This window comes from Lepidochelys kempii, chromosome 5, assembly GCF_965140285.1.
Source record: "Lepidochelys kempii isolate rLepKem1 chromosome 5, rLepKem1.hap1, whole genome shotgun sequence".
NCBI lineage: Eukaryota > Metazoa > Chordata > Testudines > Cheloniidae > Lepidochelys > Lepidochelys kempii.
This window is the reverse complement of record NC_136384.1, coordinates 96,284,768-96,346,391: the sequence shown is the minus strand read 5'-3', so window position 1 is coordinate 96,346,391 and position 61,624 is coordinate 96,284,768. Positions and strand designations below refer to the sequence as shown.

The following is a 61,624-nucleotide window of genomic DNA, read 5'->3' as shown; positions in this document are numbered from 1 at the left end:
GTAAAGCTCCGCCGATAAACTTTCGAACTCTGGGGCTGCCCTGACCAGGGACAGAGACTTTTGGGGCATTGGACTTTTGGGGTTGCTGGACTCAAGAACCAAAGGGAAAAGGGCATGCCCCAATTTGCCTGGGGTGGGGTTGCTTTTGCTCATGGGTTGTGTTATGAATCCTGTTGGTGGTGTTTCCCCAACATAATGCCACATTGTTTCTCTCTGTTATTAAAAGACTTTTGCTACACTCAGACTATGTGCTTGCGAGAGGGGAAGTATTGCCTCTTGGAGGCGCCCAGCGGGGGTGGTATATATTTGTCCCAGGTCACTGGGTGGGGGCTCGAGCCGGTTTGCATTGTGTTATTGGAATGGAACCCCTAGATATTGAACCCGGCCCTTGTTGCTGCCAACTCTGACGGGCAGAAGGGTTACACAAAAATTGGTGAAAATCATGATTTTAAAGGAGTGGTTCTCAAACTTTTGTACTGGTGACTCTTTTACACAGCACACCTCTGAGTGCGACCCCCCCCTTATAAATTAAGAAGGCTTTTTTATGTTTAACACCATTATAAACACTGGAGATGAAGCAGGATTTGGGATGGATGCCGAAAGTTCACGAGCCGCCCCTCCCCCACCATAAAAACCTCACAACTCCCTGTTTGAGAACCCCTTGTTTTAAAGGCTAAGCAGAAAGGCTATTATCATTATGTTAAAGGGAAGATTATTGATCTGGCTACTTCTCTCTTTGTTTACTCTTGGCTAAAGAGAGATCAGTTCACCACCTCCAGGAGGCCTGGGTACTCCGTGTGCCCCAACTCTACTACCGGTCTTGGAGCTAGAGCACGAAGCATTTTAGCAGCTTTGCACAGAGGCCTCCCATGTTTCACTGTACACTGAAGGATCAGTTTACCAAAACAGGTAAAAGAAAAATACTTAACACGTTCATTGAACTTGCACAACAGTAATAAATAAACTATTAGCATGTGTCAGCATTGCCATTCAGGTGTCATGTCACACATTGTAACTGCGGAGCTCTGTTCTCAGCTCCCTTCAGCATTGCACCGGCAAGAATAAGGTGGTGCGGGGTCTCTGGACTTAAGCTGAAACAATTATTGGAATAAACCATCAGCTTTCAATAGTGATAGGTTGTTAGTGGAACTTTGACCCTGGAAACTCTCAGAATACCATTACAGTGCTGTGACTGAATCCATCCCTGTATTCACACCCTACACATTGTAATAATCTTTGTGCCTTTGAGGTATCATTTGAAAACTAATAACTCACTGGTCAATAATATCATGGTGAAATGTGTAGCAACATTATATGTAAAGTTATGAATTTCCCCCAAAGGATGTTGGTAGCCCATGTTCAAACCCACATAGTCCGGAGTAGGCAGGAACGGTTAAGTATGTCTATCTTAAACAAAGGAATATGTGTTTACTTCAATTTACATAAAATTAGTAAACAAAGTCCTTGAGATGGCAAGAGGGAGACAAGGCAAATCTGCATTTCAGCATACAGAAAAAGAGCATGGGGCTCAATGTACCCCCATCACTTTCTTTACTGTTTGAATAAACTTTGCTTTGAGGGATAATCCTTAGAAAGCCACTTCAAAGGGTAACTGGACTATAAAAATGGAGGGGCCAAAATATTATATATTATTATTATACATATATAAACCCCACCAAGGTCTCTCTCTCTCTCTCTCTCACTGTCACCTAAAAAGACAAAGGAACCAACCCTTTGATTTTGACTGGAGAGCCTGACCTGAGAATTTGGTCAGCCATGTTGCTGTGAACCTGTAGTTAATATTTTACTTTGAACCAAGTCCAATTTGTTACAGTTTAGTTACTAGATAGTGTTTTATCTTCATTTCTCTTGTAACCATTTCTGACTTTAATGCCTTATATGCGTATTCACTTATGATCTCTTTGTAGTTAAATAAAAAACTTGCTTTTTTAAAAATCTGACCCAGTCCAGTGCTGTGTTTAAACTCAACTGTTTAGTAACTCCAGTTAAAGTAGCTAACTGTTGAATATTGACCCTGTACAGGGGCAATGGACCTTTAATATCTAAATTTGTCCATAAGAGGGCTGGGCAGTGCAGAACACACTGACGCTCAGCGTGTGACCTGCCCATTGATAGGCTGTGAATAGCCCTTGTTGGGAGCAAACAGAAAAGCATGGTGAAGTACCCAAGGATGCGGGACAGGCGGTGACAACCCCTCACTGGTCTGGATTGCACCTGGAAAGTGACAGGCCGTTGACAAGTAAATTTCCTTAAGGTTACAATGTTAAGTTTTTTCAGCATGCTCCTTGTGTGTGTAGTCTATCAGATATCCACTCTGCATTCTTTTAGCTCTTTGTATGTCACCAACACTTTGCTTTATCCATTCTGCCATTTTCAAGGGGTTAACATCTCATATTTTCATATCTTCTGTTGCTGATTTGAGTTATAAAATGTTTACTTTTACCCAGTTCATTTTTCATGTCTATGCATGCCTTCTTCAGATCCTGATGTAGCTAGTCTTTTTTTCCCTCCCTGATCTGAGACCCTAAACCACTCCCTACCTATTGTCCTTCATAGTCCAAGGAGACTTTCTGCCCCCTCCCCCCCGACTGTCAGCGTCAATGTTTAGTCTCGTTTCAGCTGGGGTCATCCACAGTCCTCTACCTAGCCTGCTCCTACAGCACAACCTCACCACCTTCAGCCAGACACTAGCACTCAGCAGCCCCCAGCCTCACCTCCTTAGCTCAGCCCATCATACTCCAACCCAGACCAGCCACTAGTCCAAGCCCTCTTCTTTCTTTCCAGACATTTTATGGTGTAGCAGCTGCAGTATGAGAGTCTATAACTGCCCACCAACTACAGTTTTTGTCATAAGCAAAATCCTACATCCTCTTGCCCAGTCTTGTATCCTTAAAAAGCAGAGTAATGGTTTTGTTTTGTTTTTTTAATGCTACCCTACTCTCACCAATCCTTTCAGACTATTTTCTTTCACCTTGAGGAGTTTCCATTCTTACAAAGAATCTTTCTTTGTGTAATTCTCCTGGCATTGCCACAGCAGATCCTCAACTGTTTCTTGGACTTCGCAGGATTGCACAACCTCTCTTTGTGCTCATTTAGCAAATATAAATTACTTTTCTGGTCACACTGACCTGTTAAGCACTCTAAATATAGGTCACTTCACTTCTTCTATTATAGGGAGACTATACCTTTATCCTCAAGTTCGACATATTACATAGAACCTTCATTCTTTTTTCCTCTTTGATCCAAACCCCACTTTTGAAGTCCTGTTTACTCAGAGGTATCTCATTTTTTAAGGAATTTTTCACTGCTTTATCTGCCATTTCATTGTCTGGTATCCCAAGATGTTATACCAATAAAATAAAAACCAGCAGGATCTTATTAAAGGGAAAAAGGCAAAATACCACATTTATTGTGAATACAGAAAGAATCATAGTAAGCAGTTAGTTATAGCTAGAACATTCCATTCAATTTCATATTTATTCACACATTCATTCATTCATACAAACACACACACACACAGGTTCTGCAAGGTTGTTATCATAGTTACCAGCCTTAGAGTTGCTCATGCCAAGCAACTCGCCAGGTGGCCTGGACATGAGGAGGGAGCAGGGCCTTGTCTGATGCTCCTGGAAGTTGGTTTGCAGAATCAGACCCCAAAGTTCTCACTTTCTAGAGTCCATTTGTATAGGAATTTCTTCCTATGTCAGTCTATGGGAATTGCTTCATCATGCTGTTGCTGAATCAATCAGCAGATAGGACATTCCTGACGGCTCCGTGCTGCTAGATGTTATCTTGTTCTTTGGTTCTCCCATTCTTGAGGCTGGTGGGTGGATTCCAGTCTGCCCTCCAGGGGTCCTCTGGTTATTTCCACTTAATGCCTTCTTCAGCAGATGGACACTGGATTCTTAGGCTGGCACCTCCCTGATCATTCAGTTATTATCCACACCAAGCATCCATCCACATACATCCTCTATCTCTATTTTAATCACAATTGTTAACACAACAAAAGGGCGGGCAGTCTCTGGGTGCTGTTTCTGTTGTTACAGAGTATTGCTTTGAGTCTCTCTCTGTGTGAATTGCTTTGAGAACAGACTCTGTTTTAGAATGTACTAACGCAATTAGCAGTTTGCAAGTTTCACGCACAGAGGGAGAGAAACAGTACCAAAAACCAAGAGACCTCTTAATGAGTAATACCCTGGAATTTAAACTATGGGGAATCAAACTCATTTGTGATTTTAATACAGAACTTCTTTAATATGATCCAACATAATCCCCCTTTTGACACTAAGATTTATAATCGTCAGTGTCACTTTCTATGTAGCCTATTCAAAAGAAGGTACTGTGAGGCAATTTGAGATTGTGATTCCAATTCATCCCACATACATGATCCTAGTGATGTATCTTTACTACAAGGTTCTGGGGCAACAGGCAAGGTGAGGCACACCCATTTTTGAGGAGTCCATTCAGTACAACCTCTAGTGTCCAATAGCTTCCCTCCCTCTCCAGCCCACTGACTCGAGGTCCAGGGTAGCCAGAAGGATCCCATGTGTAATATGGGGAGTGGGCTAACCTTCAATACCTTTGCCTCCAGGGACTGTTAGTTTGCAATTTTGACAACAAAATCTCCCATTAAACAAGTCTGGTTTTACAGTACTGGGAATGTATTGCATTCATTCATTTTGATAAGTGTCAAACAAAATGATCTCTTTCTTTGCATCAAACCCTTAATATTTCCCAATATGACCCAGAACATTGTGTTCCAAAGTTGCTAGGGCAAGTATCTGCATTTCAGTGCATCCCATAGCTATGGCTGTGTAGTTTCCTATTTCTAATTTTTTTTTCTTATGCATAAGCCATGTGGTAGTATTAAGCCATTGCCAAAGATTCCATCGGGCTTTTAGGTTACCCAGACCAATTTGGACCAAGTCTACATTGGCATGTACTTGTTTTTGTATCAGTCTGTCCTGTAGCTGGGACAGAGAGCTTAATTTATTTTTCAGTACCTGCAGGTCTTTAGTATTTTTTCTTTTTTAAACACACAACAGTGCTAGCAACAAGACAAAACATAGAACACAAAACACAATTTCTATTGTGACAGTAGATTCATGGTATTGGGTTGCTTTTCAGCTGGCGTCAGCTTTTCCTGATTTTCTGAAAGACAAAAAGAACATGTTTCTACCCCTTTTGGGGTGGCAGATTATTGCTTAAAATATTTCTTTTACAAATACCCTTGCTGATTGCAAGCAAAACAGAGGACTTGCCCACACATTTTCCTGTTTTTGTTCTATAGACAGGCCAGGTTTCAATGGCTTTTATCTTTTAAGGGTTATGGGGAAATTATCCCACTGTTTAGTCATTAAATCCCTGAGTTTTCCTTCTTATACAGCAGACCAAGTTTATAATGTTTTTCCTGCTGTGTTAAGCTTTAAGTTTTATTTACAGGTAATAACTGAGAAGCATCATTACCATACGACCTTAAAGGGTTTTTCCAAAAATCATACTCACTATACGTTGTTACACGGGTACTTATTATCATTAAATTTATTAAAATTATCTTGTTATACTATACCTTTTATTTAGACAATTTGTTTGCTGACCAGGTGTGTCCTTTATCTGCAGCTCCTTTGTGCTGCTAGTTCTTTCCTTCTTTTATCATTTAGGTCATTTACATTTTCACAAACGCTTCCGGCTTTTGGATTTAAAGCCATCAGCAGCCCAGAGACTATCTTAAAAGGGACACAATCAACTTTCAGAGTTTTGATTACTTTTAACTTCTGCTTCCAAAACACACAGCAATCTGAAAAAGAAAACCCAACCTATTGTGGCTCCCTTTGGAGCCCTAATAGCATTTTAATTAAGTAACATGGTATGTTTGCATTTCTTTTGCCCCTTCTACAATATACCCTGCACATGTTCTGGGGCAAATGCACATTCCTTCCATAGTTTAACTTCTATAACATTATCCATATCAATTTCTTTTTTTCTTTTTTTCTTTTTTTTTTTTTTGCTTACGGAGTTTTCATGTACCTTTATCAAAGTGACAGTCTGATTACTCAGAGCCATTTTCAGACTCAGTATTTCTAACATTGAGTCTTTTTGTTTTGTGCACCTCACCCCTGCTGTTGCTTCAGAGGGGCACTGTCTTTTTTTTTAAATTTATTTATTTTTTTTACTACAGCTCCCATCTGCTATTTTGTTACAAAAAACAAAAAACAAACAAAAAGAATCCAGAATTTTTTTTTCTATTCTCCTGATTTTGACTGCCCTGCTGCAGCCACAACTTAAAAACATTTTAAATTTTGTAAAGCATTGAGTTACCTTTTAAGGGTTAAATGCCAAATCCCAAAGCCAAAGAACACTAATTACCTGTGTCTAGCAAAAAGGTCTGTCAGTTTTGCAACTTTGAATTAAAAAGTCAAATGAATTTTTAGTGGCATTATTTAAAACAAAAACAAAACCAATTGGTCCTTAGAACTTTACATATTTACACACACACAGAGATAGATACATACATATTTTCTTTTCCTTAACATCCCTTCCACAGTGCTCTGTTTTTTATGTCTTACATTCCCTTTATACATTTGAGGCAGTTAAGTTCCAATAGAACCCCCTTATGTTTTTTTAGCAAATTTGCCTAAATTGTCCAGTCAAATGATTTTAATCAGATAGTTTATTTTTGCCTGGCTAATTTACAGACATTCCTTTGGAAAAAGGGCCCATTTTTCCTTCAGAATGGTTGCAAAGAAACCAAGAATGCTCTATCACACTTTTCCTTTTTAACATTTTCACAAAGTTTAGCTGCTTAATTCCCTCCAGCCTCTGCAGAGTTAACTTTTTTTTACTCTCTTTTCTCTTTGTAATTATACCTGCAGGTGCCATACATAGGACCTTCTCCCCCTTTACCTGCGTCCCTTCAGCCTCTGCAGAGTTAACTTTTACACTCTTTGTATTTCTGGAGTGCCTCTTTCACTATTTTCAGCTGGCTTTGGGTATTTGCAGCCAGCACCTTCCAATTGTCTGCTCCCTTTTCCGTTTGTGCCTTTTCCTCCTTACATGAGGACACGCGGAGGTAAGAATCCTTACGTGCCTCCCACAACAACCAAATTGCTGCTGCATCTCTTTTGGCAGCACTAGAAGGTTTGCATATGAGGATATATGGAGCCAATCTATCCTCTAGGTCCGAAATAGTGCAGACATCAGCTAGGGCTTGTTTAGTCCAAGGACTGTGCCCAAATTTTTGAAGGATTTATTTAAAAGGTGTAATTTCTTTAACAAAAGGTGAGGTTGGAGTTCCTTCTGACTCCATTCCTCCCTCTGGTACTGGCTTACCCCGTTTTCTTTTAAAGATTTTAACATGGATATTTCAATCTCTTTGTCACTCCTGGCATTACTTAGTAAGTGATACAGCCTAGATTCTGAAATCATAGCTTAATCTATGAGTTTTTCCCCTGCTGCCTTCCCGGAGGCCAGCAGGTCCCCTGCTGCCTTCCCGGAGGCCAGCAGGTCTGGTTAACCTAGTAGAAATGCCTAGCTCACTAGAGCTGGCAGTGTGCACACCAATATTTACAATAACTGAGGTTTTTTACCAATATTCCCCTTTTGCAATTCTCCACCAAAATGTTATACCAATAAAATAAAAACCAGCAGGATCTTATTAAAGGGGAAAAGGCAAAATACCACATTTATTGTGAATACAGAAAGAATCCTAGTAAGCTGTTAGTTATAGCTATAACATTCCATTCAATTTCATATTTATTCACACATTCATTCATACACACACACACACACAGGTTCTGCAAGGTTGTTATCATAGTTACCAGCCTTAGAGTTGCTCATACCAAGCCACTGGCCAGGTGGCCTGGACATGAGGAGGGAGCAGGGCCTTGTCAGACGCTCATCTGATGCTCCTGGAAGTTGGTTTGCAGAATCAGACCCCAAAGTTCTCACTTTCTAGAGTCCATTTGTATAGGAATTTCTTCCTATGCCAGTCTCTGTGAACTGCTTTATCATGCTGTTGCTGAATCAATCAGCAGATGGCACATTCCTGACGGCTCCGTGCTGCTAGATGTTATCTTGTTCTTTGGTTCTCCCATCCTTGAGGATGTTGGGTGGATTTCAGTCTACCCTCCGGGGGTCCTCTGGTTATTTCCACTTGATGCCTTCTTCAGCAGATGGACACTGGATTCTTAGGCTGGCACCTCCCTGATCATTCAGTTATTATCCACACCAAGCATCCATCCACATACATCCTCTATCTCTATTTTAATCACAATTGTTAATACAACAAAAGGGTGGGGAATCTCTGGATGCTGTTTCTGTTCTTACAGAGTATTGCTTTGAGTCTCTCTCTGTGTGAATTGCTTTGAGAACAGACTCTGTCTTTGAATGTACTAACACAATTAGCAGCTTGCAAGTTTCACACATAGAGGGAGAGAAACAGTACCAAAAACCAAGAGACCTCTTAATTAGTAATACCCTGGAATTTACTATGGGGAATCAAACTCATTTGTGATTTTAATACAGAACTTCTTTAATATGATCCAACAAAGATGTGCTGGGATGCACACTATTACTGTATAATTAGGTATATAGTTAAGAACAATATTTCATTGATTAGGTCATTCATGCTTTCTGAGGCTCCTTTTGTAATCACCATTATACCCAACAGTCAGGTAAGATAACAGTCATAGTTTGGCATAGATCAGTATGCCCCTCAATTTATCTGTCAAAGGCCACAGACTTGGATAGTGTCACAAAGCTCTTATTTCCAGATTCAGGGATAGAAAGAAAAGGAGGACTTGTGGCACCTTAGAGACTAACCAATTTATTAGAGCATGAGCTTTCGTGAGCTACAGCTCACTTCCTCAGATGCATATCGTGGAAACTGCAGCAGGCTTTATATATACACAGAGAATATGAAACAATACCTATTCCCACCCCACTGTCCTGCTGGTAATAGCTTATCTAAAGCTATTATCTAAAGATAAGCTATTACCAGCAGGACAGTGGGGTGGGAATAGGTATTGTTTCATATTCTCTGTGTATATATAAAGCCTGCTGCAGTTTCCACGATATGTTTCTAGGAAGTGAGCTGTAGCTCACGAAAGCTCATGCTCTAATAAATTGGTTAGTCTCTAAGGTGCCACAAGTCCTCCTTTTCTTTTTGCGAATACAGACTAACACGGCTGTTACTCTGAAACCTGTCATTATGCAAGGGATAGAAAGGCCATTCCTACTCTACCTGTGTAATCCACTTTAGAGTAGTCAGTATAGATTTGGCTATTCTGATCCCATCTACCATGTATAAACTCAAACTCATGTATAAATTTAGTCATCATATTTTACAGTCTTGTTCCTCAGCTCTGCAGTTCTGGGCTCCTTCTCTCTGCTTCAAAAAAAAAAACAAAAAACAAAAAAACTCCTCCTCCCCTGGACTAGTGCCTACCACTCTGGTTTCCCTTCTATCTCTAGGTGTACTAGAGTCCAGAACCCTCCTCCCAGGGAATGATTAGTACCTTCCTACCATCTTTTCCAGCAGTTTCCTAACACTCCTCTCTCTTCTCAGGGAATAACTACTCTTTCTCAGCCACAAGTTCAGTCTGTAGCTAGCATCCTGGCTTTATAGACCCCCAAGTATTCCCACACAAGTAAGCCTCTCTCTAATTAGCTACCTTCAGTCAAAAGCTCCCCCGTTTGCAGCCTGATTAGCTGATAGGGGCCACTTAGCCCAATTCTGCTCTTGAACAACGAGTATGGGGATCTCACACCATCATACACTTCTCATATGAATGTTCTCCACATTTACCATACCTTGTTTTCCCCTTCCAGACAGCCACCATATGCCCATGCCATTGACCTTTATAACATCTCAAAGGGGATGGGATATATGGTTTAATTTATAAGGGCTGATATATTTAAAGATGCAGTCCTACCCAATAAGATAACTCAGACAGCTGTGTATGGTTTGTGTTCTCCCCTCTCCTGCTAATCAGCCACTTCTCAAACAGCACTTGGCCCTCACCTACACCCCATTTAATTTAATCCTCAGTCATGCCTGTTAGAACCTCATACATTAACCCTCTTGCTTCTGACATAAATTTAGGTAGCTAGCAAATTACTTTTATTTTCCCTAAAAATGTAGTTTTAAGAAGTTTCTTGCCCTGTCCCTTATAAATTTACTCATAAATCTCCATCCCGCATTCTTTTGGCTCTTAACATATCTCTGATACTTTGCTGTGACATTAAAAACAGCCCAAGGGCAGAGGGCAAGGGACACGCTGATATCTAGCTGTGAGTTTCAGTAGGCCTGACCAGCCCAGTATACCCCAAGTCATTATTGTTATTATCTGAATCTAAAAGGTGTCATGTAATGTGTTATTAGAAAGCTCATAACTCAGTAGTTAACATCATTGTGTAATGTAGGTGCAAGCAAAGTTATGGACCTAAAGTGAAATTATAATTTTTAAACTGTCTTTACCAGTCAAACAGAAGTTACCCCACCCTAAACAAAAGAATGTGATTTCTCCACCAGACAGTTACTTCCAAAGTTCTTTGAAAGACAATGAGAATGGATATACATATTAGATAAAGCTATTAAGCTAACAAGTGTGTGTGTGGGGAGAAGGGGGCAGGGAAATATACAGTGTGATTATACCCAAGCAGAGAAAAGACACTTTATCTGAGCTATAAAGAAAGGTGGGGGGAGGGTAGGTCTTAATAATAAGCAATTGAATCAACTGGTTGAATATGATATTAGTGTATCTTTTATAAGGTCTTTTATGAGTGCCTGTACCATGCTTGGGATTAATATTGTGAAATGTGTATGTTAACACTATATAGGAATTATGAATACTTATTGATATTATGTTTTCAAGTGTGAACAAAGGAATGAACAGCCCCACCCAGACAGTAAGTTGGGCAGCTATTTACCTGTCTCCTATGTAAATTAAGCATGATAGCATCAAAACAATGGAAGCCTTATTTACATTGAAATCATACAGGAGATGGGAAACACATATGAAGGGGAAAACAGCATGAGGTCATCCTGCCTCTTGAAACAGAGTAATTGAACTTTGTTTGATATAAACAAGTACAGAAGCCATCTTTAGCATGCAACACTGGACAGAAACAAGGGAACAGAACTCTAGCAAGCTGAGAAGGGGGGTAGGCATTGAAGTCTCTGGAACTGAGTATTGATGAGAAACCTTCTTAGGCAAAGACCTAAGGCAGCAGTTCTCAAACTTCATTGCACTGCGACCCCCTTCTGACAACAAAAATTACTACGAGACCCCAGGAACCCACCCAAGCAGGGGAGAGGGAGGAAAGAGAGGGCCCAAGCCCCACTGGGCTTCAGCTTTGGCCCTGGACCCCAGCAAATCTAATGCCAGCCCTAGTGATCCCATTAAAATGGGGTCATGACCCACTTTGGGGTCCCAACCCACAGTTTGAGAACTGACATCACTGACCTAAAGGAAAAAGGGTAGCACACAGCTGATACTTTTTGTGGAAGGCCCTGACTGAGGGAAAGTCATCCATGGCTGGGATAAAGAATGACTGGTGAGAGAAACCATCTTAAACAAAGCCTTGCTAGGTTAAGCTTTAGACCTTTAGAAGCATATTTTGTTTTGTTTTACTTATAACTCTGTCTTCATTCCTTATAGTTGAATTAACTTAATCCTATTCCTGTTTTGCCAATAAATTTATTTCATTTTTACCACAAACCATGAAAGTGCTGTGTTTAAAGAGTATATTTACCCCCTGTTAAGTTAATAAGGTCTGATGTGGTTTTGTCTCTTTACAGGAACAATGAACCTTGTTTCTCTGAGATGTCCAGCCCTCTCCTAGACACTTCAGGGAACATGAATCATAGAACTGGAAGGGACCTCGAGAGGTCATCTAGTCCAGTCCCCTGCACTCAAGGCAGGACTAAGTATCATCTGATGTAGGAGACCGGCAATTTCTTTTTCCATTGTGCGCGCAGACCAGGAGCCGATGGCTCGCGGACCAGCACCGGTCTGCGGACCACCACTTTAATCTAGACGATCCCTGACAGATTTTTGTCCAACCTGCTCTTAAAAATCCCCAATGATGGAGATTCCACCACCTCCCTAGGCAATTTATTCCAGTGATTAACCACTCTGACAGGAAGCTTTTCCTAATATCCAACCTAAACCACCATTGCTGCAATTTAAGCCCATTGCTTCTTGTCCTATCCTCAGAGGAAAAGAACAATTTTTCTCCCTCCTCCTTGTAACAACCTTTTATGTACTTGAAAACTGTTATGTTCCCTCTCAACCTTCTCCAGACTAAACACAACACAGCCCCCCCCATATCTTCCCACATCCATTTCTAGCTCTGAGCCTGCCTTCTTCTACTTTCAGCTTCTGGGCTTTTTAGTGGGATCTTAGCCCTTTCCCAGCTGGGCTGCATTCTCATTATCCCTGGCCCTTCTCTCACTCTCAGGTGACACCAGATAAACCTAACTGGCCTCTCAAGGCTCTCTTTAACCCTATCAGGGCTGATGTGGGGTGAACACCCCATCCCACTCCCCTTTTGGTAACTTGTTGGTATAACTTTTTCCTTTGCTGTTGTAGTAGGGTCACCAATAAAGGAAGAAAACTTTAAAACAAAATGCATATCTCTGAAACCTTTATAAGAATATTAAAGTATTCACCTGTAATGGTGTGCACTAGAGTTTACAACAGTCTTACTGAGATGTTTTGGGGACATTTGGCTAGAATACTGTAGTATTAAAAACAACAACAACCACAACAGGTACGTTAACATTTTTTCTAGTTCTGACTTCCACTTAAATTCTTAGATTATGAACACTCCCTACAGTATTCAAAGTTACTCATTGCAGTTGCAAACCATTGCCTCCACACAAAACAGAATGAAAAGCTTGCCAAAAAAAACACAAAAAACCGTAGTGCAATTTCTCACTCCCACTTGGCATAGTTGTTACCAGTCACTATCTGGCTATTGTGTACTTCAAATGTTGTGATTCACTGGAGCCCAGATGAGTACTTCAAATGTTGTGATTCACTGGAGCCCAGCATTATTAACCTTACAGGCAAACTGTAGAACCCACTTCTCTTCCTGTGTGTTTGGGAGAGAGTAGGTGGTCGATGAGCTGTAGAGTGTTGTATTAATTTCAGTGGAACATATGGGCCCAAAGAGTCAAGGTGTTAACATGATACTGTCACTGTCCAACATTAAACAGTTTTAAACAAAGTTCAGGGTTTGGTGTACAGAGTCCTCCCTACTTAGTACCATGGCAAACACACCACTAAAAAGAAAAGGAGTACTTGTGGCACCTTAGAGATTAACAAATTTATTTGAGCATAAAAACCACTAAAAATCTTTTAAATCTTTTATTAAAGATACAGAAAAAAAGAAAAACAGTTACAGCATTTGAAAAGTAAAGTATTAAACGTATTAATCATTTTAACGTTTCCCTTAGCTGGAGAAAGTTTTTAGAAGCAAACTTCCCCTTTTTGGCAGTCTTTTAGATGGTATTAACTGTTAGATGGTAACTGCTCTTTTGTGAAAAAGAGAAGAAGTTAGTTGAAATGGACTGGAGCTGTTGTTGTTGTTGTTGTTGTTTAAACTCTGATCCTGTTTCTTGAAAGACAAAACAGGAAAAGTACACACAAGAAGGGAGAGGAAATAACGGCAAAGGTAGACAATGCAGCTTCTGACTCTGGTGTTCACTCTCATTTGCAACCTCCCTGCTTAAAAAACCCACAAGTATGGCACTTGGCCTTACCTACCACTCCAAGACCTGGCAAACTTGTCCCAGCATCTGTCTATTTTGGGTATTGCTTTTAGCTTTCTCTTTGGTCACAGGCTTACAACAGTGTTGCAAAATATATAGTCTTGGCCACTAAAGCTAGATTCTTATTAAACAAGTACAAAAGGAGAGGGATAGTCAAAATTCCCCCAAGTCAATGATTCATCGGGCTGACATGATTAAGGCATGTCAGTTTCATAGACAAGGGTACACAAGGGAGTGATGTGATTTGCCCTAACCCAGTGGATCGGGTACCCATTTTGCGGGTAGGTGAACTAGAGGTAGCCTTTTAGTGTGCGATCAAGCAAGTCTCAAACCCACAACCTTGCAGTCCAGCATCTCAACCTCTCAGCCACTACAACTCTAGGAAAGAGAAGAAATAAGGTGGAGAAGGAAAATGACACACAGGGGTGGTGGTGGAGGGGTTGGCAACGTCTCACACCCCAGGTGATAGTTGAGATTTAGCTGAAGCCAGTGTGGAGGTGGTGATGGCATCTGGGTCCCACCTGCTCTCTGGCCTGAGTTGGTCAGGATATTTCTCAGCATCAGGATGACAAAAGGCCAACAACGTTACAGTAGATCGTAAGGTCCCAGGAAATGGTGTCAGTGGTAGCCCCATGATGGTAAAGCTCACTTCTTCCCATTCACCCATCTTCCAGCCTGTAGTTGTCAGACAGTTTTCACCCACAAAGTAATTTATTTTAAGGAGCCCTCCTCCTATTATTTTGTCCACCAACTAGGCCTGACTTTTGACATACCAATTTTGGTCCACTGATTTTTGGTCCCACACTTCTCTTGTTTACCAGGCATAATCTTAACACAGTCTTTGAGTTCTAGAAGTAGGCCATTTTAGTTGAATTAATTTAATCTTTTGTTTCCCCTTTGTACCTTTTCACATTAACATTTATTGTCATAAATTATTGTGATACTTTGTGAACTTTTACTTACTTTTTACAACCAAGCTCACAATTAGGGTAAATTTGTGGACCCAATTATTACAACACTAGAGTAGTTACACTATAAGGAATTATTACATGGGCCAAGATTCTGATGCCTTTATACACATTTAACACTAAGTTCTCGACAAATACTCTCCTTGAAGTTAATGGGACCATCTGTAATATGGTGCTGATCCATAATGACTACTTGGCAGGTAATATTGTAAAGGTAGTTCAATTGTTAAAAGAGCTTACCTGTATGTTTGGATGTTTTTTTATTGATATGGGTTGTGCTACATTGTCTTTGGAACTGAATTTAACAGTGTTTACTGATAGTTAATGAAGCTTTCTACTTGGTAATGATATAAACCCCTATCTTCAGAAGCTGTCTCTGATTTTGCACCCACAAGTAATTGTATTTACAAGTTGGAGGCATCCAGTAATAGTTGATGCGCTTCCTAGTTTTATATAAGTGCCTGACTGAACCTCCAAATCAGATGCATAAATGCTACAGAATACACCCACAACTATTTGCAGACACAGATTTGCTGGCACAAAGTTGGAGGTTGAGCTGAGGTCTTTTTAGAGAGACAAGGTGGGTGAGGTAATGTCTTTTATTGGACCAGCTTCTGTTGGTGAGAAAGATAAGCTTTCAAGATCTTCTCTGGGTTAGGTCTTTTTGAAAGTCAGTGCCATCATATGGATTGATAGGCTTTTCTTTTGTATTTCATAGACTATTTTTAAAAATAATAAAATATAAAAGTGTACCATTATGCATCATAATTTGTTTCTATTTTTGTCCCACTGTCAAAGATAACATAATAACATAGAATTTTGCACATCTTAACTACTCAGAACTGTGGGTGTTTGGTGTGACAGATTGGGGAATATATCTGTGTCAACCTCCAAATTCCATGTTGTTTGGTGAACTCCACTATGTTTCAGGGGTTCTACTCTGTACTGTAACCTTCATTTTGAAGTGTGACCTTCATGTTATATTGCAACCTTGTTTGTGGATTTGGAGGATTCCTTTAGTAGCAGGGGCTTAACACCTAGTGGAAAGACTATGGCTACACTAGAGAGCTTACAGCAGCTCCCATTGGTGTAATTACTCCAGCCCCTGCGAGCGGCGGTAGTTATGTCAGCAGGAGAAGCTCTCCCACCGACATAGCACTGTCCACACCAGCGCTTAAGTCATCATAAATTATGTCGCTCGGGAGGGGGTGTGGCTTATTCAGACCCCTGAGGACATAATTTATGTCTATTTAAGCTGTAGTGTAGCCATAGCCTTAGTCTGAGAAGCTCTGAGAGAGCCATCAAAAGCCATAAATGTTCAATGAGTCTCCCCTACCAGAATAATGGGTTTTCTACCAAAAGAGCTATTGACTTTGAATGACTCTCTACATAGAAGCTATGGGGAGGAGGGAAATTCTCCATCTGAAGCATATGGGGAAAAGGAGAACAGAGGCAGAGGCTGTTTTAAAAGGTGGCTGCATCTCTGACCAAGGCGGCAAACCAATGGTATATGCACAACCAGGCCAAAAAGGGCTTTGTAGCCTAAGAATACTGACCAAATTAAGGACTCACTGGAGCTGTGAGGTAAGACAAGGGGATTGTGTTATTTTTAATAAATCTATAACTCTCTAGTGTACTTTGTTAAGGGAGAAAGCGTCTACCATTAAAGACATTTCTTCAATAAGTCTGTGTTCTTTGTCTTCCAGCCACATTGTCCCTGAAGAATGTAACTAGGAACCAGAGATCTCACAATCAGGTACACTGGCGGAATATGTCTAAGCAATGGGGGGTTCTGGAGGGCTGTGACACTAGTTCCAGGGTCTAAGATAGCCAAACTGCAGGGTCCCATTGTCCAAGATGGGTGTCAGACACAAGGTCTGCCCCTGGGAGTGAGCCAGAGCTAAGAACAATGACCAATCACTTCCCAGACTCAAGGATGCTTCGAAGTACATGGACCCAAGAGTTGGGTCCCTTTACAACAGACTTAGGCTTGTCCAGAAGAGAGGACAGGGCAAGGTTGTAACAGTTGATTTGGGGCACTGGACGGGACAGAAGCAGTGCTCCTTCTAGGTTGTGTCCCACTGGTTCTAAAATTGATTCAGCTGAACATCCACAGAACCAAACCTGAAACGTGAGCATCTGCTGCTTCTCTCCCGCGGAGTTCATGAACTCTGTGGGAGAGGGCAGAGATCCCGCATCGTCACCTCTGGAATGTCTCAGCTCCACAGCAGGGAAGCCTGTGCTGCTTCTCTTCAAAGAACTGCAGGAGGCCTGCAGGAGAGAAGCTCCCCTCCTGAGAATCGGAGCCCTGTAGAAAACACACATATATAAATCCTTTACCATGTCAAGTGCGGAAATGGTGAGGCTGGGGAGAGGTGACTCTCTGGGGAGTGATGGATGGTGGAGTGAGGATTTTTCGGGACATGGATGAGTTTGGGGGTAGCAGGCTGTGAGGGGGTCTTTGGGGGGACATAGAGGACTGGGAAGAGGGGTAGCAGAGGCTGCAAGGGAGCCCTGGGGGGGGGACCACAGAGGACACTGACACCCTAGGTAGCAGTGGCTGTGAGGGGAGGAGGGTGTCGCTCTGGGGAGTGGAGGGAGCTCTTTCGGGGGCGGCGCTAGTGAAGGGGAACCTCGGAAGCGCCTCGCTCGGCTGGTTGCTTGTGCAAGGCCCTGCCCCATCCTCCCCGCTTCCGCGGGCGGTGTAAAGAGCAGGGGATATAAGGAGGCGGGGCGCTCAGCAGCGCCTCTCGGCCAGGCAGAGGAAGTGCTTCCAGCCGCCGGCGAGGGGCGGGCGCTCTCAGGAGGAGGAGGCTGGGGGAAATTTGTCTCCGCTGATGCTAGCCCGGCTCAGTTCGTAGCTGAGCAGCAGCTCGCGTCCCTCCTGAGCCACCGGCCGCTCGGTCCAGGTAACTGCTCGGCCCCCTTTCCTCCGGCTCCCCGCGGGCCGGGCCAGTCGTGTCCGACGGAGTCAGGCAGCCCGAGCTCTGGAGGGGGAGGGGGGACTGGTGCGCCCTCCTAAGGGAGGGGGTGTCGTTTGCTCCCTGCCCTGGCTTTACTCCAGCCAGCCCCTCTTCGTTCACTCCCCGCTCCCGTGACCCGGGCGCCCTGCTGGGTCCGGCAGGAGTTGATCCAGTTAAAAGCTCTTCCCTCGCCCACCTTGGCTCTCCACTGACTGGAACACAAAGGTGGTGGAGCCAGGGACCGAGCCCCATCCTAGGGAAAAGTGAAGTAATAGCTGGGTGGGTGAGCCTGTTTGGCCAGGGCAGGCAGTGTCTGTTTCTGTTTCTATACCTCCTTTGGGGGAACTCGCATGTTGCTGTAAAGCGCTGGCGGTTGCACGCTCGCTTCCTCTCCTGCTCGTTCGAGAACACGTTTTTGTTCTTCGCTTGTCCTGGTGGAAACAAGAGCCGTTCCAATGTGAAAAAATAGCAATAGGGAGCACTCTTTCTCTCCAGCGTTATGAAGTAGAAGCTATCTTAATGCAGTTGAAATTTACCAAGTTGTTATTGACTCCCCCCACCCCACCCCCACCCCCCCAAAAAAAGATTTCTGGAAACTTTGTTCTGTTTCAAATAGGAGTGCTTTTAGCCATTTAACTAATGGGGCTCCAGGTTTTTTGTTGTTGCTGCTGTTGCTAACGTTGTTGGCAACTTGAATGAATTAACTGACTGTGTTGTATGGTTCACCCTATATTCTCCACATATGAAACCTTGCAAAGGTATAACAGACTTTTTACCTGAACTTTTTTTGATCTAAGGTTAAACAATAACAACCCCTTTATTTCTGGGATTTCTGCAAACATTAGTCTCTACTTCGTGCCCTTTATTTGAGCCGCGTTTACATAATATTATTTAAGTGCTAAAACATCTTGACAATGGGCATGGGTTAGAAAAGATCAGACTTCTTTTATTTTTAAGGAATAGCATGCCTGTGTTCTGTCAAGGTTGGTAAAACAGAGCAGAGTCTGAAGAAACAGATTTGAGGACACCAACAGTTTAGAAGGCTGTAAGTGGCTTTCTGGAATCTAAGCCTGGTGAGTGGTTTCAAACCTTAACAGGCAGCTCAGTATACCACTGGCATTTTGCCCCCTTTTCAAAGCTGTTCTGAAAAGTAAATCTTTTTGCTGGAAGGAGGTGAGGTCAATTACGTTTAAAGAGCAGTATGAGTTACCTATTTGGAGTATTTGCAATTCCAAACAGGTTTCTTAAATAGGGGGTTTCAGGTAGCTGATTTCAAGTTTGGCAAGAAACACCCGGGCTCTGTGGAACCAGAAAAGGGTTGTTAGCCCTGTAGCTGTTGGCTATTTTGTCACTGAGCTGAAACCTCCCTTGTCTCTAAAAGAAGATAGACCCCTTCTGCCCCTGTGAAGTAGGGAAAAAAATACTAGTGATGGAAGTCTAGTTATGGTACAAACATTTTTGTCAGAAGGTAAATATTTTGGAAATATGTACATTACTACTAAACTTTCTATCCTCTTTGGGAGTCTCCAGTGCCCTGTAAGGTTCACAACGCTTTTCCCCACTCTAACCTCTCTAGTGTCCTCAGATGTCCGTCCTTAAGATAATTAGGTGGTCCCAGAAAGAATCTGTATCATCGGTGATGGGCTTTAGTTGCTTGGGGCACTTCTAGTTGAGTGATCTGTAACACTCCTTTCCCTGAGGCTAAGCACATCTCAGAGAAATTTTCTGTGCTCCATTAGCCTGGCTGAGGCTAAGACAAAGATCAGAGGCCAAAAATCTGCTGTTTTTTTACACCAACCACTAACTTCAGTGAAGTGGACTGCTCAGTTGGACTAACTGTGTGAATAAAAATGTTCACCAGTTTGAGCAAAAGGCTGAGAAGCTGCCCTGCTGAGTTTACATTGGTATGCTGGAGCAAAATTCAGTTTTTAAAATCTTTCATCGCAGTGGAGAATTTTGCTATCTGTCTTTTAGACAAAGCTTTTAAAAGCTTCCTCTTGCCACCTCCCCCTCTCAAAACGAAATCTAAAGGCTCTATTCCAATTGCAGCAATACTGAAATCTGACTTCCTAGAACTGCAGTTGCTACTGAGAGAAGCTATAGGAGAGGTAATTCCCCAGGAATTCAGCATGCCAATTAGTAGCATTGATGTAGTTTATCGGATACTAGTCAGCATTATTCAACTCCAGGAAAGCTTACTGTGATTTTTAACCTTGTCACTAAAAATAGCATGATAATGAAACTAATTGGGAACGTTAATTAAACAAACAAAAGTAAAAGTGAGGGAGAGGAAAATTGAAAGCAGAAAAATGTATCTCCATACTCTTCAACAGAATATAGAGCCTTTCAGAATGCCAATAGCATCCAGTGAGCCAGAGCTTTGCAAAAAATGTAAATGCTATCCTGCAAAAGTCTGGTTTGTTGACAATAAAATTTTCAAAAATTTCATTTAATTGTTCACGTCTTTCATAAAGTTGTAGGCATTCTTCACTTATGCATGTGCAAGTATGCTGCAAATGCCTGTTAGGAGGGCAATAGTAGTAAGGTAAGCACAGTTTTCCATACAGAGAAAACTGAAAGTTTTTAGATAACTTTGTTTTGTTTTAAGTATGGTTTGCCTGTGGATGCTAAGAATGGGTGAACACAGATTTGCATGACCACGTGCTTAAAGAAATAATTTGAGACAGATGGGCTACATAAAATATCTGTCTAATTTCAAAGCAGTATTTTCTTATTATGTTAATGAGACTTCTATTTCTTGCACTGTTTTTAACTATCTTCCACTAGTGCATAAGAGGATGATAGACCTGTGTGAATAACTGATTTCTTCAGTTTTCTGGCAGTCCAAAAAGAAAGAAAGAAAGGAAAGAAAAAGTGGTTTGGGTTGAACTGAAATGTTTGGGCATTTTCAATCATTAAAAAAATGTCCTTTCATTCAATCCAAAACAAAATGTTTAGGTTTGGAGAATTTTAGCCTTTTTAAAAATAAAAGCAAAAGAAACGAAGAGCTGGACAATGTGGTGGTGGTGCTGGTACCTTAAGTACCACACCTATCTCCTGTTTACCTAATAGCCTAGTGGTTAGGGCACTCTCCTGAGATATGGGATTCACTGGTTCAAATCCCTGCTCTGCAGTAGGCACTAGCCAATGGGTCCTAGAGAAAAAGGGTGAAATCCTGACTCCATTGAAGTCAATGGCAAAAAGTTCCATTCGTTTTAATGAAGCCAGGATTCCACCCCAGATATTTGGATAGGCACAGTATAAGAGTCCAGATTTTGGGAGTAGGGGGCAATGTTAATTTAAAGAAACTGTCATATATGCTGCTTACCTCCCAGATGCGAGAAGTTTGGATTTGCATATGACAGTTGTATCTTTTAGCATTGCTGTAATTAAAGATGGAGGTACCTACATTAGGAATTTTTTTGGAAGGAAAAAAATCCCCACTGTTTCTACTGTTGATGCAGCTCCACTGGTGGGAGCACTGGTGTAGAAAGGGGTCTTAAACACCATGTTAGTGTAGTCAGTGTTTTAAACAGTGTCCTCTAACTAGGCTTAAAAAAAATAAAAGGCCTATTCAGCATTGTTCTTAATATGTCAGTGGCCACTGGTGCCCTATCTAAACCAGCTCTCTCACTAGTGATATTTTAGCAGTAATTCCTTTTATATAGATAAGGACACCGTGTTGGTGTATATAATGGCCATTGCGTGACAGAAAGGGTCAATATTTATTTTTTAAAGCTTAAGGCCTTGTCTTTGTTGCTAAAAAATGCATATCTTTTACCTTGCAGTAACTATTGTGTGAGAGAGATCCTGGTGTGAAAACCACAGTGAAAATGAGCCCCTCTTCCTTATGATAAAACTGGGGTTGTCAAGCAATTAACAAGTTATAATAGAGTACTATTTATTTAAATATTTTGGATGTTTTCCACATTTCAAATATATTGATTTCAATTGCAACACAGAATAGAAAGTGTACAGAGCTCACTTTATATTTTTATTACAAATATTTGTGCTGTAAAAAAAAAGAAATGGTATTTTTCAATTGTTCTCATACAAGTACTGTAGTGCAGTCTCTTTATCATGAAAGTTGAACTTAAAAATGTAGAGTTACGTACAAAAAATATCTGTAGCTGGTGTTGCAAGATATTTACGTGCCAGATGTGCTAAAGATTCATATATCCCTTCATCTTCAACCACATTCCAGGGGACATGCTTCCATGCTGATGAGGGATTCTGCTTGATAATGATCCAAAGCAGAGCGGACCAACTCATGTTCATTTTCATCACCTGAGTCAGATGCCACCAGCAGAAAGTTGGTTTTCTTTTTTGGTAGTTCAGGTTCTGTAGTTTTCGCATCAGAGTGTTGCTCTTTTAAGACTTCTGGAAGAATGCTCCACACTTCATCCCTCTAAGATTTTGGAAGGCACTTCAGATTCTTAAACCTTGGGTTGAGTGCTGTAGCTATCTTTAGAAATCTTGCATTGGTGCCTTCTTTGCGTTTTGTCAAATCTGCAGTGAAAGTGTTCTTAAAATGAACATCTGCTGGGTCATCATCCAAGACTGCTATAATATGAAATACATGGCAACATGCAGGTAAAACAGAGCAGGAGATATACCCAAGGAGTTCAGTCAAAATTTAATTAATGAATTCTTTTTTTAACAAGCATCACCAACATGGAGGCATGTCTTCTGGAATGGTAGCCGAAGCATAAAGGGGCATACAAATGTTTAGCATATCTGGCATGTAAATACCTTGTAATGCCAGCTACAAAAGTGCCATGCAAATACCTGTTCTCACTTGCAGGTGACATTGTCAATACGAAGCAGGCAGCATTATCTCCTGTAAATATAAACAAATGTTTTTGTCTTAGCGATTGGCTGAATAAAAAGTAGGACTGAGTGGACTTGTAGGCTCAGAAGTTTTACTTTGTTTTGTTTGAGTGCAGTTATGTAACCAAAAAAATCTGTATTTGTAAGTTGCATTTTCACAATAAAGAAATTGTATTATGGTGATTGTATGAGGTAAATTGAAAAACAATATTTATCATTTTTACAGTGCAAATATTTGTAATAAAAATATAAAGTGAGCACTGTACACTATATTCTGTTGTAATTCAAATCAATATATTTGAAAATGTAGAAAAACATCAAAAAATAGTGTTAAATTTCAATTGATATCTATTGTTGAACAGTGTGATTAAAACTGATTAATTGCAATTAAGTTTTTTAATTGTGATTAATTTTTTTGAGTTAATCGCGTGAGTTAACTGTGATTAACCAGCAGCCCTATATAAAACGAAAGTATCTTATCTTCACTGTCGTTTTCACCTCAAAATAGCTCAGACACATTAGATATTGCAAGGCAAAAAAAAAAAAAAATTTTTTTTTTAAAACAGTGAAGACAAGGGCAAGTCCTTCAGGGCAGGGACTGTTGTTCTGTATGACCTTGTCTCCACTAGTGTCGTTGTCTTAAATTTCCCACTGTTCTGGCAGGCGCAGCTCTACCAGCACAAACAGTAGTGCAGATGAGGCCCTGGTAACTGCATTTTAATCTTGGGGTTGCCTAGACCTGTTCTGAGCAGGACCAGACGCTGCAATAGTTAAAATACCTGTCAGTCTGTTATTACTTTTGGCATAGCCGCTCTTGGTGGAGTTGCACTACCAGCTGCAGTAATGGGAAATTAAGAGGAAAATGTCGAGTGTAACTAGAAGTTGGTCCAATAAAATATATTGCCTCACCCCCTTTGTCTCCCCCTTTGGGTTGGACCAATCAGATGCCGTTCTACAGCTGCATCATAGAATACATTTTCCTGAACCAATCCTATTAGTCCCAAGATTTTTAAACAAGAGCCTTCTCCCTTCTCTCCTTTAACTGCCTTATTCTTATCTAAAAAAACAGACCCAAACATCTTTCCTGCCATGTAGCGCTTTTACACAGGTGCTTTAATAAAGATGAAGACCAACAGTTTTAAAAAGTTTTTCCCTATGCTTTTGGTGAGGACAATTTGAAGCTGCAGCAAAAGCAGCTTTGTTAGCCAGTGAATTAGAGAGAAAGAAGGCTGTTAGATGTCCAGAACATAGAAGAGATAAGAGGGTTGTTTCTTTTCAAATTTTTGAACAAGAGCAAGTAAAAGTTATATTAAGTTTTGTAAAGGAATAAAGTTCTATTTTATAATCACTTGAAAAGACAAGCCTATTTGAAGAAACAGCCCTTTATTTATAGGTATTTGAATAAAAAATGAGCATGCAGGAAAAACCCCAGGGTTAAAACCACAACAACCGGTTTATTGAAGTAATTCATAGTAATAAAAAAAGTTTTCCCCTATGCTTTTGCTAACATTGATTATTTTTTTAGTGAGGACAATTTTGAAGAAGCCTTTCTAAATTAGTGGATTAGAAAAGAAGACCACTTTGAAAGACAAGCCTATCCGAAGACACATCCCTTCAGTTAGCACTTTTGCATATGTGTTTCATCAAAAAATTAGCATGCAGAAGCACCCGAGGCTTAAAAGCATGGACAAACTGTTTCTAAAAGTAATTTATAGTGATAAAAAAGTTTATACAATTCAGTGACTATCAATGGACTTTCCTTCCTTTTGTTTTGTTTGTCCTCAGTACATAGTAGCGGTAGGCAAGGGAGGTGTTTAACCTACTAAGTAACAGCCACTTGAAACTGACATGATTGTTTCATTGTTACTATCCAGAAAGCTTTTGAGCAGTAACAGAAACAACCATTTTTTAGGGCTTGTTTACACTTGGAAACTTCTGAAATAGCTATTCTAGAATAATTCCCCACATGGACACTTATTATTCCAGAATAGCTATTTTGGTAAATTTCTAAGTCTACTTACTTTCTAAGTCTACAATGCCACTGTTGTTTCACTGAAACATAAGCAGGAACATCGCCGCATTCTGTCCGCAGACTCAGGAAGACAGGACTGCATTGATTTATATTCTGTTTATATCTGGAAGATTATCCTGGCAAATATATATGACTCTAAGAGCCCCTTTATGTCAGCTGGCAAAGGGCATGTGCAACACACTGTTGTCAGAATATTTAGCCAAATAGTGTCTTGTAAGTTATCGTATAATTAGTTACATATGGGACATTAATATCATTGTGTGATGTATGTATGGTTACTATGTAAAGGGTTATGTAAGTATGCTGGAAACATGTTTCTAAAATATGTCCAGACAAGGCAATGTGAGTGGATAAACAGGTTTATCCCAAACAAAGGAATGTGGATTTGCCAGTGTCTCTGGCTTACAAAGCTTGAACCTAGCAATGAAAGTATATTTGCATCTAAGGTAAACCAAGTAATCAAGCCAACAGAAAGAGCTAGATCACAGTGAGATGACGACAACATGACAGCGCACCAGCAGGGGAGAAGAACTTTTTTCTGGGGATACACTTCAAAAGAATACATTTCAAAGGTTTATGGGACTATAAGAAGGAGGGCAGGGAACCCCTTAGTTATCCATCACTTAAGGGACAAAAGAAGCCAGCATTTTTGGAAACTGTGGAAAGTGAATCTTTCAGCTGTGTGGGTTGAAGATGCTGAGAACTGACTAGTGAGAAATTGCCTGAGACCAGGATAGTAAACAGTTAAGTTTTAGACACTAGACAATATATCTTTTACTTTTTGTTTTCTTTGTAACTATAGCTCTTCCCCCCCCCCCCCCCGTCCCTTGCTTATTATCACTTAAATCTGGTCTTTATTACTAAACTTTTGTTTAGTTTTACTATGTCAATGTTTGCAAAAAGAAAAGGAGTACTTGTGGCACCTTAGAGACTAACCAATTTATTTGAGCATAAGCTTTCGTGAGCTACAGCTCACTTCATCGGATCCAATGAAGTGAGCTGTAGCTCACGAAAGCTTATGCTCAAATAAATTGGTTAGTCTCTAAGGTGCCACAAGTACTTCTTTTCTTTTTGCGAATACAGACTAACACGGCTGCTACTCTGAAATATGTCAATGTTGTGTGTTAAATTAGAATGTGTCCTCAGTGAGCCAGTAGGCTGGTGCAGGAATACTGTCTCTTTGGAGACAGTGGACTTCATAGTTTATGTTAATGTTCATTGAGATGAAGTGGACACTACAGAAAGACCTCTCTGGGAGAACTTGGGAACTGGAGTTCACTGAATGTAACCTAAAAGGTAAGATTTAGACTGGCAGAGTGTCAAGGAATTTTCTGGCAAGGCAGACTGTTGTGGCATAGATTATAAATTGGCCATCAATAAGTTTAGGCTTGAAATTGTGTGAAGGTTTCCAACTATCACAGGAGTGAAGTTCTGGAACAGCCTTCCAAGGGGAGCAGTGTGGGCAAAAATCCTAACAGTATTCAAGACTGAGCTTGATAAGTTTATGGAGGGGGTGGTAAATAAGACTGTCTACAATGGTACGTAGCTGATCTGTGACTGTTAATAGCAAATATCTCCGACCATTGATGGGACACTAGAAGGGGAGAGTTACTACAGAGAATTCTTTTCCAGGTATCTGGCTGTTGGGTGTTTCTGACAGGCTTGGGATCTAGCTGACTGCCATTTTAGGGGCTGGGAAGGACTTGTCCCCTGGGTCAGATTGGCAGAGACACCCTGGGGATTTTTTTGCCTTCCTCTGCAACATGTGGCACAGTTTAAAGTGGAGTAAATGATGGATTCTCTGTAACTCAGTCTTATGATTTGAGGACTTCAGTAACACAGCCAGATGTTATAGGCCTATTACAGGAGGGGATCAGTGAAGCTCTGTGGCTTGCAATGTGCAGGAGATTAGATTAGATGATCCTGATGGTCCCTTCTAGCCTTCAAGTCTGAGTCTTTGAGAGCTGTCTTCGGCTATGTCTACACTATGCAACTTTTAGCAACACAGCTGTGCTGCTAAAAGGTGCACAGTGCAGCTGCTGTTTGTCAGCGGGAGAGAGAGATCTCCCGCTGACAAAGCACCGTTCACACTGGCGCGTTTCATCTGTAAAACTTTTGTCGTTCGGGGTGTGTTGTTTTTTTTTTTTTTTTCTCCACGCCCCTGAACCAGAAAAGTTTTACTGGCGGAAGTCCAGTGTAGACAAAGCCTTCGTGTTGCTGAGGCAGCGCTTTAACGTGGCTTGTGAAGTCGCTCACCCAGCGCCCTAAAAACCCCACCTCCACGAGGGGCACAGCTACCGGTGCTGGTGCACGGTCCACACTGGCGCTTTACCGCACTGAAACTTGCTGCGCAGAGGGAGGGGTGTTTTTTCACACCCCTGAGTGAGAAAGTTGCAGCGCTGTAAAGTCCCAGTGTAGACAAGCCCTTCGTTTCAGCTCCAGCAAAGATGTCTAAGGCAAAGAGGTAACACAGTGAGTTATGGTTTTGGGCTCCCAGAGGAGAGCATCATAATATATGGGCTAGAAATATTACTTTAATCCAAATTTAAGTTTTTGGGGTTTTTTTAAATAATGCTTAAATCCTGCCAAAATGGTGGTGTGGATTCCCTTACTTAGCAGGACACGCTTCTCATCTGCAGTGGTGAGTTGATATTTTAAGCCTGCTCTACACTACAAAGTTATGTTGACATAAGCTGCCTTGTGTCAACCTAGTTGTGCATGTGTCTCCACTTAAGATGGTCCATTACACCAACATAATAACACAACCTCAATGAGCCAAGATTGATGTATGGAGTTTGAGGCAGCGGGTGTGTAGACATAGGTAACGCTATGTTGACCCTAACAATCCTCCAGCATCTTTCCCATAATGCCCAATGACTGCTCTGGTCTCCATTGTGAAGTCCCCACCTTCCACCCCCTTTTCATGCCCTGCTAATTTCTGAAATTCCTTTTCCTGATTACCCAGTTTGGAGAGAGAACCTAGTAGCTCTCCATGGTTACATGCATCTGACCATGCCAGCTCCAGACCACATACATTAGTGGTGGGCAACCTGCGGCCCATCAGGGTAACCCACTGGCGGGCCACCAGACAGTTTGTTTACATTTGCATGGCCGCTGAAAGCTGCGGGCGCTCGTGCAAATGTAAACAAACTGTCTGGAGGCCAGTCAGCGGGTTACCCTGATGGGCCGCAGGTTGCCCACCACAGATGTACGTGCTCCAGCCTAGAGTAGACAAGAGATATTATCTCCCGGGCTTGTAGGGAGAAGAGGCTGTACAAACACAGCTCTGAGCCAGCTATAGAAACATGGACATCAAAGAGCAGATTGCTCAGGGGATTCAGGAGAAGGGGTACAACAGGGACCAGCAACAGTGCCACGTTAAAGCCAAGCAGCTGTGGCAGGCATACCAGGAGGCCAGAGAGGACAATAGATCTGGTGCTGAGCTGCACACCTGCTGCTTTTACAACATGCTGCTCAGCAGACTCCACCACCATCCCACACAACACCGTCGATACTCCAAGGACCCCGAGTCACAGGCCCCTGCTGTGAACAGCGAGAAAGAGGAGGAGGATTTGGAGAGAAGGTGACCTGGGGATCCAGCTGTACAGCAAGCCAGGATGTTTTTGACTCCACTGCAGTCCAGCCACATGGTATCAGAGGCCATAGTGCCACCCCTACAACTCCACCCCAACTTCACATTAAAGACCATCACAACTTCACATCGCTGACCTGTGAAACCCACGATTGGTGTCAGTGTAGCTGAAGTGGACATGAATGCTCTTTCCCCTTCGTAAATTCTGTTTTAGTAGGTTTTTTTTGTAGGGCTGTCAAGCTATTAAAAAAATTAATTGCGCTAAACAATAATGGAATACCATTTATTTAAATATTTTTGGATGTTTTCTACATTTTCAAATATATTGATTTCAATTACAACACAGAATACAAGTGTACAGTGCTCACTTTATATTTATTTTATATTACACATATTTGCAGTGTAATAAAGAATATTTTCAATTCATCTCATACACGTACTGTAGTGCAATCTCTTTATCCTGAAAGTTGAACTTACAAATGTAGAAAAAATAACTCTTTTATTTTTGAATACAATGTAAAACTTTAGAGCCTACGGGTCCACTCAATCCTACTTCAGCCAATTGCTCAGACAAACAAACTTGGTTACAATTTGCAGGAGATAATGCTGCCCACTTATTGTTTACAATGTCACCTGAAAGTGAGAACAAGCATTCGCATGGCAATGTTGTAGCTGGATGTGACGGAGTGGGGAGGATTGACCTGGGGATGTTGCAGGGGAGTTTTACTGGTACTATCTGCATTGGTGATGGGATATCAGGGTGTGACTTCACTTGAGGGACGATACCTGAGCATGTAACCTGAGTCCAGGAGGGAGTTGGGGCCAGGTGACCCCTTCTGCCTGGGAAATTTGACAAAGGCTGGAGGAGGAGCTGGGGGGTGGCTGGAGGAGACTGCTGGAGGGGGTTTCAGTTTTGGAGCTGACTGGGGAAACAGAGGGAGACCCAGGGCTGGGGTTTAAGCTCCTCCCCACCCCCCCCCCAAATGAACCTGACTGAGGGGGTCCTGTTGTCTGTACCTACAAGTTCTGTTTTGGACTGTGTTCCTGTTGTCTAATAAACCTTTTGCTTTACTGGCTGGCTGAGAGTCACAGTGAATCGTAGGAAGTTGGGGGTGCAGGACCCTGTCTCCTCCACACTTTGTGACACTGGCGTCGCAAGATATTTACATGCCAGATGTGCTAAAGATTCATATGTCCCTTCATCTTCAACCACCATTCCAGGGGACATGCGTCCATGCTGATGAGGGGTTCTGCTTGATAATGATCCAAAGCAGAGCGGACCAACTCATGTTCATTTTCATCACCTGAGTCAGATGCCACCAGCAGAAGGTTAGTTTTCTTTTTTGGTAGTTCGGATTCTGTAGTTTCCACATCAGAGTGTTGCTCTTTTAAGACTCCTGAAAGAATGCTCCACACCTCATCCCTCTCAGATTTTGGAAGGCACTTCAGATTCTTAAACCTTGAGTTGAGTGCTGTAGCTATTTTTAGAAATCTCACATTGGTATCTTCTTTGCGTTTTGTCAAACCTGTAGTGAAAGTGTTCTTAAAACATGTGCTGGGTCATCATCCAAGACTGCTATAACATGAAATATATGGCAGAATGCAGGTAAAACAGAGCGGAAGACATACAGTTCTCCCCCAAGGAGTTCAGTCACAAATTTAATTCACGCATTATTTTTTAACGAGCATTATCCGCATGGAAGCATATCCTCTGAAATGGTGGCCGAAGCATGAAGGGGCATACAAATGTTTTGCATATGTGGCACATAAATACCTTGCAACACCAGTTACTTACAGGTGACATTGTAAATAAGAAGCAGGCAGGAGCATCTCCTGTAAATGTAAACAAACTTGTTTGCCTTAGCAATTGGCTGAACAAGAAGGAGGACTGAGTGGACTTGGAGCTGTAAAGTTTTACATTTTGTTTTTGAGAGCAGTTATGTAACAGATCTACGTTTGTAAGTTGCACTTTTATGATAAAGAGATTGCACTACAGTACTTAGTATTTTTCATTTCACCTTATACATTTCTTTTGTTGATCATTTTTACAGTGCAAATATTTGTAATAAAAAAATATAAAGTGAGAATTGTACACTTATATTTAATAAATTTCAATTGGTATTATATTGTTTAACAGTGTGATTAATCATTTTTATTTCATTAATCTTGATTAACTCAATTATTTAATTATTTTAATTGCATGAGTTATCAGCAATTAATTGACAGCCTTAGTTTCTTTGCATCAAATTCTGTTTCAAAATAAATGTTTATGATTTAAAACATAACTCGTCTTTACTGGTTTGCAATATCTGCTACCAAATGCTTAGCAGGTCTGAAAGCAACCAGTTACTTGTTACTGACAGTGTGACACAACGCACAGGATAAGCCATAGACAAAATTAATAAGTATACTGATGATATATTCCTACATGTACCGTAATCACCACATAATTTCTAACAGGCCACAAATGAGTAGGGCCAAGTAAAGCACAGTATAACAAATTGTGTTACTGTGGCTCACTGCTAAAATGGTCATTCAAAGCTTCCCTGAGCCATATAGCTCTAAGTTGAGTTATTCTATTAGCCCTTCTGTCCGGCTATTCAAACTCAGCAGACAGCCGCTCCATTTCCACTCTGGCAGAAAGGTTTCACCTTTGCTTCACATACGTTATGCAGGACACAGCAGGCAGCTATAACCACTGGAATATTTTTCTTACTAAGGTTCAATCTTGAGAGTAAACAAATGCCAGGATCCCTTCAATCTACCAAAAGCACATTCAACTGTCATTCTCCGCCTGCTGAGCCAGTAGCTGAATTGCTCCTTGGTGCTGTTGAGATGGTCAGTTTTACAGCTTAATAAGTCAGAGGAGCAATGGGTAGGCTGGGTCCCCCAGGATCGCTATTCGCATTTCAACTTTCCCAATGGTAATCTGCCATTTGGGAAAGAAAGTCCTTGCTTGCAGCTTTCTGAACAGTCCTGTCTTCTTAAAGATGCGAGCATCTTGCACTGTCCCTGACCAGCCCACGTTGATGTCAGTGAAGTGCTCCTGATGATCCACCAACGCTTGCATAACCACAGAAAAGTAGCCCTTTCTGTTGATGTATACTCCGGCAAGGTAGTCTGGTGCCAAAACAGGGAGATGTGTGCCATCTATTGCTCCACTGCAGTTCAGGAACCCCATTGCTGCAGATCCATCCACCATGTCCTGCACATTGCAGAGGGTCACAGTACTGCGTAGCAGGAGGCAACTAATGGTTCTGCACATTTGTTTGACAACTAGCCCCACAATGGATTTCCGGACTCCAAATTGATTGCTACCAGTCAGCTGGTAACCTGGTGTTGCAGGTTTCTGCTGTGTGATTAGCACGTGCTTGTTCACTGTCAGTGAAGCTCTCATTTTGATGTCCCTGCTCTGAAGGGCACTGGGGTGAGCTCAGCACAGTGATCCAGAAATATTGCCTTGCACAGCCAAAAGTTCTGCAGCCACTACTCCTCATCCAACGCCTATGTTACAATACAATCCCACCAGCTACTGCTTGTTGCTCAGGCCCTGAAGCAGCGCTCTACCATCTGTAGCTGCTCTGTGAATGCCACCAACAACCATGAATTCCGTTCTTCGTGCAGCTCTGCAAATGCTTCACGATCGTGTGCCCTGTGCTTGTAATATTCATGACAATAGTGCAGAGCTGTGCAGGCTCCATGCTTCTGTTGGAGATGGTGGACAGTGAGGAGGGCCTTGTGGATTTGTGAGACTTTGAAAAAAGGTGTGAAAATTATGGGATGTAAATGACATGGGATAGAGACAGTTGCACTCTATGAAGTTGACTCCATGTTCCGTCACCTCTGAGCAACTAGTTTCAGTCCCATCATGCATTGCGAAAACTTCCCATGCGCACCACGCTGTGCATTGAGACAAGCGCTCCTGGTGAGTACGCACACTGCCGACATGAGCCATACATGCAAGTGATGTACTGACTGTGGCGGTTTCATGTCGACATGAGTTTGTAGTGTAGATATGGCCTTGATCTCTGTGTAAAACATGCAAGTTTATCTTCCAGTATTAGCAAAGAGTCCAAATTAATTTTCACAAACCAGTGACTTACTGCAAGCAGTGATTACACTAACTCTAAATAGCATTGAAACAGCAAGTATTGGTCAATGAATCTAGCCTATGGTAAAGCTTTTAGAACAAGCTCACAGAACATTTTTGGACTCCTTTCCAGTGCTACAAATGAAACATGTACCTTTCAAAACGTTCATGCAGAGAAATACAAATTTCAATATCCTTCCCAATGACCTATATTAAAAAGACTATCAACTTGCCTCTTTCAAATCTGGCTAATTAATGAATCACCTTTTGAATATTATGCCCTGGGTATTTTAACAATTTCTTTAAAAAAAAAAAAATCTGTTACATTGCTGTTGTCTTTTATATGATTGTTTCTTCAGCAGGGAAGAGGGTGTGGGCCTAAGAAACACCACCTAATATCTCCTCTGCACATATCTGCCTGTCCGCCAGGTTCTTCAGTGGCATCCTTTTAGATAAGGTCTCTTAGATAGTGACCTCTTCTCCCTTGTACCCTGCAGAGGAATTCCAAAGAATTAAGCAACCACTATGATGACCATTAAATGCTTCTGTTTGATATATCTATAATCTTATCTATATCGATATAGCTTAAAAATTAACCTGTGAAAACACAAATGTCTTTTTGTTTAGATATACGTCTCCATAATAGTGTCAGGTGTGGTGGGTTTTCTTGAAATTATGAGACTGAAAACTCGTTAAGTGCTAATGCTTCAAAAAAGAGAGTTTCTATTTTAATTGAACTTGTAAGTTTTGAGGAAAATCTAAGGCCGTTGGTCCTGCAATGGGACACACTTCTGTGTCTGTGTGGAGACTAGCTGATTTCCAAGTGGTCTGCCCTCACATCTCATTAAAGGACTGGGACCTAAATCTGTAACCTAATAGTAGCTGATATAATTCTGATTATGACTAATATTTGTACTTCCCTTACAGAGATTGAAATTTCTGTAACTGAATACATTCACGTGTAATGAACTGCTAATCTCTCTAAAGTCATACTTAATTCATGGCCATTTACATCTGTGTTGTGTAATAGAAAATGCTGAGCTGTATTAACATATCTCTCCTCTCTGTGGCAACACACATCTCGTCAGATAACATTGTTGCTGTGGTTCACCAATTAATTTTTCCCTTCTGAAGAATAAATGTTCTACATAATACACTGCAACCAGCAGGATTTTCATTGTATATGCTGTGGTACACCAGTCCCATGGGTGCAGCTTAGCATGCTAATGTGTAATGAGTTCAGAGGTGAGTTCTTAGTACTTCAAATGCTGTGTTCAACGGGTTCTAGTCCCTGGTGGGTTCCTGTAAAAACTCAGGTTTCAGAGTAACAGCCGTGTTAGTCTATATTCGCAAAAAGAAAAGGAGTACTTGTGGCACCTTAGAGACTAACCAATTTATTTGAGCATAAGCTTTCATGAGCTACAGCTCACTTCATCAGATGCATATCGTGGAAACTGCAGCAGACTTTATATATACACAGAGAATATGAACCAATACCTCCTCCCACCCCACTGTCCTGCTGGTAATAGCTTATCTTGCAAATTGGATACTATTAATTTAGGCTTAAATAGAGACTTGGAGTGGCTAAGTCATTATGCAAGGTAGCCTGTTTCCTCTTGTTTTTTCCTACCCCCCCCCCCCCCCAGATGTTCTGGTTTAACTTGGATTTTAACTTGAAGAGTGGTCAGTTTGGATGAGCTATTACCAGCAGGAGAGTGAGTTTGTGTGTGTATGGGGGTGGGGGGGATGTGAGAAAACCTGGATTTGTGCAGGAAATAGCCCAACTTGATTGTCATGCACATTGTGTAGAGAGTTGTCACTTTGGATGGGCTATCACCAGCAGGAGAGTGAATTTGTGTGGGGGGGTGGAGGGTGAGAAAACCTGGATTTGTGCTGGAAATGGCCCACCTGATGATCACTTTAGATAAGCTATTACCAGCAGGACAGTGGGGTGGGGGAGGTATTGGTTCATATTCTCTGTGTATATATAAAGTCTGCTGCAGTTTCCACGATATGCATCTGATGAAGTGAGCTGTAGCTCACGAAAGCTTATGCTCTAATAAATTGGTTAGTCTCTAAGGTGCCACAAGTACTCCTTTTCTTTTTGTAAAAACTCAGTTTCCAGTTAAATAAATTGTGCAAATACCATAGGTACAACTTCTTCTGGGGTTACAATCAATGGCAATAAAAACTCTAAGCCAGTCCAGTCCAGGGGTAATAAAATCAGAGTCTGACTGGAGCACCCTCATATCAGTTTCTTCCCTGCATATTGCAATCCTGTGTACTTCTGCTGCTGGCCACCTTCTTGCAACAGGCAAGTCTCTGCCAAGCTCAGAATCTCCCAGATCCTAGCTCTCAGGCTACCCGTTGTTTGGTCTTTCCTCAGGAGCCATCTTCCTGAGTGCTGTCTCCAACCTGCTCTCCTGCAGGGTCTGGCTGTGTCCTGAGCCTGGTCTGTTCTGACTTCAGGATGTATTGACCTTTAATACAGTGCCCAGCAATGAGCCAGCAGTTTCATTACAATACCTTTATATTTTTCACACTGTGTTTTGGCTCTTTCAAGGTATTAACCATTCACCTGTCCCTGTGCCAGTGCCCCATAATTCTTAATATCCTCATGAAATGGTTTAAAAGTGACACGTGGAACAGAATGCTCTGTTTAATTGCTTTTTCTTAGGAAGAATTGCCATATGTTTTAGCTCAGTTTGATTAAATCATTTATTTATTCTTGTAACCACTGGCAACAAAGCACCGGGAACCTTGAAACATCATGGAAGTGTGGTGCCTTTTGCCTGGACTGTTATAGGGTAAATACTGTGGTGTGAGAATTGTCTGTGCAAATCAACTACTAGCATTCTTTATTAGGCATTGGCAACCAGCAACAACATAAAGATGGAGAAGTGTAATAAGTTAGTATTCTCTAAGGGGGGTAAATGAAGCTGAACATAACCATGACAGATGGCATTCAGCCTTTCCAGGATAAACTGTACTTGCTGTATAAATATCGAAAAGTTAATTACCTAAATATATAATCTTCACAGACAGAAAGTACTTACCTTGCGCTATGCTGCTTGCATAGAGTATTTCTATTTACATAATGAAGAAGTATTACTAAAGGGGATATTCAGAGTCGTTAACCTTGTGAAAGTACAAACCTTGAAAGGAAGTGGAACATTGCCATGGATTGAGAGAAAGTTGTAGTCCCAGAGAATATTAACTAACAGTTCTTTCTGTCCCCAGACATATTAATCAGGTGAAATTAGTAAAGGATGGTTTACAGGATGAGATGAGGCCACTTGCTAATTTCAACTTGATACTCAAAATATGTTCAGCCACAACAGGATGTAAGAAAAGGGAACTTGGATCTGGGTCTGTATAATCAAAGCAAGATGTGAGTTGACAGGAAAGAGAGCTAAAAACTTTAGGTTTCAGAGTAGCAGCCTCGTTAGTCTGTATCTGCAAAAAAGAAAAGGAGTACTTGTGGCACCTTAGAGACTAACAAATTTATTAGAGCATATGAAGTGAGCTGTAGCTCACAAAAGCTTATGCTCAAATAAATTTGTTAGTCTCTAAGGTGCCACAAGTACTTCTTTTCTTTTTGCTAAAAACCTTTAGCTTTTGGAACATTTTTGCCATCTTAAAATTTATGGCCCAGATTCAGTTCCAGCAGAATTCAGGGAAAAGGCTGGCTCCGTTAAGTGATTTATCATGTTGTGCCCGATATTTGGAGTTTAGACCCTTGTTCAAGTTAGAGCAATCCTTAGGCTGCTTGTTGTTGCATTAAGCTGTCTTGGTCCCAAAGGACTATTCCAGCAGCTGAAAACAATTTGAGTCCAGCAGGGCTCCACCCATGCACCCTACCTTTGGGACTTCATGGGGGAGAGATGTAGAGCCATTATACTAGTTTTATACCACCTCAGGAGTCTCCATGTGTCTGGTAATCCCCAGTGTCTGGATCCAACACTTGACAGCCCCTTAGTGCTATCATGATATAATTAGCAATTAGGCCCTGTAACTGTAACCTAAAACTGGTCTTGGTGAGATTGCATTGGTCTTTTGAGTCTGTACTTGAAAACTGCTAGTGAAGTATTTTATTGAATGTTAAACTTGCTTGCTTTTGGTTTTTATAGTGAGACAAAGGCTCTAATCCTGAGGCTGAAGTAGTTATGGTACGTTAAATGGCATGATACTAACTCTCACTACTTAAACACTTTTTTTTTTAACCTCACTTATGCTTATTATATTAGGATAACTTCAACTACAAAAATATTTGCAATACTTGGTGACCAATCATTAACAGAGATCTCAAGCAGAGAAGAGTAAATGGGATGTCTATTAAGTAGTGGTCCCCTCAGTAGCCCCACTTTCCAAGATTGTGAAGAGGCCCTCTAGGAAAAGATTTTGTGACGTGTGTGGAAGGGGGAACGCTGCTGGAAGTTGGACTGAAAGTTACGTTTTAGTCTGTCTATGTAGCCTTTCGGGGTTAGGTACCAACTATGCCCCACTGGACCGGATATATCTACATCTGAGCTTTTATTCTTTAAATAAATAAATAAATAAAAGCCTAATCAGAACCTGGCTTCCATCTAAAGATCTCCAAATACCACGGGCACTGTGTACAATTATCATTGCTCATTTTATAGATGAGTAAACTGAAGTGCAGATAGTTTGTGATTTGTCCTGGGGTGATGAACAAGTTCAGAGTTGGAAATTTAATCGTGGTCTGAGTTCAATTCCTTCCCACAAGTTATATTCAAGTATAGAACAACACTCTTTAGTGAATGCTGTGCTCAAGTAAAGAGGCTTTGCACTTTGTCATGATTGTTAGTCTCATCCTTCAGTTTCATTTTCCCAAAATGCTCCAAATGCAGACCTTAACTCTTAAATTGATGGAGCAAATCTGCAGTTAAATCTTTGCCCATCCCCTTGAGAAACCGTAGTTAGGTGTCTATACTGGGGCTTACGTTGACTTAACTGTTTCTCGGATTGAGTTCCCATCTCTGAACATTGTAGCTAGGTCATCCTAAGTGTTGGGTCTAGACCAGACCTTAGTGGCTACCACTGAAGGGATGAGTTTTGATTTGGAGAGTAGGCAGTACACAAGTCAGCAGAGTTTAGAGGGTTGAAACAGCTAAAATAAGTAGATGGATGATTATGGAGCGAACCAATTGCTAAAATAAAATATGATCACATCTTCTCTTCCTCTTTTCTGTAAAGGGCAGTCTTTGTGATGAATAACATGGGGTTGCAAGTATTGTCAAATCGCTGCTCACAATTAACTTATTGTCTGTATCAACTTTAGCAAGATTGTGGTGTTGAAGGGGCAACATGCTGATGAGGGGAACATAAGAGTTTAAGGAAAAGAAACTGTAATATTGGACAATCTTCTAGACATAACTAGGAATTAGGGCTGTTGATTCATCTCGGTTAACTCACGCAATTAACTCAAAAAAATTAACCATGGTTCAAAAAAATTAATGCAATTAATTGCAGTTTTAATCACACTGTTAAAACAAGAGAATACCAATTGAAATGTATTAAATATTTTTGATTTTCTACATTTTCATATATATATTGTGTTGTAATTGAAGTGTATATTTTTATTACAAATATTTGCACTGCAGAAATGATAAACAAAAGAAATAGTATTTTTGAATTCACCTCATACAAGTACTGTAGTGCAATCTCTTTGTCCTGAAAGTGCAACTTACAAATGTAGATTCTTTTTTACATAACTGCACTCTCAAACAAAACAATGTAAAACTTCAGCCAATCGCAAAGACAAACAAGTTTGTTTAAATATACAAGAGATAATGCTGCCATCTTCTTATTTACTATGTCACCAGAAAGTGAGAACAGGTATTTTCATGGCACTTTGTAGCTGGCATTGTAAGGTACTTACATGCCAGATATGCTAAACCTTCATATGCCCCTTCATGCTTCAGCCACCATTCCAGAGGACTTGCTTCCATGCATTAATTAAATTTGTGACACAATTCTCCCCCAAGGAGTCCCATGTCTCCTGCTGTTTTACTCAAATTCTGCCATATATTTCATGTTATAGCAGTCTCAGATGTTGACCCAGCACATGTTGTCCATTTTAAGAACACTTTCACAGCAGAGTTGACAAAATACAAAGAAGATACCAATGTGAGATTTCTGAAGACAGCTAAAGCACTGGACCCAAGGTTAAAGAATCTGAAGTGCCTTCCAAAATTTGAGAGGGATGAGATGTGGAGCACGCTTTCAGAAGTTTTTAAAAAAGCAACACTCTGATGCGGAAACTACAGAACCTGAACCACCAAAAAAGAAAATCAAGCTTCTGCTGGTGGCATCTGACTCAGATAATGAAAATGAACATGCGTCGATCCACGCTGCTTTGGATTGTTATCAAGCAGAACCCATCATAAGCATGGGCACATGTCCTCTGGAATGGTGGTTGAAGTATGGAGGGACATATGAATCTTTAGCGCATCTGGCATGTAAATATCTTGTGACGCCGGCTATAACAGTGCCATGAGAACGCCTGCTCTCACTTTCAGGTGACATTGTAAACAAGAAGCGGGCAGCATTATCTCCTGCAAATGTAAACAAACTTGTTTGTCTGCGCAATTGGCTGAACAAGTAGGACTGAGTGGACTTGTAGGATCTGAAGTTTTACATTGTTTTATTTTTGAATGCAGGTTTTTTTACATAATTCTACATACGTAAGTTCAACTCTCATGATAGAGATTGCACTACAGTACTTGTATGAGGTGAATTGAAAAATACTACCTTTTGTTTTAACAGTGCAAATGCTTGTAATCAAAAATAAATATAAAGTGAGCACGGTACACTTTTTATTTTATGTTGTAATTGAAATCAGTATATTTGAAAATGTAGAAAACATCCAAAATATTTAAATAAATGGTATTCTGTTATTGTTTAACAGTGCAATTAATCATGATTAATTTTTTTAAATCACTTGACAGCCCTACTATTTTGAGTGAAGTGTGTGGGTATGATGTAAGACTTGGAACTGGTATAAATGAAATGAAGGGTGCAGTTCTTGACAGTTCCAAACACTAGAGCTTTTACATACAGCATTAGCCTGTAAGCATAGGCAGTGTGCAGAACGGCTTTTGGCAACTGAAGAATTCTTAAAAAATTGAAAACAAAATACAGGATAGTGTAAAGGTGACTGGAACTGTGACAGTAGTCTTCTCAAACTGTGGGAAAGAAACTATTCAGCAAGCTGTATTCTTTGTAAACTGGAGAATATGTTGAGGATATTAATGGTAACATTTAATTTTAAGGCTCTTTGGTTCTGGCCACCTGTCAGTATTCCATGGTGTAAGGTGTTCATTATGATCTGTTCTCATTTCACTGGTAGATGATTGCCTTCCCTTCGGAAAGATGAAAACTAAATTTCTTTTTAATCCCTAATTTACTCAGCAGTACTGAGTACATTGGAGAAATAAACTCCAGCTTCTGAACTACAGTAGTTGTCTTAAAAATGGCCCCTCCTTATCCCCCATGTTGAGTGTTTAATTTCTTGTGTGCTGGGTGAGTATCAAGCTCTGTAGAAAATTTGGTCATGACTGACTCATAGCAATGATTCCTAGTGGCTGTGCCTAAACAGAGGTTTTTTTTGTAAAACTAACACTCATGCAACTCCATCAGTACTAGCCACACTGGGAGTGCTCTTGTAGACTGGCCACCGGCATTTTTATCATAGCATCATAAAGTCCTGCTCTGAGTAGGTGTGAAGCTCTTGAGCTGATAAATCGCTTTTTCTATCAACTGAAACTTGACATGTGCCACTGTACTTAAATCATGTTCTTCTAGTCTTCTTGGAAGAACTGGTAATTCTTCCCTTCAAACATGATCTACATTTCTAAGCAAACAAGCAGAAATTTTGGTTTGAGGGTAGTCTGTAACAGGCTTCAGCTATTGGTTTCTGTAGTAAATAAAAATAATCCATACTCAGTTGTCTTTCTCTAGACCCTAAATTCACTTCTTACATAATAGATCCCGTTATTGTTGTAATTAGACAACCTTTGTAAGTCTACTAGATCTGGATATGATTCTGCTATGAATTTGGCAAATTAAAGGAAAAGTTAAAGCCAGATTAATGTATCACTGTCTTATTTTGTGAATTAGTCATTTTCTTTTTAATTACCGGATATTTCATCTCCTACAAGTACTGTAATAGTTTATGAAGATAATGAAGTAACATGCCCCCTTATTACAACAGTGCCTCATGTGATAATTTGCTGTTAGGTGGGGCCAAACTGTGCAGATGAGCTTCTGCAATTGAGACCATAAATTAGTAGTGTTGGTATACACTAAACTATCACTAAAGATCTATTTGGGTAACCCTCTTTTTAATCATGAAATACAACCAAATGATGATTGTAACTAAATTTGTAAAACTTGGAAAAGCTACATTAAGGTGCATGTGTTCAGTAAAGAAATTATTTCGGTATTTGACTGGATTTTGAGTTCTCAGTAGTAAACTGGAATTACTTGACTGGGAGCATCTGAACTATTTTAGAGGTAATTATGACAAAAGTGAAGAACTTTGTGGGAAACGGGTGGAATGCTTTTTGCCTCCAGTATTGTAATGATGGTGTAGTGTAGATTTGTGAGTAAAAGAAGGTAGTCCCCTGGCCCCACCTGCACTAAAGGAAACTACCACCTTTCTTTCTGAGTAGTTCTATTGAATATCTATTTTAAGTACCAAGATTGACTTCAATAGGGCTACTCAGTGAGCAAGTTATTACTCAATGAGATGAGTGGCAGAACCTGAGCCAGCTGGGAGTAGCGGGGGGCAGCGAGTGCTAAATATTCCTAATGAAAATAGGAAGATGCTCTGGATAATCTAGCGACGTAATATCTGTGAGGATTTTAGTAGGGTAGGTGGTAAATATAATTTGGGACTTGTCTACAAAAATTCACCATGTTCTGAAATGGTCTTTTAAGAATCATTTATACGTTGTCTTCAAATACCTAGCTGGCTCGTACAGCCATGTTATGTCCTAATGTAGCCAAAACTTTTAAAAATGGGTGCCTAAAGCAAAACTCTTATGTCCATATTCAGGCATTGAAATAGATGGCCTGATTTCTCCCCCTCCTCCCCAAAAGTGCTAGACATTGAATGGCTGCCACTGACTGTAGCTAGTTCAACACAACAATGTCAGAGCTCTGTGGAAGGATCATTTTGGAAATGGAGTTTCAGCAAAAAGGGTCATGGGATGACCTCTCATGAAATACTGCAGCATCTGTTCTCTAAAGGAAAACCAATTCAATAAGGAGGGTCCCAGAAAGGCACAGGGGAGAGGCAGGGAGAAAAATGATGTCAGTGGATGATGCACTTTGGAAAATGAGCCCACTTAAATGTGGACTTATACTTAGGCTTTAAACAAAACAAAAAATTGAAGTTTTCCACTGTTACACTACAACTGGTATAGTCTAAGTGGACTCAGCAATAGTGGATTTGACCTATAGTTCTCAGTAGACAAGTTTTTATATGTGAGACGATTGCTAAAAAATCTTTAAAAAATAAAATCACGTTCCTTTTCTTCCTCTCTTCCTATTGCCATCTTCTACACCAGACCCATAGTCTGTCTTTAGCTTGTTTTCCTTCTTGGTATCAGCTTCCTCAATGTAATAGCAAACCACTTTTGTCTATTGAGCAACTAGATAGACACCCTTTGCTGGCTTGTACCAGCCAACTTGGGCTCCGGGCTGCTTCATTGCTGTGTGGACTTCAGGGCTTGCTCTGGGACACACCTCCCGCTGCCAGGGTCTTAGAGCCCAGGCTGGGGGGTGGGGAGGGGGTGCCATACCTTGGGCTCCAGCCCAAGCCCAGAAATCTACACAGTCACCATAAATAAATTGCGAACCTGTATTTAAGCTTTTAATTACAGCTGACATTCTTGTGCCTTGTGCTGGAGGTAACAATCTTCTGAAAAGTGATTACTAGCGGAAGAGGGACTTGAACTGGGAGGCCTTATGAAAGGCTCTAAACCAGGGGTGGGCAAACTTTTTGGCCTGAGGGCCACACCAGGGAATAGAAATTGTATGGCAGGCCATGAATGCTCACAGAATTGGGGTTGGGGTGTGGAATGGGGTGAGGGCTCTGGCTGGGGGTTTAGGCTCTGGGGTGGGGCTGGGATGAGGAGTTTGGGGTTTAGGAGGGTGCTCTGGGCTGGGACTGAGGGGTTTGGAGGGCAGGAAGGGAATCAGGACTGGGGTAGGTGTGTGGGAAGGGGTACAGGTTCCAGCTGGGGTTGCGGGCTCTGGGGTGGGGCTGGGGATGAGAAGTTTGGGGTGCAGGAGCATGCTCTGGGCTGGGATCGAGGGGTTTGGAGAGGATGAGAGGGATCAGGGCTGGGGCAGGTGGTTGGGGTGTGGGGAGAGGCTCGGGTGCAGGCTCCGAGCAACGCTTACCTCAAGTGGCTCCCAGAAGCAGTGGCATGTCCCTTCTCCGGCTTCTATGCATGGAGCAGCCCCCATCCCTGCTAGAGCACCAGAGCGGGGCCATGCTGCGGTGCCCCGGCTGGAGCGCTGGAGCAGGGCCAAGCCACGTGGTATGGCCCCAGACCCGGCTGGAGCACTGGAGCGGCACCCGGAGCCCAGCGTGGATCTGGCCCACGGGCTGTAGTTTGCCCACCCCTGCTCTAAACTGCTTATTTACTTAAACCTGGATAAGAACGTAAACGATGTACAAGATTAAATAACTGCTTCTTTGGTTGTTTAAACCAGTTCCTAAATACCTGGAGGGAAATGAGTCCCTGCTGTTTCACCATTGATCATAAAATAGTTTTCTCCAGCATAGGGCTCACTGACCAAGTGTGGTTTTTAATGTACACCTGGTGGTAAGCTTTTCTGTTTGTGTAAACTATGGAGCAGAGCCAAGTGCATACATGTGTCTAGCCCATTTTCTAAATTGCTTAGTCTTGTGCCTTTTAAAAAGTTGAATTCTATAATGGATCTTACCCTCTTGCTCAAAGTATACCGTACTTAGGATAGAGAAATACTTTCCTTTATGGTGCTTATTTATGCAGCTAATCTCAGTGTATTTTACATAGTGTTAATTTTGCTCCTTAACCAAACATTTAGCATGGGATTATGTTGTCAGAACACTTAGTTTCTGTGTCTAAGTCACTACAAACCAACTTTTTAAAACACGTTTTTCTTGAAGAAACTCTTCTGCAAACTGAGTGCCAGAAACTATATGACAGGTTTCAGAGTAACAGCCGTGTTAGTCTGTATTCGCAAAAAGAAAAGGAGTACTTGTGGCACCTTAGAGACTAACCAATTTATTTGCGCATAAGCTTTCGTGAGCTACAGCATCTGAGGAAGTGAGCTGTAGCTCACGAAAGCTTATGCTCTAATAAATTGGTTAGTCTCTAAGGTGCCACAAGTACTCCTTTTCTTTTTGAGAAACTATATGAAAAATCTAATCCAAGTATTGACCCAGTGTCAAATGCTCAGCATAATTAACAATTGCTGTGAGTTGTGTTGTCTGTCACATGTGGGAGGAGAGGAGGATTCTGGAAGGATAAAACATTTGATGAGTAGAACATATGGAGATGGTTAATGAAAATAGTGCAGATCTGATCAGGCAGCTTTAATTAGTATCTAGTTTTTAGTCTAATTTATATTCTGTGGGTGACATTCAATGCTTAAATATCACTGTGATTGGAACCTATAGAAAAATCTATGATTAATTGGTAGGAAGACTGCCTGTGTAAGGTCTTCTGGGCAGTGAAATTCCCTATCATCCCATAGTACCCTTCAATGGAATGTGTATAAGAAGTGGCTAAGCAGGGGTCTCTGCCTTGTGGATGTAGCTTCCATGGCTACACACATCCTGATTGCTCAAACTTTTGGCAGGACTTGTGAATTTCACCCTATAGAAGGCAGTTTGGGTACTTGTCATGGTGTGAGATACTAATTTCTTCACTCCAATCTCCACCCTGCCCCCTTTTTATGAAGCATTATTTGATGGAATATGGAAGGGGGGGGGAAATGAGAGGCAGGGAAACTGGAAACATACCAAAAAAAAGTATAGGGTAATTGAAAAGAAACTGCAGTTAATCTTAAAGTAATCTGAAATTACCAGGGATACTTAGCAGATAGATATGGGTAAAATAGGACCTTGATTCTCACATACATCTACTAACCGCTTCAGTTTAGCCCCATTTACTGAGTATTTTGTACAGGTTCTTACACTGTGTTCATCACCATAGTATCTGAGCACCTTCCAGCAGTGCATTGAGAAACAGAGCTAAGAACTATCACACCTTTTTGTTCTCTCGTCCTTTCCCCAGTGGAAGTGTGTGCATAATAGAAACATACATATTTTATATTATGTGTGTTTTTGTTTTTGGAATTTGTGTGTGTGCGTGTGCATAATATAAACATATATTTAAAAACACATGTTGCTATATCTTAGAGAAGACAAGGTCAAAGAAATGTGCCTTGCACTTAGAGTGGAAGGTGAGAGGTTTGGGGTATGTCTACACTTACCATTTAAAGCGCAAAAAGTCCCTTTTTTGTGCTAAAACCGCGGGAGCGTCTACACTTGTTAATGACTTTTTGCAGTGAAACTCAGAAGTTTTTACTGCAAAAAGAAAACCATCTTCATGAGAGGCGTACAGCTCTTACTGCTGTTCTTTTTGCACTGCTGTGAAAGTGAAGACGCATTCCACCAGTGTAAACACCCTTTGGCCTCTGAAGGCTATCCCACAGTTCCAAAAGCAACCACTCTGGCCAGCATCTCCGCTGCTCTGATGCACAAACGTCCGCCCCTCCCTCTGTAAGCCCCGGGAAGTTTGAAGCTCCCTTTCCCTTTGTTTGTAGATGTGGCGGGGAAAGCAGCCAGACAGCAGGAGGCTTTTAAAAAAATGCCATGGAAGAAGCCAGGAAGTAATGGGGCTCCTAAGGCATGAAGCAGGGCAGCATGGGGCACTGAGCAGAGACCCAGAAGGCCTTCGGCTCACCCCCATCCCCCTTCCCACAAAATCTATCGAGAGAACTGCACTGTGGGATAGCTGCCCTACAGCGGTGCTCTCATCCCGATGGAAGTGCTGGTAGTGTAAACACTCTCTGACGCCTGAGGAATTGAGTGAGTACACAAACTAGCGCTTTGCTTTTACCGGTTCCCTATCACCAGTGAAACTTACAGCGCAAAAACTCTAAGTACAGACATACCCTTAGTAATGGCTCTCATTTCCTGTGACTGTTCATTCCACAATCTTGGGCCAGCCCCAAGAGAGCTCCAAAATTCAATAGAGTACTTCTGTAACTACTGAATTTTTCAGTTTCTTACCAACACTTGATTGATTTTGATTTGATTTTTTGAAATGGGTTAAGAACTTTAAATAGCTCTTCAAAAGGGGAGGAGGGGAGCCTCTCTACCACATCCTTTTCAATTTTAAACCATCATTGAAGACTTCAAACATTATCTTGCATTTCCACTCTGTTGAAAGGAAATGCTTTCTAGAGAGTCAGACTCCTCCTGTCTTTTTGCTTTTTATGCTGTTTTGGTCTTCTTTAAAGCATTTATCAATGTATATCTCATTTGCAAAATCTATTTATGATTAACTGCTGCAAACATGTATTATGCACAATTTTCATCATCCTTGTATTTAGTATTTTAATTCAAGCCACTGCCTTTTTGGGGAGGGGGAGGGGGGAGTGGAATTGCAATAACCAAGCTGGTACATAAAGTCTAAGCAATGATTGGGGAAGGCGGTGGATTTAGATTTGGAGCTGCTCTGTAATTTACGTTCACCTGCTTATTTTTGTTGTATGAATATATTGGTTTACCTTAATAGTCTGAGGGGGGAAATTGAGCAGGAACAGAAAGAGCAGCTCAAGATAAACCACTTCTCAGTAAGCACTTGAGAGCTAAGAGACCATGCCAGGATAGGAAAAAATCCCAGGAATGCAAGAAATTGAAAGAACTCTGGTAGGTTTAAGCAGCAACACTCTCTCAAGATCGGGGTGGTCATTTGGGAGAACCAGCCTGACACACAGGCAGCAATATGTTGATGTTGCCCAAACAAAAAATGCTCCCCAGACTGAGCAGCTGCTGAGTGAAATTGACATGATTCTTGTCAGTTTCACAACTGCTGGTCAGTGGTGGGCCCCATAAAACCAAAAAGAATTATGTAAATTTCACTCCTCAGTTGCCAGGTCTTCTATGTTGCTATGTGCTCTGCCCCAGACCTGGGACCCCTGGTTGGTTCACCAAGCTGCAGAAGTTGGCCAGCCCAAGGAGAAAGCTGGCTGAGGAGTCTAGAAACCTTGATCTCTCTGGCCAGCCTGCATGGTAGGGCTGCCCTGGAGTTTTAGATTTGGAAAGCCCATCCCAAACTTTCCTGGCTCTGTGGCAGGGAGCCCAGAGGCTCTGAGAGCCCCCAGGACTTGCAGGCTCCCAGCTCTGCAGCAAGGAGCCTGAGGTTCCTGAGCTGCAGGGCTGCCCCAAAGCTGCAGGCCACCTGAAAACCAGAGTAGGTTCCATCCGAAATGTTTCTAACCTGAGATGTTTTCACAGAGCACTTCAGGTTGGACAAAAGTAAGGGTGGCATGGTATGGTGTATTGCCACCCTTCCTTGTGCACAGCTGGTGGTGATGATGCTGCCTTCAGAGCTGGGCAGCCAGAGAGTAGTGGCTGCTGGTCAGGAGGCGGGAGGTGCTGGGGCTATGAACTGCCAAGCCCCAGCACAAATTAAGCCCCAAACACTGCTATTCTTAAGCTATATGAAAGTAGTATATGCATTGCTTAAGTTTTTGTGGACAACTTTAAATACTAAGCTGTTGATCCTGCCTGCCAATATACTGGCCCATGGTTGGTTTGTTTGGTTTTTTGTTTCGTTTTGTTTTTTAAAGAAAATACAAACACTACCTTTCTTGTTGCCAGACTACAAGCGTGAGGCAGCAAGGCTCCTTGAAACCTATGAAACTGTGAAAGTTGTGGAGTGGCTACAAAAACCAAAACACTATGTGACTTTGGAGAGGGGAAAAAGTGCTTCCCTTTATTCTGTTTTGTCAAATAACTTGCTGCTTTTTCCTAATTTTGTTCAACTTAATACTGAGTTGTTAAAATATCTTTCTTCTCTTGAAGAAGCAGAGGCCAGGTCTAAATATACTGGTTCAAAAACTAACTTTTGGTTAGGTTGTGGTAATTTTTTATTAAGAAGGGGAAAAGCATCCTGGCATAAAGATGATTTATATTGATCTAGTTTAGTCCTCTTCCCATACAAGAATAAGCTATGACTGGTATAAAGCAACTTTATTCTAGCAAAACTGCATCCACATTAAATGGTTCTAACAGCATCCACGCTAGAAGGTTTCTAGCATCCACTTTCTGTGTGGACAAGCCCTGATAATGAATCCTTTCAAAAATGTGACCTGCTTTTTCTATTCTCTCTGCTCCCCAAAGAAGAATAATTTCTTTTGACCTAAGGTGTAAATGTGTGCTAACTGACAGCAACCTTGGTTAAAGAGGTTTTTTGGGTTGGTAGGCAAAACTATACAATTGTAAAACAGTTGGAGGTAGGTCAACCTATCTAAATGAAGTTTCTAATTTTATTTCTTACTCAAACGTAGCCACTACCAAAATTTTATGTTTTTCAGAGTTGCTTAGACCCTGTCTACATTATACAGTTTCGTTGGCAGAAGGCAGCTTTTGCCGACAAAACAGTGGAGGTGTACACGCTACAAGGCTACTTTTGGCTGCAAAACTCTGCTGTTTTGCCAACAAAATAAAACCACCTCGATGAGAGGCATAGAGCTTTTTGCAGTGAAGTTAAAGCAACAAATCATCAGTGTAGATGCTGCCGCTATGTTGACATAACTGGCCTCCCCCGGTATCCCACAATGCTTGCCGTGACCATTCTGCTCATAAATATTTTGAACTTGGCTTGGCTGCCCTGCAGGCGTGCACCCTTTCCCTTTCAACATGGAGAGCTCACAAGCTGCTGAGGCTGCTGCTGTTGGCAGCTGAGGGGGCTGTAGGAAAACTCTGAAGGAATCATTAACATGGAATTGACTCTCTCAGACTGGCAGGTAGAATGGGCTGCTGCTGGTGGGGGAGGTGGACGGGGAGGGACTGCTCTGTCTACTGTCTGAACTTAAAGAAGCAGTATGCCGACATACTCTTCCCCCAACACGCACACTGTTTCTGTCTGTTCCCCCCACATACACTTCAGCTGAATCTTGTAGGATGCCAGTGAAACATTGCTGGTTTCTCAATCGCATCGTGTGACACTGTACCTGCCCCATGAAGCACTGCAAACCCTTCCCAAAGCACCCTGCTGCCAGTTTCACAATGGGATAACTACCCACAGTGCACTGCTCTCTGTGTTGTTGCAAGAGCTGCTAGTGACCTGCTCTGCCGACACCAGGAGCATAGTGTGGACATGCAACAGTACTTTAATTAAAGCGGCATAATTTTTGTCAACAAATCTCTATAGGTTAGCCATAGCCTTATATTCTACTATGTAGTTGCCCTTGTCCTAATCCTGCAGTATAGTACATGTTCTCTGACTTTGCCCTGAAATGTATCCTGTTCCTAAACAAATGTGTTGATCACTGTTCCTTAGTTAGTATGGCAGAGATTCTGACCAGGATTTGTTCTTGCCTAAATATGGGAACTTCCTTGGTCACCCTTCAACCAGCTGATACTAGATTGGTCCTTAGTGTCCTAGCAAAACTCTTTGCCAAAAGCTTTCCTATTCCCCTGACTGCTTCTAGAGTTATCTCAGATTATTTGACAGAGTAGTTCCCCCCTCCACCCCCCCCCCCGCTTTCAACAAGTGTATTGGGGTAGAGAAGACATTTAATGCCCCAGCAACATTAACTTTCTACTTTCAATCTACAATGTCCTCTTTCTGTTATTGTATTTCATTGCCAATGTTGCATCAGAATATTTCTCCCAGAATCAAATGAGTGGCTGTTAGTTTTTTCTTTTAGTAATCTGCTTCTTGTGGATGCTGTAGCGCATTTTGTAAACACCCATGCCAGTGAAGAATGAGAACATGTTTCCGTCTCAGAACTTACTCCTCCTAACATTCTGATATTTACCTTAGGGCTAGTCTACACTGGCAATGTTAAAGTGCTGCCATGGCAGTGCTTTAACCAGGGCCGGCTCTACGTTTTTTGCTGCCCCAAGAAGAAAAAACAAAAACAAAAAAATCTGCTGAATACACACACCGCTGCCGGAGAGAACAGGAACATGGAAGGGAGCTGCCGCCGACAGCGAGACCCGAGTCAGAAGAGTTGCCGCCAAATTGCCACCGCGGGAAACAGAGAGGGGCTGCCACCGGGGCTGCCCCTTCAGCAGCGCTGCTCCAGGCACCAGCCTGCTTAGCTGGTGCCTAGAGCCGGCCCTTGCTTTAACATGGCTTGTGTAGTCGCGGCAGAGCACTGGGAGAGAGAGCTCCCAAAAAAACCACCCCCACGAGGGGCGTTACAGGTGTGCTACCAGCAGTGGGAGCCCGGCTCCTAGCACGGGTGCACTGTCTACACTGGCACTTTACAGCACTGAAACTTGCTGCGCTCGGGGGTGTTTTTTCACAACCCTGAGCAAGGAAGTGGCAGCACTGTAAAGTGCCAGTGTAGACAAGCCCTTATGCTCTTCCTTTAAATATATTCTCTAGAGGTTACATTTTATCTTTATTGCAGTTAGTTAGACCAGAGACAAGACTATATCAAAACCTATACAGCGCTATGAGAGTATTTGGGAAGAGCTGATCAGAAACAATAAGCTACATTGCTACAGATCCTATAGAGAAACTTGACACTCAATATGTTAATTAGAATGGTAGACTTTCACACCTCTTTACTCATGTGGGTGACTGCACAAGTGCAAAATAGTAAGGGATTTGAGACCTTCATGCCCCACTGGGTGGGGAAGGCAGTCGTATGTCTCTGATTACCTTCATTCTGTGAAGGGAACTATATAAAGTCCTTGTGCAGAAACTTGTGATAAGCAGTAATAATGGATCCTGGGAAACTTTCTGTAGAAAAGTACCTTGAACAAAGGAGGAAGAAAAGAATGCCACTCTACACTATAAATTTATATCCGTATAACTAAGTCGCTCAGACATGTGAAAAATCCACACCCCTGAGTGAGGTAGTTACACCTACCTAGCCCCTAGTGTAACAGCACTATGTGAACAGGCAGTCAGAGCTACTGCCTCTCATGGAGGTGGATTAATATCCCGATGGGAGAAGCTCTCCTGTCGGCAGAGTAGCATCTTCACTGAAGCGGGTACATCAGCGTTTGAAGTGTAGACCTGCCCTGAGAAACTGATGGAAAGGGCTTTAATGTTATGGGGGTGATTAATAGCAGTTTTGTGGGTTAAAACTACCACTTCCCTTCCTCCCACCCTCTTTAGGAAGATGGGAAATCTCCTTGGTAATCCTATTCCACGCAACTATGTATAGGTGTGGAGACCCTTATGGATGAGTGGAACAGCTTTGTCACACCACCAGTGTAATGCAGAGCTGTAGACTTTATTTTTGCCTGTTTATAAAGCCAGCCCTTTGCTTTATGAACAGTTACTGTAGACCCTAGGTGGAAACTGAACCAAAGAGTTACCATCTTGTTTAATTTCCCTTCTGCAGAATAGAGTTTACAGCTAATTTGAGTTTACAGAAAACTATTTTAACTGTTATATAGATGGTTGCACATCTGAGGAGGCACTGATGTGTGTCAGATGAGTTTATTTAAACAAGAATATGAAACTACTGCTGTTAACTTCAGAGGACACAGTATAAGCATGCATATGTAGTTGGGGTGAGCTATTTCTGGTCCAATTCCATATCGTTCTACTACCACAATGGAAAATCTGACCCAGAGCACTTAGTTCCTATAAAATGATCTATAAACACTCAAAATTGCAAATGCAGTGGGACTAATGAATTGTTGTGGGATCCATTTAGTTTGGAGACTGATGGAATCCTAGGAGTCCGCATGGAGAGTAGCGTTGGTCCCTCAAACTTTTTGTTTTTTGGCACATATAAGTGCTCTAATAAGAGCAAACTTTACTTGGTTATTCCTTCCCCTCCAGCACTCTACCCGACTGCTGTCTATTTCCTCTCCCTTGATGCAGAATGAAACTTCTCTTGCTGCCTGGAGCTACCACTGCCGTAATCTCTCAATGTCACCTTGCCGTGTGAGTTTGCTGTCCTGTAGATTTGCTAACTCTCCAGTTTTGTTGTCACCTGCTGCTAATTTAAACATTTTTGACTATACATTGAAGAAACGGCCGTGTGTGTGTGTGTGTGTGTGTGTGAAAACTGCTTCTGAGAATCATGATCTGGGCTGCAACTAGTAAGCATCCTCAAATGAAGACTGACTGGCATCACCAAGTAAGCTTAGAAGCCACAGTTTGAGAATCCTAAATTACAAGTTAAAATTTTAGCAGACATTATTAAATTCATACTGAGCAGGTTGCAGAAAAACAGGCTTAATGCAGTTCTTCAGTTATGGAAATCTCAAGCCTTGATCATTTGTCTCTGTTTAAAATCTAAAAACAAATTGTTAGAAGGTAATTTGGAACTGGCAGTAATTGTTTTTCAATAAACAGCTTGGCAAACAAATTGAAATTTTTATTGGAAATTTTTAAATTTGGATGAAAATATTTTGTTTTCCCTTTTCTTCCCCCTGCACTCCCATTCCACGAGGAATTGGGGTGACAGTTGGGAAGGAAGACAGATACCAACAAAACTTTTGGCACTCTTGGCTTTATAGAAAAACTTTTTTGTTAAATTTTTCATGGAACAAAAATTGTGTTCCAATATTTTTTTGCAGAAAATATTTTTATTACCAGCTTTATTAGTAATACTTACATTTCTACTGATTTTTTGCAAGTGTAAACATGACTTTGTATGAATTTGGTTGTCTTCCACGGTGATCTTGAATAGTAGTTAGTAAAAAGTTTTAATGCTTTTAGTTTCCAGATTGACATACTGGCAAGTGTTCTCACTGAAAATTATGGACTCCCATCACCATCTCTCCATATATACATTGAGCATTTTGCTTCCTATTAAATAAAGCAGTGGTTTTCAAACTGTGGGTCGGGACCCCAAAATGGGTAAATGGGGTCACCAGGGCTGGTGTCAGACTTGCTGGGGCCTGGGGCCAAAGTGCAAGCCCCACCGCCCAGGGCCGAAGCTGAAGCCCATGCCCCACTGCCCAGGGCCAAAGCCCAAGGGCGTCAGGGCTCAGGCTACAGTCCCCTGAGCTGGGGCTGAAGCCCTTTGTTCTTTGGCTTTGGTCCCCCACACCTGAGGCAGCGGAGCTCAGACTTTGGCCCCTGCTCCTGGGGTCACATAGTAATTTTTGTTGTCTGAGGGGGGGTCACAGTGCAATGAAGTTTGAGAACCTCTGAAATAAAGTACTTGAAACTAAAACCTGAATGTTCTTTAGAGTTAATTAAATGATGTATTTAAAAGTAGAACTGGATATTTAGTACATTAGATGCAACATAATTGTTTATAGACCTCCACTGTCTTATTTATTGAGTTTGCATTATTTTTCCCTTTCGTGCTGTCTCAATATTGTTTACATGTAAACCTGGAAGGGGAGGTAGAGAGAAAAGGAAAAACAAAGTTTTTGACCAAATGTAGCTTTTAATTTTTTGCAAGCATATTTGTGAATACAAATAAAGTGTCACTCTTAAACTATTACCTGTTTAGTTGATCCAGATTCCAGAGATTCTTGGCAAACTCTTCTGCAGATGTATGACTGCCCAGATGTCTCCAGACTCTGTCCATCTATTTACAGGACTCTTCATTATGTATCTTTATAGAAAATTTGACTGGAGAATGTTCAAGTGGGTGGGGGTTAAGATATTTTAATTAAGGGTTAGTGGACATAAAATATGCACTGTACATTGCAGGTGAACACGTGAAGATATATATCGTAGTGCTTTGAATTTATAACAAACTCATTTTAATTTATTTCGTTTTTTGTGTATTGGATATTTCATATGAAATCCTGTAGTTGTATCTAGAGAGAAATTAGGGCTATTCCTATATTTCTAACAACACTATATTTCTCTCAACACTCTGTAGTCCACGTTTATCTAGTAGCCAGCTCTCTAACAATTGAGTAAGCTGTCGCATGCATAGAGTGATATGAAAGACAGCTTCAAAAGTGCAATTTAAATACTTGTTTAAAAATAGACCACAAAATAGCAATACCATGTCAATTAGAGAGCTGTCTCTAGCAACTCTCTGAAAGCTAGATGACTATGTAACACTAAATTATTTTTTCCCTTCTCTTTTTCAGATCTTTCCTGAAAGAAGCCCTAGGGTCACATCACTGCTCATTCTTCAGTATGTTTAAGGGTCTGTATCACAAGAATAAAATGCTGAATGTGCATGGGGGCTGTATTTCAAATGAGAGGATGAAGTGTGAATCGTTTCCCCAGTAAATGAGTTGTAAATTGAAATGCCAACAAAACTTTGATGGAGTGTGTGTGTAAAATGTCCCTGTTAAATTCAGGTTGGAATATTTACTATAAATACTTAAGCTACTAACACTTCACATTCTCTGTATTGCACAAAACCTCAGTTGGTTCCCTAAATTATTTCATCTGATATGGGTAAACCAGTTCTGTCTAGGGGACAAAACACTTTTCTTTCTATTGCATTTTAAAATGCCAACATTTTTAAAAGGGATTCAGCAGATCTAAGTAATCTATCTTAGACCAGCCATGCCAGAATTAACATGCTTCATCCAATAATGCAGTAGAAATTATGGTATGAGGGAGAAATTAACATTTGAATACATAGCTTCAATACTAGAGCTGGTCATAAAATGGGAAAACTCAGATTGTATCTAAACTTTCACCACCCAACTCATTACATTTTCTAAATTGCAGGAAACTCCTTTTAACTAAACTGTTCACCATTAAAGCAAAGACTTTTAAATCAACTTTTGATTTAAAAGCCACAGGTAAAATGTAGAATTGAATTGCAGAATAACTGTATTAGGAATGACTTGTATTTTTTTGTTTGTTTGTTTTTGTTTTAGGGCTTTTCCTCCAGTGTGTATACACACACTTTTGAGAAATGAGAACAGATGACTCTGAAGCTTTTGAAGTGGGTTTGAGATCATGAGTACAAAGAAACTTTGTTTAGCCAAGTGAAGGTATCCAATGTGGTCTGAAATGCTGAGAAGAAAATTTCGTTTTTGGCATATTTTACGCTTCAGGCACCTCCTCGTGCTACTTCTTATTTTAGTGGCCTTTTCTGTTCTAAAAAGTAACCAAAAGCTGGACTTCTTGAGTCAGAGACATCTAGAGCTGACTGGTGAAGATCCTACCAGTAATATTAACTGCTCTAAGATACTGCAGGGTGATATAGAGGAAATTCAAAAAGTAAAGCTTGAGATATTATCTGTGTCATTTAAGAAACGCCCTAAGCTAACAGCAAGTGATTATATTAATATGACAACAGATTGTGCCTCTTTTACCAAGATGCGGAAGTATATTATGGAACCACTCAGTAAAGAAGAAGCTGAATTTCCAATTGCCTATTCAATAGTGGTATATCACAAAATAGACATGCTTGATAGACTTCTAAGATCAATCTATGCTCCGCAGAATTATTACTGTATTCATGTTGACAAAAAGTCTCCAGAATCTTTTCTGGCAGCAGTTAAGGGAATTGTGTCCTGTTTCAATAATGTCTTTATTGCCAGCCAATTGGAGAGTGTAGTGTATGCTTCGTGGAGCAGGGTACAGGCAGACCTCAACTGCATGAAAGATCTCTACAGGAGAAGTACAAACTGGAAATATTTGATAAATCTTTGTGGTATGGACTTTCCTATTAAGACCAACCAGGAAATGGTGGAGAAATTGAAAGCCCTAAAGGGTGAAAACAGCTTAGAAACTGAGAAAATGCCTTCCAGCAAAGAAATACGATGGAAAAAACACTATGAAATTGTTGATGGTAAGCTAAAGAACATGGGAATAGACAAACAACCTCCACCTCTTAGTACACCTGTTTTCTCTGGCAGTGCCTATTTTGTTGCTAGTAGGAGATTTGTAGAGTATGTGCTAGAAAACAGCAAAATCCTTGAATTTATTGAATGGGCTAAAGACACGTATAGCCCTGATGAATACCTGTGGGCTACTATTCAAAGAATCCCTGAAGTTCCAGGGGCTGTTTCTTCCAGTGACAAGTATGATGTTTCTGACATGAATGCTCTTGCCAGGTTTGTGAAGTGGCATTATTTTGAAGGGGATGTGTCAAAAGGTGCCCCCTATCCTCCGTGCAATGGAATTCATGTGCGCGCTGTGTGTGTGTTTGGAGTGGGAGACTTGAACTGGATGTTAAAGAAACACCATTTATTTGCTAACAAGTTTGATACTGATGTTGACCCCTTCGCAATTCAGTGCTTGGAAGAATATTTGAGAGAGAAAGCTTTGCATCAACACAAAAATTAAAATGCTATCTTGTGTTTGGTATGACAGCTTCACACTGATAAGGCTGTCATGCAGATAAAATATTATGTAGTGATGATTTATTAGTGTGTTGCACCTTACTCATCGCCTTGGTATGAGCATGAGAAACTCCACTTGGGGTATATATGATATGTTCGGTTCAATTCAGTCTCACCTGACTACTTTTCCCCCCCAAATTTCCATACCACATACTCTTATTATTGGAAGAGGTCCAAGCCTCAAAATGCATATTTGGGGTCAAGAGAGCTCCTCTGGTAAGTCCAGCTATTCTTGTGTAACATTTCAGTAGTAGCCTTTCAGGTTTTTTGGTTGTGGTGTTTTGTTTTTGTTTTTTGATCTCTGCTACTATTCAATTCAAAGCCTTAAAAAAACAGAACCCCCTGATCTTGTGTGGCCATAACTCCATCCTTTTTCATAATCTTCTATTACTGTTGGGCATGGGGTGGAGAGAAAGCTAGACTGAGCAAGCATGTAGATGCAAAAGGATCTCAGGGAAGGCATGTCAGGAATTCTTTAAAAAACAGATAAAAGGGAATTGATCAATATGCCAAAGCTAAGACTTTTGCAGTGGTTCCACATGTATTCTGGGATACATACTTCTGAATCTTCTTTTCTGAAAACCTTGAATTTAAGTTGAAATATTCACCAAGCAACTACAAGGCCTTGTGTTTAAAGTACACTTCTTACAGTAATGTTTTGTGTGCTTGTTTTAGTTTAAAACTATTTTAAAGTTGAACAATTACATTTTAATTTCAGAGACGACATTTATAGCTTTAATCTGCAATGTCCATCTTCTCAGGGGAATTTATTATTCTGGGCCTGTTAGGATATAAATGTTGATATCATGTTTATTTTTTTGTGCATAATGTCACTTCTCTACACTTGTAATTTTTTTTAACTAGTCTGAGGATTGAATTAATTCTTTTATGTTGCAACTCTAACCGGCAGAGCTGCTGGGCTCAACATTCTGAAAGAGTTAACGTACATCAGTCTACCCACTTGTATCTCAGAACATTTAAACAGTTACTGAATATTCAGACAAATAAATTATTTTTCTAAGTGAAACTCTGTTTTCTCTTGACATTTGAAAGTCCTCTCAAAGCACTGTCAAAATATAACTGACTGTGATACAGTTAGCATGATTTGGCCCCAAGTTAACAAATCTGTGCCTTGCTCAGGTAGGTGGCTCCCAGTCAGAGTAAATTCAGTGGGGCTACTTCTGTGCATAGAATGGAGGATGTATCTTCAATGTGCATTATAACAGGACTGACATAAAAGTAGTCAGCCTTTTAGGCCTAATTCTTGAAACTACTTCCAAACTTCTTGGGATGAAGAAGATATGGTAGCCGAGACTGACGCTTAGTATAGTGGGTTGTACACCTATAGTAAGCGATTAAAGTTTAAAAATGTGTATATACTTTTTATTATTTTGATCCTTTAAATATGTGTAGATGAACAACATTACTCCTAGCAGGAGTTCTATTGAAACCAGTGTTGCTATTCATATGTGTAACTTAGCTGCATACTTGTTTGCAAAATTATACCCTCTGACATCAGAACTAGGGCTGAGAAACCTGCTGTGGAGAAAGTCATTAAGGAAGATGGAACACAAGGTATAAATACATCAAATTTTCTGAGATGTAGGAATGGGAAGAAACACTTCAGGTCTCTTTTGGGGACACACTTCATTTTGGTAAAGACAGTTAAATCTTAAAAAGTACGGGTCTGTCTTCCAAAGGGATCTGCAACAACTTTGAATGCTATCAGAGGAAAGTTCTAGCTGACTTTTTGTCTCTGGTAAGGCCTAAAAAAGCAGCTATTGTGGTAGATGTGACAAAAGCAAGATTGTAGACTACACTCAAACTCCTTGAATGTAAGCACTGCCTTGGTGTTAAAATTCAAACTATTCCTTAGTGCTGCTTTTACTGCAGTCTGATAAATTGGATAAAGACAGTTGTGAAAGTTTCTCCATTCAGTACCTACCTATTGTCTAAAACTGTCATAACTTAATTCTTTGGAAACATCTTTATATATAGTTGCATTTTAACATAGGAATTCCACTTCTGCATCTAAATTAAAGATAAAGCCTAGGGGTTTAGGCCTATATCCTGTAACCCACTTACAATATTATTCTCTACTTTATATGAAAAGAGCAAAAAATTTAACTTGATTTCTCTTCCCTTGCCCTTCCAAAAATGAATATTTCTAAGGATCTGCGACGTTGTTACCTCTGCCAGTTTTAATCAAACACAAGATTTAGCCCATTGCCATACACAGTGAAAACTTCAATATCCTTTTTAAAAAAAAAAAAACAAACAACCCCAAACCTGAAGCAACTGATATTTCTTTTAGCACTAAAATAAGCTGCCCCTGGCTTTAAAACTTTGGGTTAACTACTGCTTTAGGTAGGGTTGTCAGGTTTTTGAATGGAATGCCTGGTCAAAAAGGGACCCTCGGGGCTCCTGTCAGCACTGCTGACCACGCCATTAAAAGTCTGGTTGTTGGGGCTGGCAGGTTCCCTACCTGGCTCCACGTGGCTCCCCGGAAGTAGCGACATCCCTCCCCTCCTAGAAAAAGGCCGGCACCTGCAGGTGGAGACAGAGCGCAGATTCGCCTGGCCATGCCTATGTCTAGGAGACAAGGGCCATGTCTCGGCTTCCAGGGAGCCCCCTGAGGTAAGCGCTACCTGGAGCCTGCACCCCACACCTCCTCCCATACCCCAATCCCCTGCCCTGAGCCCCCTCCCTAAGCCTGCACCCAACTCCCTGCCCCAGCCCTGAGCCTCTTCCTGCACCCTGAACCCCTCATTTCTGGCTGCACCCTAGAGCCCACACCCCTAACCCAGAGCCTGTACCCTCTCCCATACCACAACCCTATGCCTCAGCCCAGAGCCACCTCTCATCCATGGCCCACCCCAGAGCCCACATCCCATTCCAGAGCCCTCTGCCGCACCCTGAATCTCTCATTTCTGGCCCCACCTCAGAGCCTGCACCCCTCATTCCCTCCCACACCTCTGCCCCAGCCCAGGGAAAATGAGTGAGTGAGATGGTGGAGGAGAGTGAGTTATCGAGGGAGGAAGGATGGAGTGAGCAGGGGTTGGGCCTAGTGGAAGGGACAGGGCAGGGGGTGAGATAAGGGTGTCTGGTTGTGTGATAAGAAAGTTGGCAACCCTAGGTTCAGGGACGTTTGTATATTCCTGGGGAGGCTGCTACAACTAGTCTATAAGTAGCTAGTCTTCCATTACAAATGTAAGCTCAAAACAAAAGTGGACTCTAAAGTATACTGCAATGGTCTCAATTGACCAGTTCCATGGAGGATTTAATCAAACAAAAAGCTTCAGGTAAAAGGCAACAACTCAGAGCAGATCAGACTGGATTCTATACTAATCTGTATACAGTACAAGAAGAAATAACTGATACTATTACAATTGTTTGTAAACTTTTTATTCTGCAGCAATTACTGTTCTGTAGCAGGTCCATTTAACACATGTGGGTCCTTAAGAAAGACTGAGTTTAAGTATGCTATGTGAGCCAAAATCCACAATAAATAAAGCCAAAGCGTAATTATTTGCACTAGCTGCATGTGTGGTGAAACTACAAAGCTGTTTCTGATTGAATTCATGTGCATGCTTTCAACTTTAGTTGCAAGACCCTCAACCAGTGGTGAGCAACCCCATCAGGGTAATTTGCTGTTGGGCAACATGACAGTTTGTTTACATTGACCAGCTGTGGGCGGCCATGCCTGCAGACAGTCAGTGTAAATGAACTATCTCATGGCCTGCCAGGGGATTACCCTGATCGGCCACATGTTGCCTGTGGGCCACAGGTTGCTCACCACTGGCCTAGACTCCCCTGTAAGCAGTATTTTCTAGGGGGCTGAATTACTTCCAGTAGCTGGGGCTTTAAGAAAAACACCAAGAAAAACTGTGAGACAAAATTGCAAGAGCTGGCAACACTGAAAGCCCTGTCCAGAGACCTACCACCATCACCAGCTACTGCTGCCATCCCCATCAAAAGTATCTTCAATTTGTTCATATGTTTCAGCTTCTGTCTAACATCCATGAATATGAAAAATGCTCTTCCCTAATGCTCCAGTTGGAAAGTGGCAACTTAGATACTTCATCTTCAAACTTGGCTTGACTTCTGAGTTACTTTAAAGAAAACTGGCTTGGTCAACTTTAAAAGTAATGTATGTTTAGAGGTAGCAATTTTCATATGCTTGCACTAACCTTTTCACCAGTAGACCTTGTAAGTAGGATAACTTTAGTTCAGGCAAACTGAATGCTTCCTCTGATGACTAACTCCATGTTTCTTCCCATGCAAATAAAAATGCAAAAAAAGAATTTCAATGCATATAAACTAGCATTAGGGCAGAAGATCTGAATACTCAGACTGGAGTACCTAAGGGTCTTAACGTTTTTGAACCTTTTAGAACAAGCTTTTTCAAAAGCATATTAGTGAGTTAGGTGCACAGGTTCCATTTACTTTCAATGGGATGTGTGCTCCTTAGGCACTTCTGAAATCCCATTTATACTTCACCCACTAGTGTTACATTAATATGGGGGAGGGGAGTCATTTAATTGATTTCTATTGTAACTATGGAAATAGAACAGATAAATAACTATATAGTGATAAAGTAGCACAGTTGTCCTAGTAACAGATACCATACCAGAGTGCTATTTCAGTTGACCAAAGGCTGACTTTATTCCTAAAATGTCTTAACTCTTACATGCAACCTCTTTCCTACCTGAATTTTGCTTTTCGGTAAATCTAAGTCTAATTAGCTGTCACAGACTCTGCCTCCTGTAATATAACACTTCATTTTTAAGTTTCCTGTCACCTTCTGAGCTCTGCAGTTGTAACTAAGTTAGCTGTACAACTGTTCACTACGCCATCTTTCACTTCACTATTGTGTCCCACATACGAAACACCATGAACATCAAGAAATCCCAGGGCAGTAGCCAGCAAGAAGCTATCGGCTGGACAATATGGTATTCACACTATCACTTAATCATTTTTCTTTGCTTTTCTTTCATTGCTTTTAACTTGAACAACTTTCAAATTAAAAAAAAGGGGAAGACTTAAGGAAAAGGTGCTGATTTTTAGGCACAGTATTTACTCAGATTGTTTAAAAATTATTTGAGGACTTAAGAAAAACAAAACCAGCTTTCTTAACTCTGAAACTGCCTAAAAATAGCTCCAACTGAGGTATATGCTGTTGTAAATTGAATTTATTAATGAGTTTTTAGCCAATGATAACAATTGTCCTGGCAAATCATCTTCATTCGTGTATGGTAACTAGAAAAGCTGCATTAAAGATTGAAGTTTAAGTTTGTCATCCACTCTATGGATTCTGGTTATGTGGAATGAATCAAAGCTGTCTTTCTAGAGAAGGATCTTAGAGGGCAGCAGTTCACTAGATGTTCTGTGTTTAAGTGCTTTGATGCAACCACAGCCATGACAATGATGACAAATGTAGATTGATGGCCTCATAGTCTAAAAAGCAAATCAAGCGATTGTCCTGGCATATAACTAAAACTTTATTTACATCAGTTACTCTAGTAATTAAACAAATTGACTGCACTGTGTAAATATATGGATTCCTATTGAAAATATGGCATACCAACGATTTAACTCTTGCCTATTTAGAAATCAGTCTTATCTACTTAATATCTGACTGAAAAAAGTGTTCACAACTACAGCCTCTGAGCCAGATCCTCCAGCCCTTCAGTGGGAGTTTGGGGGATCAGTGCCACTCAGAATCAGGCCCTCTTACACTCACAGACAGCACAAGAAGATAAGCATGTTGTATCAATAATGAGAATTCATTCATTAATAGTGTGACTTGCTGCACAAAAGCCCCAGTTCTATA

General features: G+C 41.2%; 1 protein-coding gene across 4 annotated transcripts; it reads left to right on the top strand.

Moving 5' to 3' along the window:
- Positions 1-17,519: 17,519 nt before the first annotated feature.
- GCNT1 (glucosaminyl (N-acetyl) transferase 1) lies at positions 17,520-61,090 on the top strand. Of its 4 annotated transcripts, none has more exons than XM_073345116.2 (4): positions 17,520-17,675; positions 51,389-51,451; positions 53,572-53,630; positions 54,319-61,090. In XM_073345116.2, the coding sequence occupies exon 4, from the start codon at positions 54,443-54,445 to the stop codon at positions 55,733-55,735; it is 1,293 nt and encodes a 430-aa protein (XP_073201217.1). In that variant the 5' UTR covers positions 17,520-17,675; positions 51,389-51,451; positions 53,572-53,630; positions 54,319-54,442; the 3' UTR covers positions 55,736-61,090. The 4 variants fall into 4 exon arrangements, with proteins under 4 accessions (XP_073201217.1, XP_073201215.1, XP_073201214.1 ...); XM_073345114.2 differs by having other exon boundaries at positions 51,347-51,451; XM_073345113.2 differs by lacking the exon at positions 51,389-51,451.
- Positions 61,091-61,624: the final 534 nt, after the last annotated feature.

Coding starts and splice junctions, on each gene's coding strand:
- GCNT1 (XM_073345113.2), top strand. CDS start 54,443: ATGTGGTCTGAAATGCTGAGAAGAAAATTTCGTTTTTGGCATATTTTA.